We start from the raw sequence: 68,313 nt of genomic DNA, 5'->3' as shown, positions 1-68,313 counted from the left end.
CTGCCTTTTGGAGCCATCGGATCAAAGTCCCATCATCACGCATCAAATTCGCAACAACGGTGGGATCCACAAAAAGGTAGGCCCACGCAGCAGCCGGGCAGTCAGATCTGAAGGGAGTGTGGATTGATGATGCTTACCACCGTTATGATTAAAGCATCATTCATTTGACCCTTTTTTCAGGGGTAACATGATGTCTTCTCAAAACTCCATGGTCCTTTTCTCTCCTTTTTCCTCCATCGCCTACCAAAGGTTCGCACTCAACATCCATCATGGTCTGTACATTTCTGTTCAAAAAAAAAAAAACATCCATCATGGTCAATCATCAATCATTAGCCCATCATCTCCTCTGTCCTTCGTAAATGCATCCTTGATAATACGTATGTACGCAAAGTACCAGAAATACAAATATTTTAGACACATGACGCAATGGACTAATGACTTAAGAACGATGGTAATTAACTCAATGCGTATCAGTGATTGTGGTGCGACGTACTATGTCACGATTTATTAATTCATCGCATCTTGAGTTCATGTAAATTTAAAAGGAAGTTATTGATGCAATATGTATTATCACTGAAGGCCACCACTTTTATTTCACGAGGTTTAAGAAGCGCTTAGAGACTGATTTTGAAATAGCACCATTATATCTTCAATGGGAGCATTTTGAAAATTTCCCTCTTAATATGGATTTTTTTAATGAAAACTTAGTCTTGTCCTCACCCATTTAATTTCGTCCTCACTAAACAATTTATACATTGATGTTGACCTTAATATTTGTTTATCAATTATGGAATATATTACTAATTAACAAGATCAAGTGACGGTTAAAAAGAAGTAGTCCCAAGTAGGACAAAGACAGCAAGAAAAATCATAGTGCTATCTCACAAAGTGGATATTGCATTTACTAAACGTAAATTGAGTATACTTCGAGGTGTAAAAAAAGGATATATGTGACAAAATTTTGTAGAAAGACTAGATCATATTCAACTAATTTTACATAGATAAATATTCTAGTCGTGCAATCTAGCATTAAGCGAGAAAAAAACAAAAATGTAATGCAAGTCAAATCATGGGTCCGTCTCATATCTCAATATTTGTAGGAGCGTGTCTTCTGCAGCCTTTTTGGTTAAACATAGATTATTGAATCTGGGTATGATCCTCCAAAGTGATGTTATCAATAGAAAATTTATTAATTTAGTACTAGCCTATTTTCGAATTTAAATTTGTGGGATCCTCGATGTCACCTTTTGCCTAGGCAAATCGATCAATTAGAATCTTAATCACAAGTAAAAAGGATTGCTGATGTTTAACTCTGTTTCTCTTGCATTGAGATTCAAATTTCATCATCTTTATTCAGACCCTAATTATAAATTATTATATGAATCTCTTTCACACCACTCACCTATGGATTTAATGTTATCCTTATGTCCATGCACCTACCCTAAATTTATAAGTTGACTTTCTATGCAAACTCTCTAAAACGATAACTCAATTTCTCTTGCATTGAGATTCAAAATTCATCATCTTTAATCAATCCCTAGTTAGAAATTATTAAAATAAATGTCTTTCACATTGCTCATATGTGGATTTAATGTTATCCTTATGTGCATGCATCCACCCTAAATTTATAAATTGACTTTTGGGGGAACTCTCTAAAACGATGAGAGCTAAATTTTGCATCTTATCTATCTCAATCGGTATGTCACTCTACCCGTGAATTCTCATATATTCATTTGCCATTCTTCGCTGGACTTGTTTAGAGTGTTAAAATTTATTCTCCATCACCTTTCCATGCAATTTTTACAAGCCTAATGAATATGCACGAGTGCGTGTGTACATCTCCTCACGGCTTTACAACCCTTGATTTTATCTCATGCCCAGAGACGAGGCAAATTTCAAAAGTTTTTCAAATTGCGTATGGAGACACATCGACTATATTCATATGTTTCTTGAAGCCATATTTCTACTCAGCCATTTGTCAGGTCTTTCCTTTATCGCGTGTGCATCAATTTAAAATAACGTTAAATAGGGTATAGACAAGAGGAGGCAAGAAAAGAATCTTTACTCAAAACCTAATTAGGATTATTAAAAGAATCTCTTTCACACCGCTCATCTATGGATATAATGCAATCTTTGTGTGCATGCATCCACCTAAATTTATAAATTGTCTTTCAATGAAAACTCTCTAGATGATGAGACCTTAATTTCGCATCTTATCCATCCTAATCAATCAGTCAATCTATCTGTCAATTCTCATAATTTCATTTGCATTATTCTACCTAGCTTGTATAGGGTTTTAAAATTTATCCCACATCACTATCCCACACAATTCCTATGGGCCTCATAAATATGCATGAGCGCCACACGTCTCCTCACAGCTTCACAATCTTTAGTTCCATCTTGTGCGTAGATACAAGGCAAATCTCAAAAGTTTTACGGATTGTGTATGGACTTTCTAGAATTAAAAAGGACATCTAGTATATTCGTATGCTTCTTGAAGCCACATTGTTATGCTCATCTTAAAATCCTAGGACCATAGTTCTACTCGGTCATTCATCGGGTATTTCTTTTATCGGGTGTGGACTTTCTAGAATTAAAAAGGATATCTAGTATATTCGTATGCTTTTGAAGCCACATTGTTATGCTCATCTTAAAATCCTAGGACCATAGTTCTACTCGGTCATTCGTCGGGTATTTCTTTTATCGGGCGTGGATCAATTTAAAATAACGTTAACTAGGGTTTAAAAATGAGGAGGCAAGAAAAGGCCTTGGTCATACTTCATAAATAAAAAAAAAAAAAAAAACAAATTTGAGGGAATTAATGGAGGACATGTGTTGATGATGTGATGGGGGCATGCAAGTGGTAGGCAAGTCATGTGGTAGCCATGAATAAAGGGAAAGAGACTCCATCCTGCAAAATCGCATTCAAAAGCATGCAAAAATGGCCGTTCTTGTTTCAGCATCTTCACGTGAAACCCTAAAACCACATCCCAAATCTGTATTTGTAGAGATATTGCCCCCATTTTGCCGCAATGTGATCTGCTGACTCCCTTAACTTTTTAATTCGATTCCAACTTTTGGGGGAGAGAGAGAGAGAGTCGTGTACAAAACGGGCCTTATTGGTAAAGGGCCTAACTGGGCCTAGTTCAGCCCTTTTATTGCTAATGACTTCAACCTCAATTAAAGAGATTCAATGTAAGCTTTCCAAGAATCATCCTTGACAAGAGCAAACCATGAGATTTGTCTTTAGCAACTCTTCTCACAGCAGAAGATGGACGTCGATACTTAATAGTTCGATTCTTGTGTCTGTCGGTATGACCGATCTGCTCTTCGCTCCTCAATAACAACTCTTCTTGGCGGCAAGAGAGCTGATTCCGAACACGAATGGGGAGCAACTTTTGCACCTCGCTGAAGCATATGACCCCGTCAGATTATGTCGATCTTATGAGGGGCTTGCACAAGTTGTGCTATATTACTTTTAATGTAGTCTCACTATTGCATAATCACATTAGATAGTAGTAAGATCGCTTCCTTCTCACCTTCCATCTTGGAGGTATAACCTTTGGCTAAGTTCAAAAGCTTTTATAGAACACTCAAATATAGACAAATACAATAAAATCAACCCTGTGAAATTTAACGTTCCTGTTTAGCTGCATAGGATGCGAAGTGAATGCGACTGTTCTACACCCAAAGGTCGTGGTCCTCAATCCTGATCTGTATCGCCAGAAAACCATAGTAAGTTTGAACTGGAAAGCATTCACCGGGCAAAAGATGAAGTTCAATTTAAACGTTAACGTTCTGGGAAAATGATATAAGTTCATGTCTGTACCCTCCATGTGCCAAAGGTTCAAATCCTTACCCTGTCCAAATGATAAAGTTGTTTTCTGACTTCTGAAACTCGTTCAAAATCAAGAGGAAAAAGGAAGGGGGGAAAAAGAGAGGAAGATTCTCCATCTATTGCTGTCCGACGCAAGAATCCTGCCAAAACCTTGTTATCTCATACGTAAGATGGACGAGATTTAGTACGCCGCTATTTCCACACCTAATCTGTTAAAACACATAATTTATTGTGTTAAATGACCGAGTTACAACCCTTCACAAGATCTGATTCGATATTTATAATTAACATTACCCCCTTTCTCAATAAAAGTAAGCTCATCATCTCTATCTTTTAATACCATATTTATGACTTTTTCTTTTTCCTATCACCCCCTTAAGTGGAATTAATTTTACCTCAAATAGGCCCTCAATGGATAGCTGAACCTTTAACACCCACGTTTAATTTTTCTTTTTATTTGGTTGGGATATGGTGAAATGTATATAAGGGCATTTATATGCTCCATAAATAAGCGACACCTAAAAAACTTGACAAATAAGATTTCTTTCTTTTTTTCACTTTTGAGTTCTCTAGGACTGAATGGCTCTCAGTAATCTGTAATAGCAGGATCCCGATATGTATCCAAGATGTCGCGAAAGAGCAGTAAAGATTAATGAGAACATAGTAAACTTGCTTATGTCATGAGTGGGTAGCTAGAAAACATATTTGATAGAAATACTCTGCAAGGGGCCTTCACATCTAAAACGACGTTCCAAGAGATTTTGTCCATTGTACAGAGACAAAACAACACTCTCTCTCTCTCTCTCTCTCTCACGTGAATCACACTTTAAGGAGACCTCGAACACAGCGAGAGCGGCACGATATTATTCTCAAAACTCTGTTGCGGTTTTCCTTCTTCTGTCCGAACGCTCTTCCGTGCAGTCTTTTTCTTCTCGATAAATATGAATGCACGAAACGCCATTTTGTCTCTGCATGCGCCCTATGGACCACTGAGGAAAGAACAAAACAAACCACCTAATATGGCAATTTCAAGACGACGCTCGAGTTTCACATGAAACGAAATTCTTGTCCAGACCGACCCCAAGAGTTGTCTGGTCTCCGTTCCACTAACTGCTGCATCGGTTGATTCAGGCGCTTGCATGCAGTCCGACCGATCGGGGCGGGTCTCAGACAAGAAACGGCTCCGTATTGACTCCCCCCATTCAATTCACGTATCCGTTGCTGGGGACCCAAACCGTGGCGAAGACCGAGTTGTGCCCTTTCCACGTCAGCACCAACGTATCCTCTTCTCTCTTCATCCCCCATCCGCTGGCGTGCTCATCAAGCAAGGACTTGACCTCGCTCACGGTCTCTTCGCCAAAAGGCAGACTCAAGAACCCGGCATTCTTCATCCTTTGCACTAACTTGCTGCCCAACTCTAACCTCTCTATCCTTTGAAACCCTTCGAATCCGATGATGTTCTCGATCTTATGGCCGATGTCAGATTCGTACTCCAACCTCTGGCAACTGTCCTTGGGCAAGAAAGTCTCCAAGGCGTCGAACGGGATCCACAAATAATTGAAGCAAGTTGTGATTCTCGAGGCCAGACTCGGCTCACATAAATCAACATCCTCATCGACCAGAATCACTAGATTCGGGTCAAGCGCTTTTATGATGTCCAAGAAAATATCTCTCAAAGAGGCATCTCGAGAATCAACCCCGTTAGGCTCATCACACAGGTATCTTACCCAGTTTTGGCAATTGATGACCAAAGCCTCATCATCCGCAAGATTCAGATCTAACGAACTCAGCTGACTCAGGATTGACTCGAAATGAAAAGGATTATCCGATTCAGATGCATTGGGTGAGTCATCCAACACGATGAATTCGAACGGTACATCCCTAAACTTCGCGAAATTACCTAAACGAAGACCAATCTCCTCACTCGTTACATTAAGCAAGGGAGGGACCGGGGGCCTACAAGATGGCACTGTGATCTTCAGCGATGGAGGGCCTTCGGGTCTTTTAGCCAAGGCATCTATGAGCGTCGGCCATTGCATACAATGAGTGATGCTAAAATCTAAGATGTGAACCCTCGAATACCCTTGAATCGCCCTATAGATCGCACTGTTGGCTGCACAATAACCGAACCTATGCCAAGGGATGAGATCAACATACACCGCTAGCTCAGTCACGCTCATCAATCTCCTCTCAACAATCCCGTTGCCATTGAAATTGACAGCTGTCGGGCATAACCTAGACGCTCTAGAGATCAAGGCTTTCAAGAACCACGAAGTGAGTCTTTGATTAGGGTCACCTGTGGAAGAAGCGACGTTGTTGAGAACCCACATGACCTGTTGGGCCAAAGTGACGTCATTCCGCTCGAGGGCGCTCGCGCAGTGAAGCAGTAGCTTCTCTATACATGCCGCATCCAGGCTTCCGAGGCACCCTTTGAGTGCGCCGGAAAGCGAACTTTGCTGGGTGTTGAAGAGACTGAGGTTTTGCAGATAAATCGATGAGGTCGCGTTTCCCCGCAGTTCAGCTTTCATTATGAACTGAAATGAAGCTTTTTGGCTGAAAATATCATCAGGGTTTTGTTGCCGTAACGTGCATGGAAGTTTAGATGGCGAAGAGAAGGTGTGTAAAACAAGTTTCCATTTTCTTCCTGGTTGATGTGAGTTGATTTGTTTGACACGCGTCGTGTGGGTACTGGAGGAGTGGATTGAAGAGCTAGGGGATTATCTGGTTGCGATAGATGTTGAGTTGAGTGGGGTTCAGGTTTGGGGGGGATTGAAGAGCTAGGGTTTTATCTGGTTGTGAGAGATGTTGAGTTAAGTGGGGTTCGGGATTTGCCTACACTTGAGCCAGATATATATAGGAAGGCGAGAGAGAGAGAGCACCTTGTTGTGTAATTATATGTTAAGATACTAAGAACCATTTCATGTAAACTTGCTCAAGATCCCATTTAGCACCACAACATCATTCTCTGCCCAATTTTTGTCACCTCTAATATGCATATATATATATATATATATATTACTAATCTATTTGTTGCTTTCTTTGAACAATCATTCATGTGTCCCTGCATATATTTTCCAATGATTGAGGGATCCAATTAAAATAATTGTTAGGCGATATTATAGGAGTTGAGAAGTGGATTAGACATGGAACGATAGTCGAGAGATATTATGGGATATGATGGGCATTTTGCGTAGGGTCGTTGGGATTATAGGGAAGTAATAACAGCAATGTTTCATGTAATGGACATCACCACTGTTTGGTCAGTTTCATATTAAGCTAGTTCTGCATGACTTCTTTTGTTGAATAAAGCTCACAAAGTTTTGGATAAGGTCACACACGCCTTGTGGCAAAGTTCATGATGATTAATAAACTAACATATGGTCAATATGTATTTTCTTCCAACTCGACTCTACTCGATTTGATTGGTAGGTCTATACACAAGAACTACTCTCTCCCAACTATCTATATTAATCGCATGTTTATCAGCTTTTACACTAGATGCTCCTGGCAACGATGGAACCCTCCGAATACGTATTTATCGTCTTGCTTTGGCAGGTTGCTCATTATTTCTCTTCCGCTTACTTACATATTCTCAACAGCACCAGCTTCCTCTTGAAAGAGAGGTAAAGAATAGGTTAACTAAGCTGTCTCAGCCGGCCAAATTCTTGTCGAACTTGAGACCCTGAACTGCCCATCAAGACAAGGCAATCGTTAGTATTATAATTGTGGAATAAAATCATATAGATTCCACAGCATCGTGCTTTGCGATTGATGGTTACCCTCCAGTACCATCCTTCCACATATACCTGGTACGCATGTGGTTTCAAACTGGGTGCTTGCCCCATGTCCAGCCACCACGTACGACAAACTTGATCGACTTTTTGTCAAAAGGACTTGGAGTACGACGGATTTTATATATATTGTCACTCCCTGTATTCGTTAAAGGGACATGATGGTGGAAGAGTTTTGGACATATATACCATCTGCGATGTGCAATCCCTATCTTTTTTCAACTTTTGTTCATATGTGTAGCCTTGCCTTTTAGCTAGAGGTAGGAACCGTTGGATTGAGGTATTCTAAAGTTATCATTCTTTAAAGTCGGGTAAAGTTACCTCTTAAGATCTGAGCATGTTACGGTAAGTAAATTAAACAGTTAAAATTAGTCATGCTTTTTTTCCTATCTTTCCCCTTTCTTTCCTTTCTTTCCCTTTTTGCCCGTGGTTGCATCTGTTCACTATGCACAATGCCAACCCCTTAGTCACCGCACATGAAAGTAAGCCAAACTCAATTACCGGCCATGACTCCATCTCCACCGCCTCCAACACCCCGCACATCGCCGCTGCCGCCGCCGCCACCCCCATGGGCCTATCTGCAAGCAATCATTACTACAGTTCCCCCCGCCTCCCTCTCTTTGTCAGTATGGGTCGCGGGTGGTGCTAGGCTCGCAACACAAGATCCAATGTCAATCGAGGATGCGGGTTAACAACATGGGGTCCCTAACCCCTGAAACCTCCTTTGTCCTCATCAAGGATAGGGGATGGGAGACTGAGGCCTTGTGAACGTCGCTAACCTAGGTGAATGCCACGGCGACACCTAAATGAAATGAGTCTTTGTTTATTAAGAATAGTGAATTTTCTCGATTTAAGAGAGAAGTAGCATTGAATTTTATCAACAAGTGCTTTTGGAAGCAATTCTAAAGCATCCACATGAAGAAAATTTATCATTCTTAAATCGCTAGTTTTCTTATTTTATGCATAATTAATGTATTGAAAAATATTTTTAAAAAAAATATGTCAAATGTGTTTATCAACAAGTATCTTGAGAACACTTATTAATAAAATTTTGATATCATATCAACCCTCGTAAAAGCAGAGAGTTCAATACAACCTAATTTTCTAACCACCCAAAACTGTTGTCCCCTCAAAAAGAGCTTAAAAAAGGCTGAATTTGAGATCAACCAAGTCCAAACACACTCTCCCCAAGATAAAGCCTACAAAATGCTGACTCTCCCTCTCGCGCGCGCGCGTGCAGAGGACCACGTGCCCTTAAAGTCAAAATAATCCTTATTTACGTGTATCTGATCCATAATAAGGAGGTACGCTAAACGAGGTTTCAACGTAAAATTTTTAGGATGAAGGTTGTCGCATGCATTTTCCAAAGGCTGGCATCCCTTAGGCCACATCATCTTTTGGCTTGCTAAATACTAGATTTTTCAGAAATTAACATAAATTATTCTCGCGAGTTGAGGTCAGCGTGTGGATCCAAAAGCCGTTTTAAAGACTAATTCGATATATATATCTGCTGAAAAGTTTTCTATCTTTTTTTCTTCTTCTTTTTTTGGTCAGAAAAAAGATTTCTATCTTATTGTCGCACTTGTTATTAGTGTGTCATCTTCTGCATATATACATGTGTTGAGTATGCACGTCACGGAAGATGGTTAATGCTAGACCAAATTACAAGCATAATAAAATTAGTTGGTGAGGATATTAGCATTTATTTGGCATAAATGGTTCTGTTGTAGTTTTGATGCGTTGTGAAGTAATGTAACTTATATATTTGGTTATACATATTTAAAAACTACAAAATCCTAACACTATATGAGGCAGCTCCTTACAAGCTGAGCTGATATAAACTATAGCAGTTCTGAGAATGCTACATCAAGGAGGATTTCCGGCCATGTCTCGGCCACATTAAATCTCGACTTGGCAGGAGAAGAGGCCTAAAACTCAACCTAGGCTTCCAGCCTAGTGTTGATGGTGCCATCTCACCGCCGAAATCTAGGCGGCACCCCTGTAGATTTGAAGATCTGTAGGCCTTGCCTTGTTGATGCCAGCGCGCAGAGAGAGAGAGGTCGTTTTCGTCCTAGGTTTTGGGGTGGTAGCGGTGTCGTCTGGTGACTCTGTTCCATCCATACACCATACCCACTTCAACTTTTATACAACACTCTTAATTCTATTTCATAAAACATGAGGATTCCATACCATGTGGCACGTCAGTGATTTCTACTTAAAATTGATCAAATTAACGACATTAGTAAACCATCTAAAGATTTAGACTAAATTGGCATCCATACAATAAGTTTATGATTTTGTTTTTGGTAATTATCCCCATAATTATGTTCAACTTTATGCCGTATGTTAACAAACCCATCTTCCATAAATTATCTAGTACATAAACTCCTTTTTACTTACACCTTCACATGTACAACTTCAATAATGGCAAAAGTATTTTGACAGAGATACTTTCTGTAAGTAATGAGAATTATTGGTTTGTTTACCTAGACTTCTGAAAAGTTAAAAGTGGATTTCTTACTTTTCCTAAAATTTAAATCTTTATCCAAATTTCAAAAGAGGATCATGAAAAGTTGATATGTAAATCTACCTGTCGATAGGAAAAATCTATGTACATAGTAAGATTTGGAAAAATGAAAGCATGCTATACCTGTCCCACTTGGCATGCAAAACAGAAATAGAGCAAAAATGCTAAAAGAAGGCGCTTAAAGCTTTGATTTGAACCGTCGTCCAGGAAGCTAGGGTTTCGGCTCGTACCAACATCTTTGCGATGAATTATTCACTGTGACAAAGCTGCAGGTGGGGTGAGCCAACGCAAGACATGTCTCCATCACTCTATCAATGGCGAGCCAACGAGATCTTTCGTTTGGATGGCTCGTTCTTTCTGGTATAAAAGAAAGTTTTCAGTTGTTTTCCGTAAGCCAGCTTTGTCTACCTAAATCATTGAACAGATTTTGGCAGCAAACGTGCACCTCTTCAGGCGTCTTAAATGTAAAATAGTACGCGGAGTGACAAAAGGAGAAAAATAATATTTACAGGACATGAGTATTTGGCCACAGAAAAGTACAAAGAGTGCCATCTTCAGAGCCTATGTACTTACTGATATATTTTGCCAGGGTTCTTCTTCGGGATTCTAAATTCTCGAGATTGCAAAATTTCTCAAAAGTGCTCGTGGGTATCACTATTAATGTAAATGTGTAAACTGTAACATGAAAATCTTTTGAAACTCATTTGTGCTTACCATAAACTGAAAAGAATCCCCTCTACTGGTGAATGTCAAAATTTGAGTTGACAATGACAAATTTAGAAAATTTTGCTAATCTTAACTTAAGAGAGAGATGTATCGCATGAAATTTCAAAATTTACAATACATGTACGGTTGATGAAAATTGTTGCAGCCATCGCCGTTCCAATCTCATTTAAGAATTTAAGAAAAGGGCCAGACAATGCAATTTTCCCCCTCATTATTTTCTTCTCTTCCCATCACCAGAAAATTTACAATAAGTAAATCCGAGGTCCTTGAAATGCCAATTAATTTTACGAGTCCTAGTCAAAACTCAAGTGGATGACCCAAATGAAAAATTCTATATGGAAAATAGAAGATATATATATACATTGTCCATTTCTAGCCACTAATTAATTATTTCTTACTATTTAAAGAGCTTTACTAGTATAACAATTTTTGAATTACTTGAAAATAATAACTTGTTGTAAATTACAAAGTCTTAAAAGAATTGGCCCCATAATAATTTATATTTATTTGTTTTTTAATTTTTTATGATCCAAAACGGATCAATATCCTTGCAATTGATTAGAGACTATCATATAATCATTTCTCCCTAACTAAATATACATATGTACTCGAAAGTTAAAGAAGCAATTTACCTTAAGCGCAAAAGATTGTATTAGAGGACCATTGTTAGCAGAGTCCAACCACAAATCGATAGCAAGAATCACAAAATCCACAAAAAAACAAGAAAACGAAAGGGGGAGGGGAGAGAGAGAGAGAGAGACCCACATCGTTTGAAATCTTCTCTATTCGTTTCTGCTTCAAATGAAAAGGTCAGTCCTAATGCACAAATTCAGAACAATATACCACTCGAACAGGGAGAAAATGACAGCACCTTGAGACCAGGTCGGCGCATCTAGCCAACCCAGTTGAAGATGTCCCGAAGGATGAGCATAGTGATCTTCACCAGAAATCCCATCATCAGTCCCCTTTTGGACTAATGCCGAGCTCTGTAGTGATCTTCACTTTCTGGCAACCTTACTAAAAGGAATAAAACAATAGAAGAGGACCACGTACTCGTCTCGTGGACCGATGAAATATCCAGAGAATGTGACAAGGCTTGCGCGAGGAGGTGGTGGAATTACGCCCATCGGAGGAAAGATGAGTTTTGCAAGCTTCCATTGGGAGGATCGATGGTCATGCCTGATTGATTTGAGCAAGTCAATGGGTTTTAACTTGGCATGGTTGTATTTTTGTGCTTTTCTAGTGGACAAAGCAGATGAAAGAGACGATGAAGGGTCCAAATCAGTACTGGGGTGTTGGGATGCTTCTTGCACCTGTGCCCCCCTTTTTTTTTTGTTAATTTAGATCGGTCGTTCAGCATGGGGTAGTTGATTAGTTCGTTTGGATTGACTCGGGAGAGATTTTCGAGTCATATAAAACACAAAAATTAAACTAGTTATATTGAACTTTGAAGTGAAACCGGCTATTGAAGTTTTTGATCGGGGTATCTTGTTGAGATTTGCCCTTTATGCGTTAACAATCGGGAACAAGTGAGAAATGCGTACACATGCACACGGTAGAGAACTTAGCAGGGGCTTATTTGGGTCATCAACATTATTGACCCTCCCAATGATGTTATAATATAAGGTCATTTACTTGTTATAGAATGTTCGATTTGAGTCATAATTACTCCACACTACTCGTGACTCAAAAGTTCAAGATTTAATGAGCTCATTTTTTTGGCCTCACCAAAACACTAGCCACGAGGAAGTCTCTCCACACAAAAAATGTCGCAGCTATGTAATCGCAGCACGAGCCATTCAAAGGATCGAATCAAACTCGTGACTCTTGAAAGACAGACAAACCCTTTTGACCTAGCTTCACAGCATGAACAGAGAATTCGACAAACATGGCATGACGAAATGATGGGCCTGCCTCTGGATGAGTTCGGCTTTCAATGTGAGCCCATCAATCAGGCTCTTGTGCTGGGGAAAAGAGAATGTGGACTGGACAGGCTGAGAAAATGACTTCCTTTACAAGCCCAGGCCCAAATTTTGTTATTCGATTATGTTAACTAAGCAATCCGGACAGGAGAGTGCAAGCATTGCTTAATTATGGTTTAATCACTTAATCAGGCCTAATGTGAAGGCTCTGGGTGCAAAAATGGTAGTCCAATCAAGGTTGGCTCAATGGTTACGTTATGCTTACCCTCAAAATCCCAAGCAAGACAGTATAGCTTACTGGAAGGTCAAATAAAGCTCTGTAGAAATTACAGGCCATTTCTTTCGTAACTCGAGGTATGTGACCCTTCGATCCTACTAATCTCTGCTAGGGGTGTGCAAAATATCCGGGAACCGCCCGGACCACCCGGAACTAGACCGGAACCGCCCAAAGCGGCGGTTCTTGAGGGAATCTGGCCTGGTTCCGGTTGCCCAATTTATGGGAACCGGTGGGTACCGGTTCGGTTCCCGATTCCATGGGCGGATCCGCCCGCCCGCCCACCCGGACCGGACCGGAACCTTTTTAATATTAAAAAAATACTAAAAGAAACCCTAGATTTCATCTCACTCCTTTCGTCTCCGGCGCCTAATCCTATCACCATTTCGCTACGTTTACTTCTCCCGCCGTCCGCATCTCCACGTACTTAAATTTGGTTTTTCTTTCTTTGGCTTGCTTTGATGTCACGTAGTCGTTCTATATTGAAAACTAAAATTATTTTGCGTCAAGATCAATTTCATGGATCCACCGGGAACCTGGACTAGATCGACGGTCCAGTTCCCGGATGGATCCATGTAACAAATAGATGGATCCCGGCTCCAATTTTTCGGAACCGGTCCTTAGCGAGTGGTTCCCGGTTCTAGGTCAGGAACCGTCCGCCCGAACCATGCACACCCCTATAATCTGCAGGTGCAAAGTAAATACATGCATCGAGGAAAGGCTCCGCCAGTAAAGTGGCAGACATGCCAGTCGAGATTGTTTGAATTTTGTTGTCGATGACTTTCTCGGGCGTTCAACAAGCAATAACTCCTTCTAGACTGGAGCTTGTAATACTGATTTTGATCGTTTAGATAGGAAAATCCACTTGAGATTGATGTTACTGTCAAAACCCATGGTTGTCATTCGTTTTGAGGTAATTTTTTTTCTTAATCATTTTATGAATTTTTCTGATCATTTTCAGTTTTCACTTTCAATTAGGGTTACCTATGGGCTAAATCTTAATTATAAAATGGAAACTCAGAATAGTACTTCATGATTATGGACTCATCATCGAATGGCATGGAATATTGAAGGATCGCACGGAGACATGAATAAAGAAAAACATTAAAACTTGTTCCAAGTTCTAGATTCCTCCAACTAAGAATTTAAAACCTACCCGTCAAAACAGGTTCCTTATTTTTTTGAACTTAGAACCTACCATGTATACCTTAAAACCTGAAACTTATAGATTCCTATTAGTTCAATTCTTAGGTTCCAGGTTCAACCCTCAAATCATGCTCACCTCTAATAGTCATATTGATCACTTTCTCAAGGTCACGACGCATCAACACGCATCAAATAAATTACCCAATGTATATGCTAGTAAGTCATTTTCCCAATTTCAACTCGTTCATGCCATTGCACCACTTACAACAATTGAGGTGGTGACCGAGGACATGACGGGTCAACCGGATGGAACAAAGATGAAGGTCTTAGACGAGGGCTTGTCCTTAGAGTCACGCAATTGACTCTCTTTTATACTTTTTCCCAAGTGGCAATTTGAAAGCTTTTTGGTCGAGACGTATTGGAAGGTCCAAAGGTTGATGGAACACGCTTTATCTGGGGAAGAGCTTGTATACAGGGGATTATGTTAAAAAATGATAGTAGTGGTTAGAGCATAAAGCCCCCATATTTTTGGATTACTAAACTCTATATTTTTGCGTTTTTAAATCCTGAGGAAAATTCCCAAAAAAAAAAAAATTCTTAAGATTATTGTACAATGATCAACTTAGTCTTATACTTTTCTATATTTGTCAATATAGTCCTTTCAGCTAATTTCAAGCGGAAATTACTAAAGTGGACGCTTGATGTCCTATGTTGACAAAGTTGAGCTAACATAGACAATTTTTATAATTTTATATTTTTTTGGTAAATTTCATAAATTCTTTTATTTTCTTTTCTTTTTCAATGCGAAAGCTCACGGGCCCTCGCTACTATAGGCAACAACCCTCACCCAAATTGGCAAGGCCACAATACCCAAACCTGGCAAGGGCATCCTCACACTTGTCTATGTGCCAACGACCTCCACCAATCATTGCTAAGGTCATAGACTAGCGAGGGGACATAAGAAAAAAATAATAATAAATGAAAGAAAAAAATCTTTTTTTTGTAAAATATTGCAAAAATTATGTATAGTGTCGACCATGTCATATAGGATAGTTGGCATCTACGTCGTACTTTCTGGTCGAAATTACTATATTAGCAAATCATCAAAAGATTCAAGACTAAATTGCCCAAATTAAAAGATTTAAAACTAAATTAGTATTTGTATAATAAGTTGAAGATTTTTTTTTTAAAATCCCCACCCATCATGTATCGTTAAAATAAATAAATGTCACATAAGTCTACTACAAAATAATGGTGCATTTGTCTCGCGAAAAACTTAATGATACAAGAAAATGCTTTCCAATAAATCATTTTCAAGAAATACGATTAGTTTTCCTTTATTATGTGATATATGATTAAAAATGTTTTATGATGTTTGGATATTATTAGAAAATGATTACAACATCATGACTTTATTTTATTAAAAAAAAAGTTTGAAATTTTTTTATTTTTAAATTTTAATTTAAAAAAATCGATTTTTTACTTATTTTATTTTTCTTTGTTGATTTTTATTTTATTTTTAAAAATGGAATTTTAATTATTTTTAATATTCTCTTCTCTTTCCTTTTCTTTCTCTCCCTCCCTCCCTCTCTCCCTCCACTACTACCGGTTGACAATGGCCACAAGCAAGCTCCACCTCGCCAAGCCCACTCAGATTTGGCGAGTTGTGAGCTCGCTAACCTCGATAGAGCTTAGGCTTATTGGCCTTAGCCGAGCTTAGGCTCACCTGGATCTAGAGAATGATGATGATGATGAGAATAATTCCAAAAATTTTAAAATAATTAAATATTCAATTTTTTTAAAGAAATAATTTTCATAAGAATAAACTTTTCTTTAACCAGGAACCCTATTAGGAAAGCATTTTGGAGAACGTCTGGTTATTTCGGAGGGGAAATTATTTTCCTAAATTTAAGCTTTACTAGAAAAACATTTTCTTTTGTTGACTAGGTAGGAAAATTTTTTTTTTTTGTTGACTAGGAAAATATTTTTTCATTGACTCATTTTTCTAAATGAAGCAAATGCCGCAAAATGAGGAAAATTATTTTTTGTGAAACAGACACACCCTAAGATGCTGAAGCTATCCCTATTTCATCAATTTTTTTATAGCAAAACTTTGATAATCATCTTCACTTTGATGATCCACACCAGTACAAGTGTAAATACATATCGCCAAAATCTGAGGGGACATTAGGAGCAAATAATAGAAGCTTGATACCTTTCGTTCGGAGGGATCGCCAAGAGGGAGTGTAAATCCTAGCCGCTCTACATCACATGTGCATCAATTTGTTCGGAGCACATCAATTGACAATCGGCTTGGATACAAATTTGTTGGGAACATTATGACATAGTAAAAGCGGCATACATCTACATCTCAGCCTGTTAACATATTCTTTGGATACGCATTTATTTAAAAACTTAAACCAATGAGTTATGGGTTAAGTAAGATATATTACTATTCAACAACAAACCAATTCTTTGATATGGAATTTCTCCAACACATTCCGCACGTGCATTCTAAACCATATGAATATCTCTCTGGCTTCACCTGTGCATCATGCCCTGGCCCCTATGCTTCCTCTTAAAGCCTCGGGGCCCCAAAACACAACCCTCGAAAGCGACCAAACAGTGGAGATATCTCATACTCTCCTCCATCCTTCATCGCGAACCACGTGAATCTCCACGACCTCTCGAGCATTAAAACAGAAATCCCACCGCCCCCGACAACCGCCGTCTCGCCCACGTCTCGAACATCTGGGATGAAGGGGAGGTATCGTCCCTCACAGCATCGATGTCTAGCAAGAATTTTCTCGATAGAGATTGCAGCCACACAAAGGTTGGCCAAAAGAGGACCAGCCATGGGATGGGGAGTGCACGTTGGTGATCCAGAGGGGAAGAGACCTGGGAAGGGGGGAGCACGAGGCACGATTCCGAGGGCAACGTTCTGTGGTGGAGAGGCATCGGCATTTCCCTCCTCAGTGGGTCATGTACTACTCTTATTTTCCTGGTGCGTCCTTGTACAAAGATGGAGACAGTCCTTCGGTTGCTGTCAATGCATTGAACCCGACAACAAGTGGTGATTGAAAGTTAAAAATGGAAACCGGTGTCGACCGATGGATTGGCGCCACAGGCGAGAGGTGGGGTTCGACAAGTGACTAGAAAAATCAGTCATATAGATGTGTTCGATCCTAGATTTTTCAATTTTACTAATTTTAACTTTAAATTTTCGTGCAAAATTCCAACATAGTCTTTCTTGTCATTCACTAAAATGACTACATTGAAACTTTGCGAGAGGGTTTAGGATAATTCAAAATTGAATTAGCATATATATAATAGTTTTAGGACTAATTTGGGCAAATTCCCTGGAAATACGTGATTCACAAATCCAAGTCTCGGGAAAAATTATGTCCTCGGCAGCCTTTTCGTACCAATAATGACTCGATTATTAGGGATGGAGAAACTCTCGTGGCTCGATAGGAGTGGTCATATTTCTCACTCATCGTTGGAGTGCACATGGAAAAGGAGGACTTGTCAAAAACGTGCATACGGGGAATGCACCACGTCATTAGTTGGTGATGCTTTTTACTCAAGCAGTTGACTCTGCACGAGCTATTTATTGGGACAGAAAATTAATTTTCCTGCTTAGTTGGCGTTATTCCACTCCTATTTTTATTTTATTTTTATTTCTTTTGCCATTCGTTAGTCAATATTTTATTCCGATCGCCCGGTTGGGATGGTTGGCATCCATTTTATTAATTTAGCATGTGGAACACGAAGGGACCAAACTATACAGTATATACCAAATGTTTGCTGTAGTCATCAAGGCCACTGGGTGATTAAGTCAATGACTAACCCCAGATTAAATGAACTAATATGCCAGCTAATTTTTCATCTTAGCCCATTGATAGACTAATGCAGTGAAACCTTCCACGGCAAAGGCTGTAATTTGACTTTATCGGTCGAACACTTAAATTCTCATGGGTCATTGGACATCCCTCGACTCAAGGGATAAGATAATCACCCAATTGGTGTTAAATCCATAGTGCGGAAGCCACTTTAGTCCTAAACTTTTTATAATTTTTCCAATATAATTTTCAATTTTTGCACGAAATTTCAATATAGTCACTGTACTCAATTGCTACCAGAAACTGCTAATGTACTAATTCTAGTTTTTGCTGGCCATCCTACATGGTATATCGCCATGTCAACAATTTCCTATTAGGATTGGCCAACTCAAAAAGAAGTTTAGGATTAAATTGGTAAAATTTAAAAGTTTTAAATTGAATTGACGTTGGTATAACATGTTTGGAACTGATTGTGTAATTTCTCTCTCAACTCTTTTATGTTGTGTCTACATCTTGACGATGATTGCTCATATAAACTAACAAGGACTTGTCATGGCAGATCGCTCCACAGAATTTGAGAAATGCAAAGTCTACATTTCGAGAAACCGAAAATCGTCAAATTCTGGCCAATAATAGAGCCCACAGATTTTCTCAGTCCACTTTCAAGTATGCAGATTTCAATGGGCTCCAATGGATGGCCGGAGAGAGAGAGAGAGAGAGTATTCGTTTTAAAAAAGCAACACTGGAAAAGCCATCGTTATCCCTTAAATCAAGAGAAAGCGTGGCTAATTTAATTGCCATTTTGTCCCTTTTTCTTCTTCTTTTTTTTTTTTGTTGAGATCTCAATCTAATTGATCGCGACTTTCGCCTTTACGAGATATTTTGCCCTCTGGCACAAAGACGCGATGGTACAAATTAAAATTCATGTCTCTTCAATCCTATCTGTAACGATATTTTCAAGAAACATCAAATTTTGAAAATTTTCTTTTTATCTTTTCACACATACAATTTTTTTATGGATAGAATCTTTAACTACTATCATTATCTTTCCATACAAATAATTCGAATGTTTCAACAATTAAACGACATCACTAATCTCGCAAAAGACCAATTTTTTCGCACGCATGGCATTTTCCCATTACTCACTCAAGAAAAACCAGAAATAAAATTTCTACCGTCGTTTATATTTCCAAGTTTTGGGATTTTTTTTTCCCTTTTCACAACGTATGACGTGGAATTTGGGGCCCAAAAAAAAAAAAAAAAACACGCCCATTGCGTGAAAATTGGTTTTGCTCTGTGGGTCAACGACCTCAAACTCCATTGGATCCTCGGATAAGGACAAGAAGCACTGCAGATTGCAACGTGGGCACGGGCCACGTCAGCAAGGGATGTACACCCCCCCGTCCCCAGCCGGCGACCGTTTCTCTCTCTATAAATAGCGACGACCCCCCTCGCCATCTTTTTCTTCAGTCCCGAATCACATACTTTCTCTCTCTCTCTCCGTAGAAGAAGAAGACGAAGAAACGAATTCTTCGAATCCGACTCCGAAGCACTCGAATCCGATCCCCCATGAAGTTCTTCTCCGACCTACGCTCGTGTTACCGCCCGGGCGCCGGCGCCGGCGACGACCCGGCCTCGACGCTGCAGGAGGAGGACGCGCGCGCCCCTCTCTCGCGGCGGCGTCGGTTCGGCCGCGCGGAGGCGCAGGTCGCCCGGCGGGAGGTCCAGGGCCGAAGCGAGCGGGCACTGGCGTCCGGCGCTGTCGGTCATCTCGGAGGACAACGACGCCGCCGCCGTGGTCCGGGCGGCGGGAGCGACGAAGAGCAGAGAGCGCGGGGCGAACGCCGTCAAGAGGCCGCCGCCCTCGAAGGGCGGATCGGCGGCGAAGAGAGCTCAGAGTTTCGGCGACAGAGAAGACTACCGGTAACGGTTTTCTCGCGGCTTTGTCCTTTCATGTCGTCTCTGTTCCGGTTTCGTTTCGGATTGGGCGTTCCTGTTTGGTTGGTCGTTTTTTCTGCCCTGTTTTTCCGGTTTACAAAATAAGGATTGTTTGCTCTGTTTTAGTCTCATACCTAACTACCATCACACAACTAAGATTTTTATTTCCGAAGTCAATCTCATCTTGATGTCGACCAAAAAAATAAAAATCTTATCTTGATGTTGGCCAAAAAAATAAAAAAAAAATTCTCTAAATTTTACTTCCAAATTACATGAAGTTGCATTATACCTTTCCTCTTAATTGATAAATCAGAGTATTGGAATACGGATGGATCCTTATGTTTACGGTACGAACAGGGAGTACCGAACAGGGAGTATCATAACACTTTTGATTTCAAATGGGGGATATGTTACAAGTGAGTGAGAATTGAAATGGTTCATGACCTATTAGACACTATGTGTTTATTAGAATCCTCTTCAGCTCTCTCGAATCATGGGTCTCTCATAAATATTAGTTCCAAATTGCATGAAGTTGCATTATGCCTTTCCTCTTTACTAATAAAGTGGAGCGTTGAAAAACGGATCAATCCTTATATTTATGTTTAGTGCATTGGTACGAACGTATAGTTTTATAATATTTTGGATCTTGAATAGGGGGATATGTTTAGAAGCAACTAGACACCATGTGTTCGCTAGAATCTTCTTCGGTCCTCTTGAACCATGTGTCTGTCACTAGGTGAAATTGAGCAACTTTGGATTATCTGCTAAACGAGAAGTGCTCCTCTTTTTTGCAGGCCGAGCCCGTTATCGATGTTCGTGCCAGCGTTCTCGCCAACGCCTTTTATGATCTGAGACGAAGGCGGTGTTTGCACCACATATATCTCCTCAGTTTCCCTTTTTCTTTATGGGGTAATTGTTCGCCCAGAATTTGTAAATTGGAGTGGTGAATGGATTAGAGCAGGAGCTGTAAATGATAGGTCTCTTTCAAAGTACTTCTTCAATTTGAGACGTGGGCATTGATAATGTTTGCAAGTTACTTCCATTATCTTTTTCTAAGGAGTGCAAGAATGAGCTTAATTATGAGCATTATTGTCCTCTTCTTTTTGTCTTCTTTTCCCCGCAAGGTATTAATTAAAGGTGCACGATAGCTACGGCTCTCTGTGGTGGTTATGCAATGGCCAATGGATTACAAGCGTAGACGGCTTTCTTGCTATTGTCACCAAAGGAAGAAAAGAAACGTGACTGAGCTTTAACTTGTGGTTTGAGTACGATAGTGTCTAGACTTTACTCAATAGGCTTTATCGCTCTTCAAGAATCAGGTTCTTTCTAGAGAAGGTTCATTGGATTTAAAGCGTTTATATATTGTGTTTTTCCATTCACATTGAGATAGTGACATTGGACCTTATACACAAAAAAAAAAAAGCGAGAAAATATTACTATGCCTACTCCAATACCAATCCTCTAAACTCTTTGAGTCACCAAAATCCCGTATTTGTACCAATATGATCAAAATAACAAAAAATATACACACCTATTAGTTGAGTAAAATTTAATATCTAATTGAAAAGAAGAATTAATGAATTAAAAAGATTTTAACAAATGAAAATAGGATGCCTATCTACCAAACGTATGTTTTTCTTTTACTTAAATAAGAAAGTGAGAATCCTTGACTGCAAATGTATCTTCTGGAAAAAAAAAAAAAGAGGACACTTTGGTTTTAATATTTAAAAAAGCATGTTTGCACTTCAGGGAAAAAAACTAAGCTAGACAATTAAAAAAAGGAATCGTCTGCCCTGTTGCTAATTCACCATTGAAGACTTGCAATATCCTTTACGGGAGAAAATTACGGCCATTGACGGGCCATCGACGCGGTTGGATCGTTGCTGTGGCTGAATTATTGCTAAGCCATTATTGCGTTCGACTCTTCACCAAACCATCACCTTTACCTCTCGAATTGGTCTCTCTCTTCCTCCCTCCCTCCCTCACTTCATATCTCGATCAAGCGCAACTTTGTCATAAGCTAGAGACTTTCGAAATTGTGCTTGAATGCTAACACACGATCAAGGGAGGCCAAGCTCGATTGAACAATTAAGCAACTGTTTCGACCAGATCCAAAGAGTGTCAAAGAGAGAGAGAGAGAGAGTGACCACAGTATCTTCAGACCAAGGACATTGTCGAGTGGCAAGCGACACGATTGACTGAGATTTCGTCGTCGGCTAGATCCACCATTATGGGTCAAGTTGCTGGTGGCCACCACTTTGCTCTATCTAACCACCCCCTCTCTCTGAACCATGACTATTTCTCTTTTTAATTTTTCCTTTTTTAATTTCTTTTTTCCAGATAATGATTATGCTGCAATAAAAATGACCTCAAAATTGATATGCTTAGATTGAGACCCATATGAAGTTAGGCATTTATCTTTCGGACCCATCTGAACCTGTATTTAAAAATTTAGACAATCTATCTATCACCTTATTGTTAAATACTGGTTGAAAAAAAGGATTTTGGTTGATTCTGCCATCTCTACTCGAAGAGATTAGTCAAGTGATTTAAGAAATATTCGTCTTTTTGCGACAAAAAAGCATCACCCCAACCCACTTGCAACTTCTTATTGGGTCTAGGCCCATTACGATATAACGTAGGTGCTCCTCGACCGGAAATTTGTTTTCATTGAAACGAAGGAAGGAAACACGAACGACAAGGCCAATAGACTTAAATCAACTTTATTTAGCATTCGAATCCTTTTCCTCGATTTCTTCTAGAGCAAACCGAAGGTTCAGTCCTCGAGTCGAGGCGCTCTTTTAAACGTTCCGCTCAGCTTGTGGCGGCTCCGAGGGGCCAATGCTCAGGTTTTGCGCCGCTTCGCCTCGACGCTCATCATCGGAACGGTCCCTGCATAAAACAGGAGTGAGATCGGACATCTTCCCGACAAGCCATCGAACGGATCATGCACGGATTCATGGTATTCTAACGCGAAAAGAATTCAGTAATCTGTCTGAAGTGCTAAAGGTGAAAATCGGATAGCTGATTGAGTACGTGATGAGAAGAAATGCAAGTGCACAGACGGATTCATGATTAAAGAATGCCTATGGAATCAATCAAAGAAAGAGCAGTACCTCTTCTGGATAGCATATGCAGAATTGTTAGTTGCCCGATTCGAACCCCTGACTGAGTTAGCTGGTGCCTGGAAACGAAGAACACCAAAATGGGTTTTAGAGAGGAGGAGGAGAAGGAGAAGGAATTCAATAAGAAGAGGTAGTCAGTGTAATTGGTGTTGTCAAGTTCTTCCGGCAACTCTCGGAGTAAGCTATCACGAGAATAAGCTGCCATTCCCTATTATGAACTTTCCTCCATTTTCAGACATTAATTTGGTAAGAGCACGCGAGATTATAGTATTTAATTAGAACACACTCTGATAACAGGTCGTAGCATCTTCAATCAAGAGATGATACAAGATGAATGCTTGTGCCTGAGTCTCTATTTTTTTTCCATCATCAAAAGAGTTGAAATTTGACTGACTTGTGCCTGATCAGTGTTTAGCATGATACACTTGTTGTATTGTACCTCAAAACTGGCAGATTCTTGAGGCAGAAGCTGGTTTCCCTGACGATTTCGCTTGCTGGTAAATAGACAATCCCCGTTATTTACAAGTCCAGCACATATGTAAAAAGAATGCGACCAATGAATGAACTCACTTTCAGATATTCTATACGCCTGATAGCATCACTAAGAAATCTTATGTGCACTTCAGCTTCTCGAACCGATCTAGTTTCTTCCGGCTCCGGATTGTAACATCTATTTCACCATGCACCACGGCAAAGTGGGTCGAGTACATTTGACCAAATTTAGACCAAGCCACGACTGACTACATAAAAGTTTGAGGACATAAGTACACTTTGTAAACCTGATCTTTTCTTGCACTTCAGTTTGTTGCTGATTAAGCACTGTGAGTTCTTCCTCAAGAGCCTGCGGAAAATGTTAACATCAAAGTCAATAATCTTTTGATTGATTGGCGGGTTAGCAACAAGCAAGAGTAGCAATCACAGATCAATTGATTTACCTGCTTTCTGAAGGCAGTTGCACCGTCACCAATGAGTTCATCATAATCAAATGAAGGAGAAACAATTCATTAGGTAAAAAGCAGTAAAAGATTATGAGAATGAACTAAGCTTTCTCACTCCTATTTAGACTTACTTTGTCAGGACTTCGAGCATTTTTGCTTCACACTTCACATGTTCGAGGCCTTGACGCAAAACCTGGAAGCACAAATCGTGACCCAGTACTAGAGAAATCGAACTCCATGGCCATGGTTTAATCTAAACCCATACTAATCAATGCGAGTAATGAAGCTAAAACACTGTTTCTGGAGAGAGAACTTTTACTCACCTCTTGGTTTTCGACCAACCTGCGATTCAAGAAAATATCGTGAGGAAAAATCAAATTTAGAATAATCAGAAAAGATAGACAAGAGATCAAACGTACTCTCCTCGCGATGCATCGGGCAAGTTGAGATATCGTAGAAAGACATCCTCAATACTGCGAGAAAGATCTAGTTTCGATAAATCGTGAAGAATGAAACCGAGGAGGATACGATAAGAGAAGAATCCACCGACCTGCCGCTGCTGGCAAAGCTAGTCAATCCACCATTCGGAGAAAACATTATCAGACCAACATCCGTGCCACACAACCCCGATAACTCTGCAGCCTTCTTGACAATCCCGTCCTTGCGCTTCCTATAGGTCCCTAGCCGACCGGTGGGGTTATCGATCCTCTTGACCACCAACTTCTTACGGCCCATGGCGACAGCGAGAAGGAGACGGAGGAATGTGAATCGACGAGAAAGAGATTCTGCCCGTGGCTAGGCAAGAGTCCGGTGGAGGGATTATATAAGCCAACAGATGAGAAGATGCATTAAATCTCCAGGGCCATGCAAAGTGTGAGTCATGCTCAGTTAAGCCAATTGTCGAGCTTCCTTCTTTAGGCCACTTTAGTCAAACGCACTTGGAAGGAAATTGAGGGCATCCATTCAATGCTTGATTAATTGCCATAAACTGAACTCAAAAGCACAGTCCAGTGCAGACCTCAAATGGCAGAGGAGCAAGCATTGAACTGGTCTAAAGAGGAGGGACATAAAAAGGGCAAAACATTGAAGTGGTAAACGACAAACCATCCCAAAAACTCGTTCCTTTAACGTCTCAAGAATCGAAACCGATACTAATCGTTGAAGTACCGAATTTACTCATTCGTCTATCTATTAAAGTGAGAAATGTCAATCCATGAATTCTGCGTTGTGAGCTTTGCTAAAGGAAGAGCATGTGACAAAGTGTCATTAAAAGTCAACAACCCCTCCAAGAGAGTGCAGTTGAATCGTTTATCGTTTTAATAATGTGGAAAGTTGCCAAATCCTTTTTTTAAAATATTATTAGAAAAGAGGGCTGCAAACAATACAAAGGGGATGTAGCTCAGATGGTAGAGCGCTCGCTTAGCATGCGAGAGGTACGGGGATCGATACCCCGCATCTCCATCTTCGTTGACTCTCTGTCTTCTTTTTCGTGTCTTCTTTTTTCCATGATAATATAATCTTTTCTTTTTCTCAGCCACTGATAATATTGAACTCCACTGATAATATTGAACTCTTTAGACAGAGAAACATTAACATGAGGATTAAGTGGGTCCGATTAAAAATTTATTACCATGTCATTGGATGACCTGAAATCGCTTGAATTAAGAAGAATTAAGTAGATCTAATTAAAAATTCTTTATCGTGCGATTAGATAATTAGAATCCGCTTGAGCTAGTGCTTGAATTGGCATTAGGTCAAATCAAATATTCACTTACTTAGACCTTTTATTTTTTTTCGTGGCCCGCTTTAGTTTGTTAGCTGGATTAGCTAAATTACTCACATTCCATGACCCAATTCCGTTTTGAGTTAGAAGGAAAAAAAATAAAATAGATAGGCTATTGAGGCTATTGACCCTTTTGCCATATGTTTATTTGCAATTTTATATCTTGTGAGTTCCATATACAATTTACCAAGATCAAGGATTAGGATACCTTGACTTGATGCATCTTAAATTTTTTTATATATTAAAAAAGTGTCAAATTCACGATTCCGTGATACATAAGATTAGACGTTTCACGCTCTCCTACACTTAATCCGTCAAAATCTAATCCCATCCTTTTTCTGTGGAGGTGATGAAGCGACACGAATCCGCAGAAATAATTGAAGGACAACTTGCAAATCGTCAACTTGCCCCCACATTCATCTTATTGATGTATGGACTAAAAAACACGAGGTGTCATCACTGCTGGGCGCATGTAATTATTTGATCTATGAATTGTTTTGTAGTGCAAATTACAGTTGACATGACGTTGGCATCGAACCTTTTATTTTATTGCTATAGTCTAGGAGCCTTGCGTGGGATGATGGGACTTTGATGTGATTGTAATTTTGAATCTCTCCCTTGGGCCACCAATTATTTAAATTTCTCAGCTTAGCATCATGCTCTTAATATTTGTCCCGAGTCACGAAAAGCAGGGGTCTTTGAAATGATTTCTTCTTTTTCATTAGTTCGATTTATTTTGGGTTTTTGTGCTTTAATTCCATTTTAGAATATTTTGTCTAAGTTGAAGTTCAAAACAATTATTGTGTTCATGAACTTCAATGAATGGGGCATAATAATCTAGCATTGACAAGTCAATCATCGAATTGATCACTCTTTTTTTCTCATTATAAATGTATGTTTAGCCTAATTATCTATTTCTCGTGCGCGTGCGAATGAGCTTCCTCCTCGCATGAAAAAAAAAATGTGTTATAATTGAGGATTTATTTGCTTGCCAAGAGTTAACTCATGTGTTGCTCCAAAAGAGGAATAAATCGAGCATTTAAAAGCTTTATTATGGAGTTGTCCACATGTCCATACTTTCAAAAGGGTATGGCATGAATTCGTTAGGGGTGATTTTAGTTTTAGAGTTGATCGATTCATGATCTATGACTCCCGATTCCAAAAAGTTGGAATCAAGAATCGAGCCTGATTTAGATTCGGTTCCATATTTTACCCAATCCAATTATTCCTTTGTCTAAAAAAAAAAGAAATCAAACCTTTATAATGAAACATTACTATTGCATCATTTCATTACGAAAGCAAAAATTGGTCAAGTGGTCCTATCATCGTTTGTCTATGTTGAAGATCATGGTGTGATTCTCCATGTGTGCAAAAGTGATTTTTTTTTTTTTTAAATACTAGTTTCAAGCCCATTCAACACAAGATTCCACATAAAATAAGTGCTTTTGACGAGAATTGATATTCTTTAGAGCATACTTTAAATTGGACCCAATGCTCACTCACAACCATCATCATACTAAAAAGACAAAAGAGGTATAATTAATATAGTGAATAACTCTAAATTGGCAAATTACTTTTTTTACCACTAAAAACCTCAAATTAAAAACTTAAATTTGTATATTTGTAATAAATTTACCTATCACAAGTTTTCATTAAAATCTTAAATTGATACATTTGTGACAAAATCTCAAATTAATTTTCATCCAGCATTAAAGCAGGCGCGATATTGAGTTTTGTTGCAAACAATAACGTTAGTATCGATATGATGCTCTATTAATGGGTGGGGCAAGGAAGACGATAATGATCGGGCTTTCTCACCACTGTGACAAGCATGGCGGAGAGAGACGACCACCACCACCACCAGAGGCACGGTTTGGTATGGACTATGGGGCGACGATGGGGGCGGGAGGCGGCGGCCCGTCTGCGTCAGCGACCCGAAAGGCCGAGGAAGAGTGCCTGGTGACGAGATTTTGCTGGGGGTTCTGATTGGGTCGGGGCGCAGCACGTGCGAATACGACACGCGTGCGATTTCACGTGCGAGACAGCAGACGCGCTTGTAACGGCGAATCTGAACCCTTCGGAGACCGCGAGATGACGTCACTTGCGTGTGACGCTGGGTCTGCCATCACTGCCCACCATCCCTTCACTTTTTTTTTTTTTTTTTCTGCTGTCCCGCCGCCCATTAATAACCATCACCACCTATCGTCACTGCCTTTCCTTCCTCCCTTTTTTCTCTCTGCATTCAAGGACTTGGCCCGCATTGCATTCCAAGCTCCTGCTTTCCAAGTTCAACGCTTTCTTCTCTTCTTCTTCTTCTTCTTCTTCTTCTTCGTCTTCTTCTGGGTCGGATGGAGATCGACCCTGGTGATAACTCCAACTGGCTCGTCGACTACGGGCTCGCGGACGTCTCGGCCGGGGACGTCCTCCCCTCTGCTGGTGGGTTCGCCTGGTCCTCCCCGTCCTTCGACGTCTCCTCCTCCAATGCCAGGTGGGTCTCTCTCTCTCTTCGCCGTTTTCCGAGGTTTTTCGGTAGCCTGTGGCCTCCGGAGAGTGGGGACTTGTGGAAGTAGTTGATGTTGGCAAATTTCGTCCCGCCTCCTTGCTTGCAGAGGCAAGGAAAAGAATGGGTTTTGTTGGCTGCTTCGGTTTTGTGGAAAATTTGTTTGCCCTGCGAAGTCGCTAGGAAGGGCGGAAGGAGTATATGTTGAGTGAGAAGAATAGTTTGGTTGACTGGGAATCATGTGAGAGAGATTTAAATCAAGATGATTCCACAGGATTAGGATTGAGGCTCTTGTTTGTTCTGAGGCGAGACGAGTTAGCAATTCGGCACGCGTGTCATCTACAAATTGGGAAGTATTTGTGATGGCAAAGTTGCCATGCTTTGAGGAAACAGGATTCTTAGTAGTTATTTGCTAGAATTTCTTATGATTCTATCGGCTTTAATGAAATGAGGTAGATGTTAGAGCTCTTAGTGGCAGGCAGATAAAGTGGCCGTATTGGCTCGATGAGCCTTGAGCTAATACCAGAAATCCAATCTGCCATACTGGTCTCCTATCCATCGCCATCACAGATGGGTTAAAGGAAGTTACTTTGTGGTACTTCTGTAACTATAAGCAAGCAATGGATAGTAAAACGTCTCAATCATAGCTCGGTGTGCCGATCTTATTTTCCTCCACCCCCCCTTAATCCTTCTTGACATCTGGTTTCTTGTTTTACTGTTTTCAGCATTGAGGTTAACTGTGCATCTACTAGGGATTCAGAGAACCTCAAGGGCAAGAGCTGTCACAAAAGGTATGGGTTTTGTCTAGTCTACTGGATATAAACTAGCAACTGAGACGGTGTTAATTGCATAATTCTCAGTCAACCAGAGGTTGTTGACTTTTTAGACTTTAGCTACTCATGATTTTTCATTCATTTACCACAGTTTGTTTCATCCACAGCTTAATCCAGAGTAAATCAACTCCTCTAATATTCAGACAATTATTTGGTGACAGTGGGTTCATACCTTGTGGAAGAGACTGAAATTTATGCTAATGCTTCTGCAGACTGAAATCTGAATCATGCCTTTCATCTGGTTCCAAAGCATGCCGGGAGAAACTTCGAAGGGATAGGCTAAATGAAAGGCATGCCATTCTTACTTTCCTCTCTCTCTCTGTAATTTTTCTACCTAGCGGCTCTCACATTAAGCTGCCTCACTTTTAAGGTTCCTAGAATTGGGTTCTGTCCTGGAGCCTGGAAGGCCACCCAAGACGGACAAGTCTGCCATTTTAAGTGATGCTGTTGGCATGGTTACCCAGCTGCGTACTGAAGCGCAGAAACTCAAGGAGTCGAATGAGGAATTGCAAGAGAAAATAAAAGAATTGAAGGTGAGATTGGTTACTGCACTCATAAGTATTTTGCTGATCAGGCAGGGATGACCACTCTCTTGCTTACGCTTTGTGTTATGACACATTGTTCTTTTAAAAAAGTTAAGGTAGTGATAGCGCACTGATCATTGTACATTATATACCTAGGCTGAGAAGAATGAACTTCGCGATGAGAAACAGAGGCTAAAGGCTGATAAAGAAAAATTGGAGCAACAGCTGAAAGTCTCGAGCTTTCATCCAGTTTTTCCGCCTCATCCGTCTGTAGTGTCAACACCTTTTGCTGCTCAAGAGCGGGCAGGTGGCAACAAGTTGATGCCTTATATTGGTTTCCCTGGTGTGGCAATGTGGCAATTTATGCCACCTTCTACAGTTGACACGTCGCAGGATCACGTACTCCGTCCTCCTGTTGCTTAACCAGCAGACACAAATCATCTGGTAGTCTGTCTAACTAGGATTTGCGTGCCGATGTTTTTTGTTGTTTCTTGGACCTTCTACATTGGATTTCTTTCTTCTTCTTCTTCTTCTTTTTTTGGTTGGTACATTGGATTCCCACAGTGGAAAAAACTTGATAAGGTGGATGATCTGATTTGCGGACCGACATCGCAATTGTTGCTCATCCATTGTAATAGAGACGTGCTGTTGTCATGTAAAATGCAATAAAACAGCAAAATTCTCGTTGGAAGACTTCTAGTTTGTAGTTTCGGTTGGTCAGATTGAATTCTGGTGAACTGTTAGAAATTGTTCTTATTATAGCTTTTTCATCTCACGACTCTTGCATGGGGCAACTGAACTAGCACATCATGAAAAGGGCTAAGAAGCCTCCTCTACTTTTCTTAGGGGCAAGCGATTCATCGTGCGGTGTGGCTGTTCTTATGCCTTGATTCATAATAATTACACCGACCTAGCCAGCATGCTTTTTGCATTTCCCTCAATTGATATGGTTCTCTTCTCGAATAAAATCCTTGAAAAGTTTGTCCAATTTCTGATTCAACAACTGATAGCATAGACTCGTTAATCACTAAGAATTTTCTTGCCAACGGTACATCGAAGCACAGAAAGATAAAAATCACTAGAGGAGTGCACCACACAATTCTCCATGGTCAACATGTAGCTTTAAGATGCCTTCTGGGCAATAAGTAACACGCTGAGAAAGCTCAATACCACAGCTAGAGTGGTGGGAAAACCGCCCTTTTTAGCCGACGAGGTTGTCGATTCTGCTGAAGCCAGGCTCGGGGGAGTGATCAAAACCCCGGGTGACACTGCAGGAGTTGATTTTGATGTAGGGGTCATCAACGGCGAAGATGCTTCTGGAGCCGAAGGCAAAGGATCGACCGGCGAAGATGCCTCTGGAGCCAAAGACAAAGGATCGACCGGTGAAGATGCTTCTGGAGCTGAAGGCAAAACTGGATCGGCCCCTGTAGCAGGTGATGGGGTTGAGACAGGTCCTAGAGGAGGCAAAGTGGCAGGAGATTGAGATGGAGCCGAGGAAGCCGTCAGCGTGTTAATTTGGAGCTTCATTCCAGCAGCACAATGTCCAGGTGAACTGCAAATGAAGTATCTTTTCCCAGGAGATGTAAGAGGGATGACTGTGGATCCACTCGTGTAAGTTTGGATAGCACTAGTCGCTTGGCAGGAGTCATAGTCTGCCTTGGTAACTTCGGATACGTCATGGCCGGGTGAGTATTGAAAAACTGAAAACAGCAGTAAGATGATTGAATTATCTGATAATATAAACGCTCGGATGATCTTATGTCACTACAAAGTTGAATTACATCAAGACGTGTGAAATGGATGCAACTTACTCAGGTTGTCTCCTACTAAGAACGTCTGAGATGATGCCCAAGTAGCCTGATCAGTGTTCGTGTCCCAACCACCGTTTAGACCTCCAACCACGTAATTGGTTGCCACGGCTAAATCAAGAAGCAGGGTTGCAAACAGGAGGGACATCAGAAAGGTTCTTGGCATGCCCATCTTGAACTGCAAGAAGAGCGAAATGGCGAAGCAGCTGAAGCGAACCGATTAGGACAGAAGGTGGAAGAATGTTGCGAATATCGGAAGAGTTGATTTCAGTTTGGCCTAGCAATTCATCTATATATAGAACGGAAAAGAGATCTTTCAAGCGATCTAATGGAACAGAAGATACTACTGCACTGTATCTCAATATGTTGGAGTAGGTTTGAGTATCATGCAGGGACAGGTTGTTTCCAAATAAATATCTTCATACTGTTTCCATCTTGATTAATCTTTAAGTTCCTTTTTTTTTTGTAATCTTTTAAGGCGTTACGAAGCTGAGCGGGGGATTTTTGCAAATAATGTTTCTCAGAAACTCTGATAGTTTCAATTTAAAAGAATTTTTTTAGGGTTCTTGCGAGTTGCGTTCGGTGACTGTATTTCTGGAAGTGCTAGTATTGATAATTCTACTCTTTCTGAATAAAAATGTAAAAATCAAGAACCAAACAAGGAGTAGTTCCTGGCATCCATGTGAAGTAGGAGCTCTGCCTTGGGAAGTATACCTAATCCAGCTTCTAACCCACTATTGGCATCAAATCGCAACATTCTACAGCTACCAAAACAGGAGGCACAGCGACGGATGTCACAAAAGAGTAGGTTCCGTCGTCGCCGACTTGTTTTTGTAACGGAAGTTGTTGGAACACTTGGCACCTGCTCTTGCTTAAGTCCATGGCTTATTGACACCGCGGACATGCTAAAAGAATATAGAAATTTCACAGGTCATGACCAACCGAATTAGGAATTGAGCTGGATTCAGCTTGATATGTTTTATACAGGCTTGCGATCCGAAATGAATCAAGTCGATAAATTTCTTGAACGAGGTTGGCGGTAATATTGGAGGTTCAGTACTTGACTCAAGCTCGATCGAGTTTTTAAGGACGCGCATGACAAAATTTCTGGAACAAAAATCAATTTCTATTATATGGACGAGTTTTTGAGTAAAGAAACGCGTTTGATAACAATTCAAAATTTATATTTCTAAAATAAAAATTCATTTAATAACAGAATAAAATTTTTATTTCTAGGAGCAACAACGACCGACATCCGGTGGCCGGAGTCCGACTTTCGGTGACCGGTGTTTGGTGTCCGGTGACCCGCGGCGGGCGGCCAAAGTCTGAAGTCCAACATTCGGCGTCCAGCGCCAAGTCCGGTGACCAGCGATGGGTAGCCAAAGTTCAGAGTCTAACACTGGAGTCCGATGACCAGTAGCCGGCGTCCAACGTCCGAATTCGACATCTAATGTCCAACATCCAAAGTCCGGCGACAAGAGGCCGGCGGGCAAGTGGCCAATGGCCGAAGTCCAATGGTAGGTGGCAAGCGGCCGACATCCAGTGACCGATGGCGAGCAACGGACGGTCGCTGACGAACATTCGATGGTTGGTGGTGAGCCTCCGACATCCAATGATTGGCAATGAGCGACCAATGACCAATGAGAGTTCAACATCCGACAACTGGCGGTTGGCAATGAGCTGCCAGAGTGTGGTGGCCGATGACCGACATTCGGTGGCGGCGATCGGCGACGGGCAGCCGAGGCCAATGGCGGGTGGGCAAAGAATCGACAACAAGCGTCCGGCATCCCACGAGCGGCAAGTGGGCAACATGCGGTAATGAGAGTGAACGATGAAATTTTTTTTTTTTGATTTCTCAAAGCTAAAATTTTAACTTTTAATTTTACCTCAAATCTATTTATGAAATAAAAATCTATTCAAAAATAGAAAAATAAAATTACAAAAATAGAAAAATAAAATTACATTTCTAAAAGATTTTGTTCCAAACCCCGTTCCGAGAACAAAAAAACAAAGAAATAAAAAAACAAAAATTTTGTAATGCGCACTCTAACTCTCCAAGTTTGAGATCAACTTGACAAATTCTTGTTGTGGTCAAGCTCATTTCGGCTTAACTCCATGGCTGAGAACTATTTTTCCCCATTATAATTATATTTAAAGCTCGGATTGAACTCGAGTACTCAAAAAAATCTTCAGAAGTATATAATGCATAGGTCATTAACATTTGTGCTCAGGAACTATAATCAGAATCGACAAATTGAACTAATTGACTGATATTAGGCAGCCATAGTCAAGAATAAACAAGTTGGAAGTCGACTGAATTTGACACCTGAGGTACATGAACTCAAGCGACTAGCTAGCATCATTTGCACCCTTTATTTATGTGCACCCATAGAAATTATCTAATCAATTTTAAACCTATCATACAAGTGTCAATTCAATCATAAATTTTTTTGTGAAATTTCATTGTAATATTTTTGGTTAATTTTTGTCAAAAATTGCCAACATGGTGATGTGCAGAAGTTTATGACTAAATCTGTAAAATTGAAAAGTTTAAGACTAAATTGACTTTGGTACAATATATTTAGGACTGATTAGTTAATTTTTCCCGGTGCAAGCCTATGCCAGACAACTTATAAATACACTTCACATGTCTGAAATACTAACTTGGTGGCATCCAGAATCTTTCTGCGGTTTCCACTTCTCATATCATTGGGTTCATTTTTTTCTCAAGATTTTTGAGTTCTGACAGCTTTCCAGTCATCCGTAGTAGTAAAATTTCAGATGTATCGTCAAACCCTCTCAGAGCTCAAATCACTAAACCCAGCTTGTACGATTGAGGAGACAGAGTACGTGTAGCAAGAGGTTATATTAAACTGGGATTTCGTAAACCCCAGCGCCCGAAAAATACATCAAAGAAAGAGTGGCCGGCGAGCATTTATGGAGGAGCGAGGAAGCCGATGTTCAAGTTCTGATTAAAAATCTTACTCTAGAAGAGTTAGAAGCAGTCGCTGCTGTGGATATAAGTATTTTGATCGTGCTAGATTATGAATGAAAAAAGTCCGTGACTAGCTCTGAACATTTCACAATAGTAGACAAACTTCTAATTACCCCTTCTTGGCCTGTCATCATTTTATATTAAGAAACGAAGGAAATCATCTGATCAAACAATCTGAAATTTATTTAGTAAGACAATGAACTCCTCGGAAGGCAGTACTGTTACTAGTCAATCGCACTGTATGCAAATCAGCAACCGCTTGGTTTTCGAAACCAGTGTTATTTTACACGAGCGAGGCTTAGAGTAGCTTGCCAGATCTGAAAGAACCAAGGAAAAAAAGGCATAAAAGGATAATCTAACATAAATGGTCGACGACACCTTGCATTTGGCACTAGGACTCTTCTTCTTGGATCCCTAGCGTGGACACAATTCACTAATTGTAACCTCATTTACAGATCCTTGCAGAGATGAAGTTTTGAGCTGATCACTTGAAGATCCATTGGAATATCCCTTGGCTGAGCCTGGTTCCTCTTTCTCCATGGGGACATAAAAGGCTGGTCTTGCAGGCGCTGGAGAAGAGATTGTGTAACTGCTGAGCATCATGATCACCTCGGACATCGAAGGTCTATCAGCAGGACCATCTTGAACGCACATCAAGCCAATCTGGATGCACTTCAGGACTTCGTACCTTGGGAACTGATCACCTATGGTTGGATCTAGGAGCTCCAAAGCCGTCCCATTGGCCCAATGTTGCCATGCCTGCAACAACTTGCACAAGTAGATATAATTTCCAAGCCAACATACTAATGCAACTTTGCATTTTGCAGAACGAAGGCAATGCTGCGAAACACATACATGGCTTTGAAGATTAGCTAGATTGTTGGAACTCCAGTTCTTTTGACCTGTCACAATCTCCAGTACCAGGATACTGAAGCTATAGACATCGGATTTAGTGGAGAAGTGTCCATGCTGAATGTATTCTGGAGCCATGTATCCACTTCACACAACAAACAAAGAGCAAGAAATCAATTAAGAGAACAATGTCAAGGCTGTATATAAATCACTTTCAAGATCTTACACATTACCACACTGTGTCTGTGCTTGTGCGTGCATGCAGAGTTGTGCCATTGTATTTTTGTGTGTAATTAGAGAAGCTATATTCCTTGCTTCTAGAAATAGTGTCAAATTGATAGTTAATCATAAACAGAACTCAAGACTTACTATGTTCCTGCAACGCGCAGTGTGTTGCCTTGGGTCTGACTTCCAGAGAATAACTTGGCCAAACCAAAATCAGCGATTTTGGGATTCATTTCCTCATCTAAGAGTATGTTGCTGGCTTTCAAGTCACGATGAATGATCCTCAGCTGAGAATCCTGATGCAGATAAAGTAGGCCGCGCACAATTCCAACTATGATTCTGTAACGTCTCTCCCATTCCAAGCTAAACCTTTTGATCTGATCTACATCCGCATCCAAACACAGATTGAGCACAATGTCACTTAAAAAGGAGAGAACAGTGCATATGAAGTTGCTTTCCTATCCCCTGAAGGTTATGATAAGGAACGGCAAAACTATGACGCTTGGGTGATGTGGGGCATTTCAAGACTTAGTTAAGATGAATTCAGGAAAGAGACGATGGTGCTCAATCACATAATAAGCTTTCACACAATATGAATTTACGTGAAAAGTGTTCATTACCAAATAGAATTTTGTCCAAGCTCCCATTGGGCAAGAATTCATAGACAAGAAGTTTTTCGTCTTCTTCCAAGCAGAAGCCTAACAGCCTCACCAGGTTCCGATGCAGCAGCTTGGCAACCAGCAAGACTTCTGTTTTTAGCTCTTGTAGCCCTTGTGCTGAGCTACTTGATAGCCTTTTCACTGCTATTTCTCGTCCATTAGACAATGTCCCCTAGTATTTTACTCGTATTGAGTCAATTCGTGCACACAAAATTAACATTATAAATTGGTTGAGCATCAGCAGATGAGTACCTTGTAAACAGAACCAAAACCACCCTTGCCGAGCTTGTATTCCTCGGAGAAGTTTCTTGTTGCTTCCTTCAGTTTCCTTAAACTGATCAGCAGCGATTCCTTGCTTCTAATGCTCTCATCATGATTGTGACCACCATCTGATTTGCAAGAAACCAGAATGGTTTCTCTTAGATAACTTTAAAAGGATATTTGACAGAGAACTACTGCAGTTTTACATCTTCATGACTAGAATACAATAAATTAAAGAGAGGCATCAAGTTTCTTGAGGCGATGTAGCATTGATAACTTGAAAGCTAAAGAATCCATTACCGAGTACTTTTTTGTGGGCCTTTCGCCAAAAGCAGCAACTGAAGATTATCATTAGTACTACTGCTGCAGCAGCAACAGGAAGGACCACAAAAATAATGGCTCTTTTCTTCTTACTTCCTGCAAGGTAAGACACACCTTCCTGATGTCTTAAATTACCCATAAAGCAATTGAGCTGAACGTTATTTAATTTACAGATTTTACTGACTAACTATTCATTGCAAAAGAAAATCATTACCGTTGCTCGAGGGACTTGTAGAATTAGTTGTTGAATTAGACCCAGGTGGCAAAGGATATTGAGAAGAAAGAGGAGGCGGTGACGGTGCTGGTGTAGGTGAATATGTCAAAGATAATGGCTACATCTCATACCGGAGATCACAACTCAGAGATAATATCCTAGAACCTTCGTTTAAGTTGCACCCTGTTAACATGTATGTGATGATATCTCGCAAGCAGTTCGAGCAGCCTTTAACTTCCAAAGTAGGTGTGCACTGCACCATAGCATATATCGTTTTGGAATCCATATAAGCAGAGCTGTTTACCAATCTGGAAGGACTCAATATGACCGAGGATGAAAGGTTTAATATTAAGCTGAGCAAAACACTCTGAAAAAGAGCAGGTTGGCTCGCCTTCACAACATTACAATATCCAATTTTGGAAGAACTGTCAGCAGTTGAGAAGAAGTTCTGATTTGAATATTTAAGCGAACAATTTTCAAGCAAGATGAAAGCTTCTTTCTGGCTGGGACAAAGTTGGCGCATCTTCCCGACTGCGGTTTCAACACAGGTTTGGCACTCTTCCTTACTTACATAAGCTCTGCACCGTGTTAGGCCATATGCATTGTTAGGATCCTGACCGAAACTGCTGGTGGCGAAGCCGCTTATTGAAGCATTGGCAACTAGAGAAGCCAGAGTAAGATTCAAATTGACTGGAAAGATGCTGCCAGAAGTGAAGTTGATTGCAGAATTGCAAGAGGTTATATTTTGAAGCTGGCATTTTGTAAAAGAGAACACTTGAGTAAGACATAAAAGAAAGGTTAACTGAAGAGAATCCATTGCGATGTTCTGCTTTACAGAGACAGGAAGAGGGAGTGGGAATATTGGAAGTCTTTAAAAGCAGCAAGAGAGTTTGAAGCAGTCGCCATGGCAGGTATAACAGGCTAATGGGTTTGAAGTTTGTGATAATGCCCCACTCCCCACATTTTACAAAAAAAAAAAAAAAACAGAAGCTTTCGATACAACCGTTTATCGGCCTTTGCTCATTTTAAAATGATAAGCAAACAAATGATCTGACCATACAATCTGAACAAGCTGAAATTCATCCATCAAGACAGCAACGTATTCCTTAAAAGTAATGAAGGGTGATCATCGTCAAATACGTTATATGTGAGGCTGACTACTACATTTTCCAAACAGAATTCCACTGAATGTCTGTAAAACATCTTGCTAGCAAATGAATCAACAATATAATAGTTTATATTTCGAGGAAGACTGGCATCACAGGTCCTAGCCATTTCCCCAATTAAGGACAAAACTTGCAGGAAAGAGTCCTGGTGTAATGCTGTTTGGCCGGCCTAATTTTATATTTGTTGAGTCTTTTTTTCTTCAAGTAACTTGATTGGCTTCGACACATAAGGATGAATAGTCTGTGTCAAAGAAGCATTAATTTGACCATCTATTCATTGTTTAGATTTACCTGAAAGCTACCATTGCTCAGTATAATGCACCTCGAATCCTTGGTGCATTAGATCTCCGGAAAAAGTGGCACATTGTAGTTTAAAATCTAGAAGGAGTAACAAATCGGGACAGGTTCAGCGAACGAAGCAAGTTCTTCAGTTGCTTGAGCCAAGATGAAGTTAAGGTTTGGCAACTCAAACCGGGTCAGAGTCGGATGAAATTGTCTTGGAATATTCCTAGTAGCAGAGATAGAATAGGAATGGCTAATGAAAGAAAGGCACATCTGAGATTCTTAGTTTGCACCATAAAAATATATATTAGAGTGAGTGTTAAAAACATGAGTTTGAGCCTAAAGTTAAAATCGGAATTTTGGAAATTAAAATAAAATAAAAGAATCAGAGACTAAGTGACGGAGATTGATTTCCTAATATGCATCGGAGTCTGCTGCTACTGATGTTGGAAAGTCCAGCATGGTCTTTAAATTCGACATTGATTGGGTTCCAAGAAAGAGATTGACTAAGTTTCGGAGATTGACTTTCCTAATATCTTTCTTATTTTGACTCGGCGCCGGACCAACCCGGGATTTCCCTCAGGCGGTGGATATATATATTGCTTAAAAGTTATTGGCTTAGATGTGGCTTGGTTGAAGAAAGAAAGGGCATAAATGCAAGCCGCGGTTGTTGATGTGAGCCGTGAAGCGCCGTGCATATGGAGTGCTTGAAAGTAAGCCTGTTGCTCTTGACCGTACAATTGCATCAAGAACTTTTAAGTGTTGAAGTCGATTAAATCTTATGATAAGATTTGCGTATATAATTTCTTTGTGATGTTAAAGAGAATATTTTGCAAGGACTTAAGAGGCTTAACACTGAGTGAGTTATTTGGTGTAATTAGAACTTGGAAAACAATGAGAATGTTAAGTGACTCGAGTGTGATCGTAATCTTTATAATAAAATTCGTTGCTACTCTCTTTATGGATATGTAGCCATTCCGTAGACATATAGAGCTTCTTGCAGGTTTGAGGCATGCACTTTACTTTAATCTCCCGTGTGGATGCAATCTCTAACCTCAAAATCATTTAGAAACCTTGCGCTGATGTAACTTTTTTTTTCATCCGTTTTAGACGCACCACAACTGTTCTTTGCTGACCCTGGACCAGGATTCTTCTAAGGGACATTAAAGGTTGGCCTTGTGAGAGTTGGAGGTGCTGAAGTGACATTGAGCATCATAATCACCTTAGACATTGAAGCTCTATTAGCAGCACACTCTTGAGCGGATAGCAATCCGATGAATTTCAGGACTTCATCTCTTGGCCATTCGTCGCCCAAGGTTGAATCTATTATTTTCTAGGTTGTTCCGTTGTTCCAATGATTCCACACCTATGACAAGTAGAACAGGTTAAATGCACTGAAATGTTGACAAAAAACTAGAATTTCAGGAGGTGGGTGCTGGAAACGTTTACATGGCTTGGAAGATCTATTGCATTGCTGGAACTTGAGTTTTTTTGGCCAGTCAGAATCTCCAACACAAGAATGCCAAAGCTATAGACGTCAGATTTTGGGGGAGAAATGTCCATTCTGAACATATTCTAGTGCCATATATCCACTTCATGCTGATGATACAAGAATCGAGTAATCAGTTTGAGCGATGTGAACATAAGATCATATCAGTAATTCTAGACATGCAAATACAGATGTGAAAATAGATGTCCAAAACATCAACTAAGCTGGCATTAAACAGGAAGTGGGAAAAGAATACGAATTTATAGAGAAAATTTCGATGACTAATGTCTCACAGTTTATTCAAAGTTTCTAGTAGCTTGGTTCTAACTTTCCTATAAAATTGGTTGACAATCATACTGGAATTCTTGACTTACTATGTCCCCATAATCCGAACCGAGTAACCATGGGTCCTGCCTCCAGAAGATCATCTTGGCAACCCAAAATCAGAGATTTTGGGATTCATGTCCTTGTCCAACAAAATATTGCTGGCTTTCAAATCCTGATGGACGACCCTTAGCTGAGAATCTTCATGGAGATAAACTAGGCCTCAAGCACTTCCAACAATTATTTTGTACCATCTCTCCCATTCTAAATCAAAGCGTTTGCACGGATCTGCACCGAGCTCTTCCCTTTTATTGTATGTGTTAAAACCCAATACGGAGCAGGAACTCCAGCTCCTGATGTTAACTACAAGAAGAACATAGAATATGGAAATTCCCAGGTCATAACCAACCGAATTAGGAAATGAGCTGAATTCAGCCTGATATGTTTTTATATGGGGTTGTAATCGAAATGAATCAAATCAATAAATTTCTTGAACCGGGTCTGGCTTTTGTATTGAGGGTTTGATACTTGACTCAAGCTTGATCAAGTTTAACTCTCCAAGTTAAAGATCAACTTGATAAAGTCTTGTTGGTGGCAAGCTCATTTCAGCTTAACTCTACGGCCGAGAACTATTTTTGCCCCTATAACTGTACTTAAAGCTCGGGTTGAACTCGAGTACTTAAAACTTGAAAAAATCTTCAGAAGTATATAATGCATAGGTTAGTAACATTTGTGTTCAGGAACCATAATAGAATGGACAAATTGAACTAGTTGACTGCGATATCCAGCAGCCACAGTCAAGTATAAGCAAGTCGGAACTTGACTAGATTTGACACCTAAGGTACATGATTTGCACCCCTTATTTCCATACAAGCAGAAAAATTATCCAATTAGTTCTAAACATATTTGTTTACGGATACCAATTTAGTCATAAATCTTTGCGTGAAACTATAGTGCAGTATTTTTGGCTAATTTTTGCCGGAAGTCACTAACACAATGACTTGCAAAGGTTTATGACAAATATGTCAAAATTGAAAAGTTTAGAATCGATTAAGTAATTTTTACTAGTGCAAGCCTATGCTGGACAACTTGGTAAACACACTTCACATGTCTAATTTAATAACTTGGTGGCTTCCACACTCTTTCTGCGTTTTCTACTGCTTATGTCACTGGCTTCATTCGTTTCTCAAGAATTTCAGTTCTGACAGCTTTCCTGTTATCCGTAGTAGTAAACGTTTACTCGATATTAATTAACTTACTGTTCGATGTAAATTTCTGAGGGTGCTAGGTTAATGGACATATAATCTTAGCTTTTCAATATTTTTACCGACGTACGATTGCTTTCCCATATCATAGACAGAGGATAGCTAAATTGCCACGCTATTAGCTTGTCTCACGTGGTCGTGAACTAGGAACCGTCGAAAGTTCTCACATGCGACATATGACTATTGTTTCTGAGTACGTTTGAGAAGTTCATAAATTAGATTGTTAATGCTAAAAGAATATTACATCCATCCCCACTTACTATGTGTTCTAGAATTCTTTCATTATCACCAACCACACCTTAAATTGTACAATGTGTATCAAAATAGAGGCCCCGAAAAATATACAATTCGAGTCACTAAGCCGTATGCATCACTATACCAGATGACAAGATTCAAGTGGCTTTCTACACACGCAAGCAACCACATACACATGCAAACAAATCGTGGCAATTCTGGATTATACATGTCTTGATTATTACCTAGAGTTCCCCGGACGATAAAGATGACAACGGAAGCAATGACGAAGGGAAGAACAAAGAAGGATGAAAGCCAGCCTTTTGAACATATGATTCAAACGATTCATGTTACTTGGAAACAACTATTTACAGCAAAAATGCGGACTTTTACAGTGGGCGTTTCTCCTGAAATAGAGTCAAAAATGTCTTCAACGATCAGGTCCGCCTTCCGAGGCATGTTATTTGATGTAAGCCCAAAAAACAACAATTGGAACGAGATGGTGAAGTGGATACGTGATGGACACTATCTCGTCCTCCAAAAATATGAGCATGATGGGGTCTCAGTAGCTACCTTAACAAGAAAGAAACTTATGAATTCGTGAGAATAAACCAGTTGCCACCAACAAAATTTTACAACACTGCCACCGTAAAGGACTAAAAGGCCTGCCTTCTCTGCAAATGTCCATTGGGCCAAAAGGGCATATGATGCAAATGAAAGATTGGAATGGAGCCTGGATTTAAATGTAGGTATATACATATAGAGAGAGAGAGAGAGAGAGAGTTCCTCAGGAGTCATAACGTGCCACCTTTAGTAGTGAGATCAAAGCACTTGAGATTCATGGCTGTTCTTTTCGTCCATATGCATGGTTATATCATCTCATTCTCTGGGGCACAATTATGAGTCTATTGATGGCATATTACCCTGTAATTGTGCTTTGTCATCATGTCTCTGAACTAGGTGTCACACCGCTCAGAATTAGCTGGCACAAGACGCTGTCTCACAATGCCTCTTTGAGATGGAAGGTTCTGACTATTTCCCGAGCATTATCGTACTCATTCAGCTCAACCAGCATCCTCTTTATCCTTCGGGCAAGCCCACTGGTCTCCCCCTCAGTCACACCAAACATGTGCTTTTTGTGCAGATTCTTTCCCAGTGAAAGCACATAATTAACCAGGGGCTGGAGCTCGTGACTGCATGATGTACTCGCATTAGCATTTGATACATAAAAAAATGAAAGACCACTAGTCCTGCTTCACCAAATCATGCAAATGTAACAATAGATCTTGCTAATCCCTTCTGCCTTGCTATATAATCATTACAATCTTGTTGAAGATCAATATGCAATCCAATCTGATTCTGATTCTGATTACGTCAGCCCAAGACTACCAAAAAGGAGAAGACTGCAATATCAAGTGGCAAGTGACTCATTACCGGAGACACTTACACTGGCCAATCTCTCTTATGAGATTACTCTTGCATCATCATGAACTCTGCTCTCTCTCCATAACACCAGAGTACAGGAGGAGGCACCAATATGACTTAACATTTAAAGAGTGGAGGACATACGATTCTGAAATTAATACTGTGTTCACTTTTCAACATCAACCGCAAAACCTACAAAAGCATAGCTAGCAGGGGACAGCATGGAAAATTGATTACATGAAGAAGATGGTTCCCATAACCAAAGCCAGACCCTTATTATTGCAGGATGTCACCCATTAAGTTCCCTAGAAAATGAATAACCAAACAAAACCCATATGGAGCAGTCAAAGATCAGACCCAACTAAAGAAAAGATGCATACAAAACGAATCCAAGAAGAAGACTGCTATTAGGAAAGATAATAAGAAACCAACGCAGAGATGACAATTTTTTATTTTAATTATTCTTATGGTCAGTGAAAGATCAAATTACTCAATTGCCCCGGACATCTAGAAATCAGACACTCCAATGCACTTTTAAGCACAGAATAAAAAAGAAACCTTGTGTTCTTATGAGCCACGAGAGACAAGAACTAGAATAGAGTCAAGATCAAAGAATTACCAAATAAATAACCCTCTGAGTAAATGAATAATGTATTTAGGAATGAAACTAAAATCAACTTGTACTACCACAGTCACCAGAAAACAAATCGTAAACATAAACAAACAGAATCACTTATGCTATATTAACAATATTATGCACCGCTAGCAAATGCAAAATTAGTAACTCAGATTGAAGTTAGTCATAGGTCTCCTACAAAGAACTTATTCATCACCTGCGATCACCAGACACACTCTGACCAGCCCAAAGACCAGATAAAGATGCAATGATCCGTTCGGTTCTTGTCACCGCGTCATGAATATCTGATCTGATGCTCCGAACATGAGGCAAGATTTTCCCGCCTAAAAGCTCATCAAGAGCAAGCTTCTCCAAAACTGGTAATGCCAGGATTTCTTTCCACAGACATATGTTCCTTAACAGACGGACAGACACGCCAAAGCGGTATGCTGCCAGCCGTGCAGCACCTGGCACTGCCTTCATTACTAGAGGGCTCCAAGTTGGCACCTGTGGATGGGACATCAAAGAATTCATATTAAAAATCTACGAGCCGTATGCATGTATCAAAATAAACCATTCAACAACACATACGGTAAGTTTTGCAACAGCATCTGCCAAGTGAGTATGGACTGCAACTAACAATTCAGCCAGACCCTCACTGGAAGCTGGAACATAATTTGTGACCAAAGTTGTGGCAGCCACAGCATGCTTCGTCTCTCTCGTACTAAGCAGGTCCCAGGAATGGGCTATTTCATGATGCAAAATGGGAAGTGCAACCTTCTCTACCAATCCCGGAACAAGATTAGAATCAGCATCATCAGGGGCAAAATCGCTTCCATCTTGTGGCAGACCATAATCAAACAGCAATGAATGCCTGAAAAGGTGAAAATAAGCTTTAGCCTGAGTTTGCCACTGAGCGTCAATACATAATTAAATGCAACTTCCAAAGAAACTACAAGACAGGTTAAACATTCAAGCTATCCAGAGATATCTCACTTCCACATGACTACAAATATTAGCAAAAGGTAAGATAATACTTTACCATCTCATCTCAAAGAAATCAGAATCCTCGTGTAATGGGTCCCACTTCAAAAGTTCCAGCCGAACATATGGAGAGAAGATATTGGGAACACTAAGTGACATGTAGACATCACGGTAGCTCGAAGAATAGTCTCTTTTCCATTTTTCAAACCGCTGTTTAACCTCCAAGAGCTGGGCATATTCCTCGGCAGTGTCATCAAATATTTGATCAGCGGTTTGAAGCAATAAATCTCTATTTGACTTGTATGCTCTACTCTCACTATCACTCTCATCAGTGCTAGATTCTCCCTCTATTTTCTGATGAGGAGCGTCCAACTCCATTGATGATGATCTCTTGGAATCAAATCGAGCTTTCCTCCGTTGACGGGCCTCAGCCCTCCGTGTCATATCCATTCGTTTCTGCAAGTTCATATCTCTACCAAACTCATCCAACTTTACTGGCACATTATTTTGTTCTCTCATTGCAGCGACCGCAGCCTGGCCTGCGCTTGTTGCAGCAGCTATTGTTGCCACACTGCTATCACCTTTTTTGAATACCAGCATGGCTGCATTAACAGCTACTTCTATTTCCACCATTTCATCATCATTATCAGCCAATCTTCTTTCCAATATAGTCGCAGCACGTTCTTCATTTAATTTCTGCATCTGTTCCTCAAGTTCCTCAATATAAGGAGCTTTATCCTAGAAGAGTGAAGATATATGCTCTCGGTAAGTAACCAACTGGGGCAACACATTACAGCTATAAATTCATGAAGTAATGCACCATTGCAAGCACAAGAACTCGATTTGTAAGAAGAAACAGCAAAACAGTCATACTATTGTGCCCATGTACTTCATTATAGTATAATAGATGTAATCGAATCTGAACTAATTTGCAGCACAAGCCATCACTTCCCCATCCTCCAAAAGAATTCCTAAGCAAATTGACCTTTTTCCTAACTTCTCGCAAAAAGTTGTAAAAGAATGCCATCCCTACTAACATTTATCCATGTCTGTGTATCTATGACTACTGGTGCAACATGTGTGCATGCAGGTGTGCTTTTTTTCTTTTATGGGGTGGGCATGTGCGTGTGTGAGAGAGAGAAACCATTCCCATGGATCAAAGGATATTACAAAGATGGTAAAAGTATATTCATAAAAGAAATACAAAATAAAGCCATACCTGCAAGAACTTACATATAACAGAAATATATTCATGAAGCTTTTGCATAAAGATGTACTTCTCACCAGAAGCAGATAGGGACTTCTCAAGTGTAGTAATATTCAACAATGAGGAAGACAAATTCTCATCAGTCTTTGCCAAAGATGACATGGTTTTGCTATGTGATTCCTGACAGAAAGCAAAAGAATCATATACATATTTTAGGTTCTCCAACTTGAAGGAGAAAAGTGTTTTCTTCATACATCAGGTCAACTAACGGATTGTCTCCAGTGAGAAGAAGGGAACCACTAGCCTGGTTTAACATTATTGGAAGAAAAGGGAACCTTCATACTGACAAATCTTGAAAAGACGGGGATTCCAAACATTTGCAAAACCATGTAGCAAGCAAAACATAGAAACAAGATCTACAATGGCATAAGAAGTGATTCTCCCTCTCAGCAGGCAAACATTTCAATCCATGCTATTAAAAGAAAAGAAGAAAGGTCTGGTATCAGCCTCAATAACAATCGGCAATCCTGATTCAACATACACATGCCATTTCAGTGCCTGGATCAAAGTCCAATACTTGACCAGATTCATCCAAAATACTGCACTAACCAAGTGCAACATAGCAAAAGGCAGTTCACCTATAATCCCAAGCCTTTACAATTAAGGAAAGCAAACCAATGTGGGTTTCTAGAGGATAAAAAAAATGACCACGTGATGTGCCTATGCTCCACTCAAGGCAGCGATTATCTGTATAAACATTAAGGAGTAGTGGCTATGACAACATTATTTTGATTTCCCAACCCAAGAAGCTATATCAGCCTACCCTCATGAGATGCAGTTAAAGATCCCCTTTTTAGTATATCACATAACAAGAAGCTCACACAAGAGTCGTATTCTCAGATTAAAGCTCACACTCTGGACCAACTAACGCAAAAACTGATTCTATCAAACAACCTGATTCCAAACTTTCCATCAGACTAAATCTTAAAAAACAACATCCGTTCAATTTACCTTTGGAATCCTTAAGTCACTCTACTCAAAGTAAACATATATCTTTCAACAAGGCCCCACATCAAGATAATCAATCAATCGACAGACCTTACTAAGACCCCACTCTGTACTAAAATTCATTTTCCATTTCATCCTACAATGCAATTATGCAAAGATAACGCTAACTATTCACACAAGCATGTAGTAAAACCACAGCGCTGGAAACAAAACAAAACAGATTACCTCAGCCTCCTTGCATTATCGGACAAAGCCTTCATAGCAAGTTCAGCCTGCTGTGGAATCGACATATCATCCAACCCCTGCCCAGCAACCATTGCCCCTCCTATGCTTGGAGGAGGAGGAGCAGCTACCCCAATGCTTGGTGCAGGACCATAACCAGCTGCAGAGGCTGTATATGCATACTTCTGTGGCTGCTGCACATTAGGCACTACAGGAACAGCACTAATGTTACTAGTGCTGGTTACTCCCCTGGTAGTTCCATCATCCAATCTCTTCCCTAATCCCTTCCTAAACTGCTCCTCTTCCCATATTTTTTCCTCCTCGTCTTCATCATCCTCAAGCTCAGTCCCTTTTCTCAACGGCGCATCCACCGCCTTATCATCGAAACTCTCAAAAACACCCTTCTTTCCACCCTCAATCTTCTCTCCGAACATGGCGATCCGCCCCTGAAACTCCGGCTCCTCATCGCTCAAACCCTCAGCCGCACCGTGATTACTCCCTCCATCAAGTGAAATATAGTCCGGTGCAGCTGCCCCTGATTGCCGCAGTCGTTCTCTCTTTGCCCTTATTGCATTTATCATCGCCTGATCGGGAAACGACGACCCAGACGAATCCTGCCCCTTCGCGATTCCAATCGCAGCCAACCGTCTCTCTGCATCATCTCTATACAAACCTTCCCTTTTCTCATCCAACACCTTTCCCTTTTCACCCTCTTCCTCATCAGAGCTCAATTCATCCACTTGCTTCAATGTTTGTTCAACAGCATTGGGTTTCACGAGACCCTTCCAAACAATGACGGGTTCGGGTTTAGGGTCGGGCTTGGACTCCGATGCCGCAGCATAGCGAGAGCTGCTTGATGAAGCGAGGGTCCTCGTGTTCTTTTGAAGCTCCCGCAGGGCTTCTCTAGTGTAAGTGCCAGCTTGAGGAAGGACATTCGAAGGCAAAGGAGTGGCGGGCACTTGGCGGTCCTTGAGGGAAGATATTCTGTGAGAAGAAGAGGAGGACAAAGGTTTGCTGGGGCGAGAAGAGGGTTTGGAGCGAGAGCGAGGCTGGGTTTCGTCGTTGCCTTCATCGTCAGCGAAGCTGAGAAGCTTCGGGGCTTGGGGTTTCTTAGGTTTCGGAGCAACTCTGGCGACTGCGGCGGTGGATTTTGATGGGATCTTCGTGGCCGTGGCAGCAGCTCCGTGCGATTCGCCGTCATCGTCTTCATCGTCGCCGGCACGGCGGCGGAAGTTTTTGGCTCGGGAGGAGCTCATGGCGGTAGAGATCGGCTAGTGGTTTGCGACAGATTTTGGGAAGGAGCAGAAGGAAATCCGAACTGGGTAACCAAGATACTTGTCCCCAGAAGATATTCTTGCCAACCCATAATCAGAGATTTTGGGATTCATGTCCTTGTCCAACAAATTATTGCTGCTTTCAAATCTCCATGGACAACCCTTAGCTGAGAATATTCATGGAGATAAACTAGGCCTCGAGCACTTTCCAACGATTATTTTGTACCGTCTCTCCCATTCTAAATCAAAGCGTTTGCATGGATCTGCATCGAGCTCTTCCCTGTTCTTGTATGTTTTAAAACCCAATATGGAGCAGGAACTCCAGCTCCTGATGTTAACTACAAGAAGAACACAGAATATAGAAATTCCCAGGTCATAAACAACCGAATTAGGATATGTTTCTTGAACCGGGTCTGGCTTTTACATTGGGGGGGTTCGATACTTGACTCAAGCTCGATCGAGTTTAACTCTCCAAGTTAAAGATCAACTTGATAAAAAGTCTTGTTGGGGGCAAGCTCATTTCGGCTTTAACCCTACGGCCGAGAACTAATTTTTGCCCCTATAACTGTAGTTAAAGCTCGGATTGAACTTGAGTACTTAAAACTCAAAAAAAAAATCTTCAGAAGTATATAATGCATAGGTTAGTAACATTTGTGTTTAGGAACTACGGTCGAGTATAAGCAAGTCCGAACTTAACAAAATTTGACACCCGAGATACATGATTTGCCCCCTTTATTTCAATACAAGTGGAAAAATTATTCAATCAGTTATAAACCTATTATACAGGAAACTATAATGTAGTATTTTTGACTAATTTTTGCCCGAAGTCACTGACGCAGTGACTTGCAAAGATTTATGACAAAATTGTCAAAATTAAAAAGTTTAAAACCGATTAGGTAATTTTTACCGGTGCAAGCCTATGCTGGATAACTTGGTAAACACACTGCACATGTCTAAAATAATAACTTGGTGGCTTCCACACTCTGCTTTTTCTACTTCTCATGTCATCGGCTTTATTCGTTTCTCAAGATTTTCAGTTCTGACAGCTTTCCTGTTATCCGTAGTAGTAAATTTTCAGATGCATCATTAAACCCTCTCAAAGCTCAAATAACCAACCCGGCTTGTACGATTGAGGAAACAAGGTATAGGTCGCAAGAGGTCATATTAAGCTGGGATTTCAAAACCCGAGCACCTGAAAAATACATCAAAGAAAGAGTGGCCGGAGAGCATTTATGGCGGAGTGAGGAAGCCGGTGTTGGAGTTCTGATAAAAAATTATAATACTAGAAGAGGTAGAAGCAGTCGCTGCAGCGGATATAAGTATTTTGATCGCACTAGATCATGAATGTAAGAAGTTCGTGACTCCCTCTTAACATTTCACAATAGGAGACAAACTTCTGATAACCCCTTCTTGGCCTGTCATCATTTATATTAAGAAACAAACGAAATCATCTGATCAAACAATCTGAAATTTACTTAGTAAGACAATGACCTTCTCAGAAGGCAGCACTGGCACTAGTCAATCGTATTGTATGCGAGTCGGCAACTGCTTGGTTCTCGAAAGCAGTATTATTATAGACGAGCGTGGCTTGGAGTAGCTACCCTGAGCCGAAAGAACACAGAAAAAGGAAAAACTTTTTAATTTTGACAATTTTGTCATAAATCTTTATGCAACTTTGCATTTGGAAGAAAGGAAGCAATGCTGCAATACACATACATAGCTTTGAAGATTAGCTGGAGTGTGGGAACTTGAGTTCTTTCGACCTGTCACGATCTCCAGCAAGATGACACCAAAGCTATAGACATCGGATTTAGTAGAGAAGTGTCCATGCTGAACGTATTCAGGAGCCATGTATCCACTTTGCACCACAAACAAAGAGCAAGAAATCAGTCAAGAGAGCAACATCAAGGCCGGATAACAATCACATTCATGATCTTATGCAATACCACTAAACTGTGTCCGTGCTTGTTCTTGTGCGCAGAATTGTGCCATTATACTCTTGTGCATAATTAGAAAAGTTATCTACGTTGCTTCAAGATATAGTGTTAAATTGATAAATAATCATAACAGAACTCATGGCTTACCATGTTCCTGCAATGCGCAGTGTGTTGCCTTGAGTCTGACTTCCAGAGAATAACTTGGCCAAACCGAAATCAGCGATTTTGGGATTCATGTCCTTATCTAAGAGTATGTTGCTGGCTTTCAAGTCTTGATGAATGATCCTCAGCTGAGAATCCTCATGCAGATAAAGTAGACCACACGCAATTCCAGCTATTATTCTGTAACGTCTCTCCCATTCAAGCTAAATTTATTGATCTGGTCTACACCCACATCCAAATACAAATTGAGCAGAAAGTCACTTAAAAAGGAGAGAACAGTGCATAAAAGTTGCTTTCATATGCTCTGAAGGCAATCATAAGGAACAGTAAACTATGACGATTAGGTGATCTGGGGCATTTCAAGACACGGTTAACATGAAGCCAGGATAGAGATGATGGTCGATCACATAGTAAGCTTTCGCACTTTACGAGTTTACATCAAAAGTGTTCATTACCAAATAGAATTTTGTCCAAGCTCCCGTTGGGCAAGAATTCATCGATGAGAAGTTTTTCATCTTCTTCCAAGCAGAAGCCTAACAATCTCACAAGGTTCCGATGCAGCAACTTGGCAACCAGCAAGACTTCTGCCTTTAGCTCTTCTAGCCCTTGCGCTGAGCTACTCGATAGCCTTTTCACTGCTATCTCTCGTCCCTCGAACAATCTCCCCTAGTATTTTTCTTGTATTGTGTCAATTCTTATGCACAAAATGAACATTATAAATTGGTTGAGCATCAGCTGGTGAGTACCTTGTAAACAGAACCAAAACCACCCTCGCCAAGCTTATATTCCTCAGAGAAGTCTCTTGTTGCTTCCTTCAGTTTCCTTAAACTGATCACAAGTGATTCCTTGCTTCTAATGCTCTCATCATGATTGTGACCATCATCTAATTCACAACAAACTGGAGAAATGTTCTCTCAGATATCTTTATGAGGATATTCAACAGAGAACTAATGCTGTTCACATCTTTAGGAATATAATACATTAAATTAAAGAGAGGCATCAGGATTCTTAAGCTGATGTAGCATCAATAAATTGAAAGCTAAAGAATATGACCATTACCAAGTACTTTTTTCGGGGCCTTTAGCCAGAAGCAGTAACTGAAGATTATCATCAGTACTACGGCTGCAGCAGCTGCAGAAAGGGCCACGACAATGATGGTTCTTTTCTTCTTGCTTCCTGCATGGTGTCTTAAATTATCCATAGAGCCATTAAGGCAAACATTATGTAATTTATCTGCTTTTACTGACTAACTATTCAGCACAACAGAAAATAAAAGTTACGATTACCACCACTCGAGGTACCTGTAGAATTAGTAGTTGAATTAGGCCCAAGTGGCAAAGGATAAGGAAGAGGTGACGGCAACGTTGCTGGTGTAGGTGAATATGTCAAAGAGAATGGATACATCTCATACCGGAGATCACAACTTAGAGATGATATCCTACATCCTTCGTTTAGGTTGCACATGGTTGACATGTATGCAATGATATGTTGCGAGCAGTTCGAGCAGCCACTGACTTCCAAAGTCAGTGTGCACTGCATCATAGCATATATTGTTCTGAAATCCACATAAGCAGAGCTCCTGCTAACTAATCTGGAAGGACTGTATATGACTGAGGACGAAAGGTTTAACATTAGATTCCCCAGAACACTCTGAAAAAGAGCAGGTTGGCTCGCCTTCGCAACATTATACAAAGAAACTTTGAGGGCACTGTCAGCAGTTGAGAAGAAGCTCTGGTTCGAATATTTAAGTGAACAGACATCGGACAAGACAAAAGCTTCTTTCTGGTTGGGACAAAGTTGGCAGATCGCCCTGACTGAGGTTTCTACACAGGTTTGGCATTGATCTTTACTCACATAGGCTCTGCACTGTGTGAGGCCATACGCAGTCTCAGGATCTTGACCAAAACTGCTGGTGGCGAACCTGCTTATCGAAGCATTGGCAACCAGAGAAGCCAGAGAAAGATTCAAATTGACCAGGAAGATGCTCTCAGAAGTGAAGTTGATAGCAGAATTGCAAGAGGTTTTATTTGGAAGCTGGCATATTGTAAAACAGAACACTTGAAGGAGACATAAGAGAAAGATTAACGGAAGAGAATCCATTGCGCTTTTCTGCATTAGAGAGACCGGAGGAGGCGGTTAAAACATTGAAAGTATTTAAAAGCAGCAAGAGAGTTTGAAGCAGTTGCCACTTGCCACAGCACGCATAACAGGCTAATGAGTTTGGAGATGTGATAATCTCTCTTCCCACATTTCACAAAAACTAGAAACTTCTGATACAACTCTTCATCGGCCTTCAGTCATTTCTAATTTTATAAGCAAACAAAATAATCTTATCAACCAATCTGAACAAGTTGAAATTTATCCGACAATACAACAAAAAATGCCTTAAAGTAATGTAGGGAGATTATCATCAATCACGTTATATGTGAGGCTGAGCGCTATATTTTCTGAACCAGAATTCCACTGAACGTTAGTAAAATGCATTTTTCTACTGAAGGAATTGACAATACAATTTCAAGGAAGACCACAATAGCAGGTCCCAGTCAACTTCACAGTAAAGTACAAAACTTGCAGGAAAAAGTCCTGATATAATGCTGTTTGGCCGGCCCAATTTTCTATTTGTTTAGTCATATATCACCAGTAGCTTGATTAGCTTGAACATGTAAGGATGAATAGTCTTTATCAAAGAAGCATTAAATTGACCATTTAATCATTTTTTAGAGTTCCCTACCAGTCCCCAATATAATGCCCGACGTACCCTTGGGGCATTGCTATGCAACCATTAGATAGGCAATGATCACTGCTAAAGCAGTATTTTTAGCTTAAAACCTAAAGGACCAAGAAAGTCTCCGCATTGGGACATGTTCAGCAAATGAAGCAAGTTTTTCAGTTGCATGAGCCAAGATTAAGTTTAGGTTTGGTGACTTGAGCAGGGCACTGTCGAATGAAATTGTCCTGGTGACTCTTGCGGCTCATACGACCAAACTCAATTTCATTTTAGATGGATTACAATTGGCATTTGTATGTTTAGACTGTACAAGGGATGGTAATAAGCTTGCAGTGGATGATGTGTTAGTGGTTCTGAAAGATAAATAGATGCTTCCAGCCACTACATTTTGACGATCTTATTGAGACAAAAGGAAGGCATTGGTGAATCAACCTGTCTTGTATTGGACAATAAACATTTAGATAACTATATCTCCATCTGCCCTGGTTACATAAGAATAACAAATCGAATGAATAGCAGATGTTCACCGGATAGAGAGAGTTGCTGGCCAGAAAAGTAAGAACCTCTGCAGGAAAGTAGCGCTGAACTTTGAAAATAGTATGTTTGACGTACATATGTAGGTGCAGAAGAGGTGCAACATGTAGTCAGTATAATTCTGTCATGGAGTATTAGATTATATGCTATTACACAACTAACAAATCATCCAGTGCTATGGTTGAGAAAGAAAAGACATAATGTATAGTTCACTTGCGAGATGCATGAAGATCAATTCTCCTCCACATTTACAATTTGCGACTTTGACTCCTTTGCCTGCAAACAAAAGTTGTGCTTTTAAGTCTCAAACAATTGGGAACGAATTGACTTTACCGCACAAACAGATAGAGAGAGAGAGAGAGAGAGAAGGCAAATGACTATTTTTAGGGGAGATCTTCTTGCTTCCTTGAGCTATGCTTTTTACTTTGTCCAAGCTACCATTAGGCATAAATTCGTAGACAAGAAGTTTCTCCCCTTCTTCCAAGCAGAAGCCTAACAACCTCACAAGGTTTCAATGCAGCACTTTGGCAACCATCAAAATTTCTGTTTTCAGCTCTTCTAAACCTTGCTCCGAGGTACTTGATAGCCTTTTAACAGCTATTTCTTGTCCTTCAGGCAATCTACCCTGAGAGTCCCATACTGATGGTGTCAGTTAGAATTAAAAGAATGAATTCTCAGTAGCTAGGTGGAGAGTGATGAGTACCTTGTAAACAGAACCAAAACCACCTCGTCCAAGCTTATGGTCATTGCTAAAGTTGTCTGTTGCAGCCCCAGGTGTCCTTATACTGACAAAAAGCAATGCCATGCCTTCACTGCCATCATCATAGTCATGACCTAACCTGAATCACAAGCTAAAATATTTGGATGAAGTTAGAACTGACTGTTGACATCAACTCTCTACAGGAGGCTGGGAATAGACAAAATCCCAGAAAGCTTAAAACTTGTTATGCCATTTTGAGTGATTTATAGTTCTAAAAATATACTGATTACCTAGCAGGATTGTCAAATGTCCTCTCCAAAGGAAGTAAATGAAGAGTATGGATATGACTGCCACTGCAGCAGCACCAGGAATGGCCACGGCAATGATGATTGTTTTACTGTCACTTCCTGCATGATCAAGTATATTATTTGATAACTGCATTGGTTTTCCCTGGCTTGAAGTGGTTGGCCAGGCATTGGGAGATCTTATTTGAAAGAAATTTGATCACAGTTACTAAAGAATACATTGATTTCAATAATTTACGAATTGGTAGAGATCTTCAAAGACCAAACTCTATTACAGCAAACGCACATGAAATTCATGTGCGTATCTTTTTAGAAGAATCTTGCTTACTACCCTCATTTGTTGTACGAACCTATTTTTCTTAGACCACACTCAATAATTATTAACGTGTAACGTTGTGAAGCTTTAAAACCTGAAGCAATTTCCAACACCTCATTGGACAAGCACATTGCTTCGCTAACATTTCTAGTGGGAAATTTGATAAGTACTTCATGCCTATATAGATGCAATGCTGTTCAAGAAATATGACTGTAACTCCCCAAATAGGAAAAGAAAGATATCATGGTAAGATGCATTCTGAGCAATTTTCTGCAAGTGGCAATTATAATGTCTAGGAGAAATATTTCACTCGCCCATGATGGCTACTCGAAGGCAATGGAGGTCGAGGAGGAGTGGGCTGTCATGGTGACGGCAAATAGTACAAAGGAAATGGATATATTTTGTATACGAGACAGCAACCGAGAGCTAATATCCTAAGACCCTGTTTTCCAGGACATAACGCTGTAAAGCAACCGCCAAGGTTTTGCAAGCACGCAAAGTAGACACTGTCCTCTAAGGTAACAATGCACCGTGCCACAACATATATGCTGGTGATTTCATTGTAAGATGAGTTCCCAAGTTCCAATCTAGAAGGACTTGTTGCAGAGATAGATGAGAGATTTCCCAGTAGTTTCTGCAGAACACTGCTAAAAAGAGGGTCGCTTAAGTTCCCAGCATCACACAGCCCCAATCTAAGAGTACTGTCTACGGTTGAGAAGAAGCGCCAATGTGAAAACTGCAAGGAACAAGCTTTGTACACGGCAAAAGCTTCCTTCTGGTCAGGACAGATTTGGCAGATTTGATGGGCTGCTGTACCAGCATAAGTTCGACATATTCCCTGGTTTATATAATCTCCACACTCTATTAGGCCATATAACACATTAGGGTCTTCATCAATAGTAGCAGTAACGAAGCCACATAGAGAAGCATTTGCCACAAGAGAAATGAGAGTACGAATCAAATCGGGCTGAAAAGCACTCCCCAGTATATGCAGTATTGCATGAGCTGATGGGTTCAACCTGTGCTTTCCTAGAACCAAAAAAAGTTCAACAAGGGACAAAACAAAAAGAAAGCGAAGAGCACATACTGCACATTTCTCCATTAGCAGACTAGAAGGGGGTATCAATTTGCTCCAGGGACAAAAGCAGCAAAACGACCATAACAGCAAAACCAGTAGGCATGCGATCCTAAATATGCAGTATATTCCTCATCTTCATCAATATCCAGACAGAAGCTCATGGTAGCGTTCCTTGGTCTTCTTTGGTAGATTTTTTTTATTGAGAGAATTTGTGTTCTTGCCCGACAATTTTGAACAAGCTGAGCTGTTCAACAATACTTCAACTACTAGAAATACATTACAGTCATCTCCCAATCACTATGCCGGTCATCGATGGCTAGACACTGGAACGAGGCATTTTTTGGATGTTTCTGTGAACAAGCTTCCTCGTGGTGGAGGGACACTGCAAGATAGCGACCTCACACGATACCTCCTTCATTTCCATGAAAAATTGGCAAGCTTGCTTGAGAGCTCTTGTACTCAAATTCTTGTTTGGCCAGCCTAATTTTTAAAGTCGGTTTCTCACATTCATCCAAAGACTTACTAGAGTCAATTATATAACAAAGCCCGCGGATGACAGAATCCACCGTTGTCCAGTTTTAGAACTTGTTTTAAACATTCAAGAAAGCTAGATTTGCACTGAAAGCAGCACGTCTATTATGGAGAATGTAATCCAATTTGGTTTTCCCAGATCCCATCAAGCCAGAACTGGATTAACTAGGGCTCAATCAGACTGATGATCAGTTTGTACTGTATAAGTTTCTGCGAGGACCTTGATTTTTATACAACAGCATAATAATAGCTGCAAGAGGCCAGTGACGTCAAACTTGCCTAGAAGATTCATTAGTCGACATGAAGTTTACCAGGCGAATAACCAGATCACAGATTGCCAATTCATATAATTTTGTTTCGATGAGAACAGTACTAAGAACTCATTTTGCAGAAAGAGCCTGAAACTTCGGTAATGTTTCTGTTTCTGCATTTATTAATACGACGCGGATATGGTCAGCGATCTTCAGTATAGTTGCATTATGGATTGTGGGGAAGGAAGTATGTACACTGGAGTAATACAATCAGCTCGTAAATTTGGCCGAAGAAAGAGAACAGTGTATGCTACTCTACTGACGCATGAAGATCGATTCTTCTTCTCCGCACTCCCTGATGACAATCTCCATCACTTTGCCAACGGAGGAAGGTAAAACGTTGCAGCAGTGCCGTCTTGGAGCCTGCAACTGAGAACCGGAAATGAACAAAGTATCAGTGTTCTAGTGACATCCTCGACCTGATCTAAATCTTCTACAAGTTCAATTTTGACTAGGACACGAGTCAGGTCAAACAGAGCAAGTTCGAAACCGAGCTCAAGCTAAGCTTCAGCTCTTGCAATCGAACTTGAACTCGAGTTTGAACTCGACATTATACTAGAAGTTGTATCGGATTGAATCGAGCCTGAATTGCTCACAAAAAATCTGACACATATGCCTTCCAAACTAGTCAGTTTCTACTTGCCTATTATGAATATGAACCGCCTACTTAAATAATCATTTACCATCCGTGAGATCACGTTCATATTTCGAAGCCATTGCTAAAAAGAAGGTATACCTGTTTGATATCCAGATCGAGTTTGTGAGAGTAGACCCTCACTTCCTCGAGCATCCTCGGCGAATCCATGTCGCTCGAGCAGCCGCTGTCGTTGTGTTTCTTGTAAGAGCTCTTGATCCAATCCTTACTCGAAGCCACGCTGCTCATGAAGAACACAGTGGGCCGCTCACACGGGTCGGCCTCGACCTCCCTGGTGTTGAACCCGTATGACCGCGCGAGCACGCTCCCCTTCTTCCACTGCCGGAACGTCTCCCGCACGCGGACCGCCTCGGTCATCGGCAGGTGGCGCGGGAAGACCTGGACCGCGTAGCCCCACGAGACCGAGACAGTCCACGAGAGCGACGGGGCATAGCAGACCGACTGCTGGAGGAGCCGCTGGGAGTCGGTCCGGGCGGCTCGGAAGAGGTGCCGCAGGGCCTGGGGTCGGGTCATGTTGGGGAAGATCGGGTCGGTGGAGTCGATGTGGTGGAGGGACGCCAGCGGGGTGACCGGGTGAGCCGCGAGGATGCCGAACGTGTCGCCCCGGACGTCGAACTGTTTCCGGCGAGAGTGATCAGCGTCAGGAAAACAGAGCAAGACAACGAACGAATAATGCTGTGGCTCAAGCGACCGTTTTAGACGGAAAAAGAAACTTGTCCATATAAATATCAAAATAATCAACTACAACACCTAACTTTCTAACGGGAAATAATGCTATAATTGTTAAAAGCGACACATGAAATTAACAACTAGAGTGATGCGTCAGATTCTTGCCTTGATATAGTAACTAATCTAGTATATTTTAAATAATAAAAAATCTTATTTTGACGAATAAATTCTGAATGGACGAAATATCTTATCAACTTCATGAATCAATCACGTGAGCAGCGAGTCTATGAAATTCTTCATAATAATCTTGTTTTCTGTGTGTTTTGTCATGCGGACATAACTATATTTCTTTGACATCGATATACATTAGTATCACTACCGATGCACGTATTACATACTGCCAAAATGCAGAACACTTGAAAAATTGAAGTTAAAAAAAAATATTATGGAAAAAGCCTAGTCGTGACGGTGAGACCTTGCAAAGTAAGTGATCGAGCTCGAGTGTCGTTCTCGACACGGACGATCGGTAAAATTTAGTCACCAAATTTAATTGAGAGAAAAACCGAGTTTGAAATTGATAGTTAGTTGGAACTAGATTATTAGATTAGGTAATCAGATCACGTTTATCTTTTTGAATAGATATTTTAACTTCGTATTGGTTCATCGGATCAACATTATCATCTCGAAATCAGACCGAGATATCTCGTTTTCGGAACGACATGATGGATTCACTCTATCGAATCTGACTGAGCCACGAGACGTACCTGATGAAACCCGGGTTCGCGCGTCAGGCCGACGCCGAGCTCGGTCAGGCAAGCGTAGACCCTGGAGTCGCTGCCGTAGGCGTGCGCGTACCGTTCGATGCAGCCGTCGAACCCCTTGGCCAGCACCTTGGCGAGCGGGTAGCTGATGGCGAACCCGGCGCCGCCGAACCCCATCCCGAACGAGAACACCCGGTTCTGCTCGTACACCTCCGAGTTGCTCCCCACGTAGTACCACAGCCCGTCGTCGTACTTGGACAGCGTCTTCACCAGGTTGTCCGGGAAGAACACCGTGTCGTCGTCCCCGAACACGAACCACCGCACCCCCGTCAGGTTCATCGCCACCGTCTCCACCACGACGCGGGCCACGCGGACGGCGGACCGGAGGCCGTACTCGTTGGTGTAGGGGAACCGGGACGCGTCCTCGGAGACGCGGACGGGAGGGAGGTGGCGGTTCCGGCGGGTGTCATTGTTGCCGCCGCCGCCGGGGAGGGGGACGGGGGCGTCGACGAAGACGAAGCCGCGGGTGACGCCGGGGCGCCACCATTGCGCGATATAGTGACGGCGGCGGGGGAAGGAGTCCTTGTTGGAGGCGATGCCGAAGACGAGGTGGTGGAGGGCGAGAGGAGGGGGAGGAGGAGGAGAGGTTGAGCCGGAATGCGAGGGAGACGAGAGGGAGGGCGGATCGGGGCGGAGGAGGTGGTGGGGGTGGGCGGTGTTGAGGAGGAGGCAGAGGAGGAGGTAGAGGATGTAGAGGGAGGAGGGGATGAGGATGAGGTTGATGAGGCGGGAGGGGGAGAGGGGGTGCTTGGTGGGCAGCTTCAGGATCTTCAGGAGTTGCATTTGCGGGGGTTTGAACTAGGGTTCTCGCTTCGCCGGTTCGAGGAAGAAGGCGGCGGCGGCGGCGGCGGAGGAGGAGGAGGAGACGGCGGCGAGAAGTGATGAGGAAGCTGGGGCGCTTGGGAGGGAGAGAGAGAGAGAGACTTGGAGACTTATAAGTACGGCAAGTCTTTCGATGGACCGCGCAATCCACGGCGAGAGACGCAAGGACAGAGAGAAAATAGTCAAAAAGGTGATGGGAGCATTGAGTTAATACATGACCAAGAAATGAGGAGGGAAGGCAGCAGGCGATGATGGCTAGATATGAGGAGAAAGCTCACGGGGGCTTTGGCCAATCAGGCCATTGCAGGTGCATATGTACATAAATGTGAACAAGTTAGATGGCCAAACGGTGTTGAATTTTGAATCTTCTCCTTTCGTCCTCTGTGTGGCAGTCTTATTGACCCAACGGCATGTATTCACATCTATTAAATTTAGGGTCAATATCAGAACCAGGAAACGCCATAAATTGATATACTATGATCAATTTACTTAAAATTAGTTTTTTAATCATTAAAAATTCAAATTAATATATTCATAATAAATTGATGATAAAATTCCGAACTGGTATACCTGTTAATTATTATGTATCATTCAACTAAATAATTTGAGGCCAAAATATAACGGAAATCAATGGAAATAAATTTATCGCAAACATAGCAATGTAGGATTTTTGTAATTTTAAGTAAACTCGTCATAAATGTATTAATTTGAGATTTTTCATCATTGAGATGCTTTTTCTCATGTGATATGTATCATGGACGTTTTAAAAATCGAATTACAGTACATGGTTCGCTTTAGCACGCCCAATGGGTGCGATTCCCTCTTAGGTATAAACGCATAGCGGGACACGCGGGATCTCCGTGTGGCTTAGCTTTGATGGGCCATTCGACCCTTTCCATTTGTTTAATCTTTCCTTGTTACCTAAGGTTGGAACTTTCCAAGCGGTGCGAGGGGACTTTTCTGTGGCCCGACCGGGCAAAGCGCGGATAGACGACAGACGGAACGGTGATGGAGGAAGAAAAGAGGAGAAAAGCCGGAGAGAGACTCAAGACAGAGACAGAGGTCCTGGCCCTGCTTTTTTTCTCGGTTTCGTGCCGAATTTTGTCAGCTTTTTGGCCTTCGATGTTGGAGGAATCGACGTGAGATACGAGGAGGGACCTGTTCATCTCGAGATCGCGGGATTGGCCGTCCGTACGCGTGGCCCTGTAGGTTGGACCAACTCCCAACTCTCAACCCACCACACGCTAATCCCATCTGCCCCGACAGGTGCCGTCCGTCCCCCTGCCCTTTACTTTCGCGTCTTTGCAAGCTCGGGCCGACCTTATTTCGTAAGAAATTAATATCATCAAATATCCTAAATTAACTTCTATTAATTTTCGTTAAATTTTACTTCTAAAATTAACGGATGTATTAATTTAAGGTTCCACTCTTTATTTATCAGATGTACTAATTTATGATTTTTTTCATATTAGTCCAATTTAACAAAAATTATTAAATAATAAATTATCATAACTATACTAGATTTTTTTTTAATTCTAGTCAAAAAATTATTTTTGAATAAATTCATCACAAGTGTATCCATCTATGATTTTTAGTGATATTAATCATTTTCTAAATTAGTTCCATAAAAGAAAATTAATTTCACTTTGTTGTGGATTTTACTTTGGTTGTCGTTGAACAATGAAGAGTAGTTGATTTACTCGCAAGATTAGGACGTTTTAGTGAGTAAGTTCTTAGTATAATTTCTTGTTCTTGCCCCCAATTTAGCAAGATGGCAATTAGATATGAATAATAAAAGTGTAATTTCAAACTTCTTTGATCAAAGAGTGTCTTCGCTTTCCTTAGCATATGAGCAATGTTGGGTCGGATTTACTACGATGCCAATGGTCAATGTCTTTGTACTTTTAGAATATACTTAAATGCTATTTTCATGGCTAATTTGTGATTGATTTTCAAAATAAGTCATTCGTGTTGAATAGTGGATTTTTAAAAAATTATATTCTTCTTGTTTTATTGCTTGGTTCCATTAGATCGTCGAGTTTCATCTATAGAGAAAATTCTAAAAATAGGTCTGACGAAATGTTGGATTTCTCAAACATGATTGACAAATTTTCAAGAAGTAATGCTAACCTTTAGAATGTGTTCCTAATTCTTATCACTAAGGGCCTATTTGTTAATGTTCTTTATTTTTGTTTATGAAAAAAATTTATGTTTTAAAAGAATAGAAATGCGTTTGTTTGCGTTTTTGTTTTAAATCTATTTTTTTGTTCCTAGGAACACATTTGGTCTCTCTTTTTCTTCTCTTTTTTTTTTCTTTTTTTTTTTTCTTTTCTTTGACTGGTCGCCGACCTTGGCCATAGTCGGCGATCGGCCGTTGAGGGTGGGCGTCTTTGTTGAGGGCCTAGGTGATCTTGTCGGAGTGTCGCCGGCCCTTGGGGAGGCTTGCCCAACCACCGGCGAGGCTCGTCGGCCTAGCAATGGCCCAACCACCGGCGAGGCCTTCGCCGTGGCCATCGACATCAACCGACCAAAAGAAGAAAAAAAAAAAAAATATATATATAAAAATTTAAAAGAAATAAAAAAAGAACACAAATTTACCAAACGTGTTTATTTGTTCATTTTTTATTCCGAAACAAGTTTACCAAACACATTTTTTATTCAAAAATTGTTCCTTGAAATAGAAACACTTTTTCTAATTTCCGTTCCTAAAATAATTTTTAAATAGAAATGTTACCAAACGCCCTTAACTCTTCTTATTTCATTGGTAACCTTTTTTTTAATCTCTCCATTAACTACAGACCGGTAAAGTCGCCCCTTTTGCCAACATCAACTCGAGGGCTAGTTGTTTGTGTGCTTTTTATTGAATGTGGTTTTTTCATGTTGTCGTGATCCTTTTTGCAATGACAAGACCATCTTGATTAGACGTCTCTTTTTTAAAGACAAAAAAATTTCACGAGGCAAAAGACATTCATTGGAGTTATAAAGGAAATGGGAGGGTCGACATACGTAGCTTAGGATTTAAAATTAGAAAATTTAGATAAAAAAAAAAAGCCTTCTCATGTCATATTAGTTGAGCAAGTTGAGCAGTTACAAGTACTCCACTACTGAAAGAGTAAAACAATAAAATTTAGAGTTCCTATCAACCCCAAAACATAGAAAAGGAAAAAAAAAAACTCAACAGAAATTTAAAATCTTGAAATTGGGACACGTCGGCCAACTACTGCAGAAACTCCTTTCGTCTTAATAGATATATAGAATATGTAGTTTCGGATTTAAAATTCGAGAAGATAGAAAAAAAGAGTTGTTTTCATATGACATTGGTGGAGCTGGTGAGGCACAGGTAAGTGACCAACCGTCGAAAGAGGAACATAACGAAACCTAAAGTTCCCATCCACCACAAAACTTAGAAAAGGCTTAAAAAAGGAAAATAGAAAAACAGAAATCTAAAATCTTCAAATTTCCAGACCGTTGGACCAAATATCGTAGTAACCAAGAGCGATAGGTCCAAAGTGGGTAATTTTCAAACTAGGTATCAAACATATGGTTACTTGGAACTGACCCAAAATTGAAATGGTCGGTTTCCAATTTTTATAAGTCATTTTTTTTTGTAAGGATTATAAGTAATTTTTTAATTCTCTTATTTTTCGTTTTTTAATTAAATTAACTTTTTTTTCTAGGAAATCCTTAAAAGTCTTTGTTTGTCGACCGGTTGCTAATCACCATTGAAAACCATCAACCGTCACTACCATTCATCATTCACAGTTGTCTCTAGTAACCAGCTACTAGTCATTGGTCGTCATTGGTCACCACTCGCAGTCTCGTAGGACGAATAAAAATAATATATTTTAAACAATTCATAAGAATTTTTCCAAATTAAATTTAATATATTATTTTAGCAATATGGATTTGGTTGGGCATCGGTCGGGTATAAATAGTTAAAATTGTATTGTATGAAAATTAATCGAAATATGTTAAATAGATCAATATGAGTCGAATCATTTACGACCCGTCCCAAACCCGATCTGACCCACTCGCTTCACAGATCTAGCCACGACAAGCCAACGGGACTCGTGAAGATGAGCTTCAGCCCAACAATTGCCCAAACAATCTTCTTGACCTCGATGGGGTCGACCGGTCCGCCAAGCCCACCCTCAGGCCCAACAACCTTCTCTCGTCCTTAAATGTTCGCGCGACATCGTGCTCTCCGCATGGTCGTCGGCTGCCTGCCGCTGCGGCAGATATTCAATGGTTCTCTCGTCCCGATCGCGACCGTCCGGGGGGACGTCCCTGTCGCGCGCGCCACGCATCCGGCCAAAAGGGAAAAGCCAAAGCGACCAGCCCAGTTTCGAGGTTCCCTCCGCTCGACACGTTTCGCGCTCCTCTCTCCTTGCCGATCGATCCGTTCGCGGCGCCTTTAATGATCGACACGCAACACGTACGCCCTACGATCAAACACCTACGCAACTCCTCCCCATCACAAGTTCCCCCGGTGGGCCCCGCCCCCCGCGAAAACTGCTCTCGCGTTTCCGCAACGTTATCAATGCGAAATCGCACCCCCATTATGATGCCGCTGCGTTGCCACCCCTCCCCACCTTACGTTTTTCTCCCCCTTAATTCATTCCGAATTTTTTCAAATCTCTTTCCCCCTTCCCTCTTTTGCGCAATAATGCGGCACGTTGCTTGCTCCGTCTAGGAATCATCGAGTGGTCGAGGTTGGCTTTTTTTTTACGACCGTACCTGGCAGAATTAAAATAGGCCACAGGTTAAGAGGGGGAGGCGATGATATTTTTTTTCTAATTAAGCAGCGAGCGGCGGGAAGGATTGGATGGTGTGCGCGCGAGTGGCCCAGGGGCGCCTCCCAGCCTCTCTTTCTCCACCATACAAGTGGACAGCCCCAATGGGGACGCGAGGGAGGCGGCAATAAGTGGACGAGGAGATCTTTCCCACTCGGAGCATTCCACGTATCGCTGTGCATGGAATTGGGGGCAATCGAGTCACGACCCATGTTCGAGTCGTGCGTGCGCGTGGGGGAGGGAGGACAAATTGGGAATAGAATCGGGGAGGGGGAAAAAGTCGGGGGAGGAGTGAAATTGGGGTCAAATCAAAGTTTCCTAAGTCCTCCATTCTCAACCCTTCGAAAAAGGCTCTCCGTCCACGGCCCTGACAGGAACTCTTCTTGGGCAGGAAGGATGGGGTTGGTGGGGTACCACTTCGGGAGCAGCTTTAATTTGGGGCCATACAATCTCTCCTCCTCTACTTTGGGAAAACCCCGATTGACTTGGTAACCACTCAATAATGTCTCGCCGATGGACCTCCCCCCTCCCCAAAGAATCTCTTCCAGAGTTTTGGAGCTTTGATTCTGATCGTGTTGCAATTCGAGCGGCCCCTTTTGGTGGACCAACGATTGTGTCTTGTGCTCAAAGGCTGGCATGGATTGTCATTTACGAGAGGGAGCGCTGGAATGCTCCACTAACTCTTAAACCTATGGGATTACATATCTTGCATCGAGTGGGTCCTTGACTGGAAAAAGTCATTGTACTAGCGTCGTAATTGGGAGGGGAGATTTCCATAAACAAATTTTAAAGATCTATATAGCTCCAAGAAGCACAATAGTCCGGATTACGTGTACTCTTTAGTGACGAGAAAGAACCCATCAAATAATTGAACTCTAGGCCCCTAAAATATCATTTTAAAGTTTCATGATTCGAATTGTCACATTCAATAATGTGGAGAATCAAACATGTGGTGCACGATGGTTGAAGTTGAATAGATTAAACTTCGATCACTTCCGGAAAAATGGATCATTTTTTAAGTCTATATGCTTTTGGAATTCTATTCCAAGCTGACTAATGAAGGGAAATGATTAAAGTAATGGGTCCTAAAGTCAGCCTTGAGGTCTCTCGAGAATGAGCGGTTTCGACACGTAACTCCACCAGCGCGCTCTTCTCCATCACAAGTTTGAATCGCGACTGACTCGTCAGGGGAAGGCGACAAGGAATTCAGCGGGGAAAGCCTGGGAGGGTGAGTGAAGATGAAGGAAGAGATCGCAGAACAGTGACCACCTTTTGTCATGGAGCGGAGGGCGTTCTCGTCATTTCCTCCCTCCTAGGAATTCCTTGGACGAAGCCCTCCCCATCAACTTTAGCATCCCACCACAGGATGATCTCGGGAGAAACCACCATATATACCCACGCATTTTCATCCTCAAACCCTCCAATTCCTTCGACATCTTTAGCATAATCCAAGTGAAATTCTCTGCGAAGTCTTCCTCTCCCTCGAAGGGCTTCCGAAGTTCGAGATGTGTAGAGGCATTGGAAGAGAGAGTGGCCCCAGTGGGCTGTTCACCAAAGAAGAGGTTCCGTGTAAGTCGCCGCCCGGCAAGGCCGCGGTGGCGTGCGAGCTCTGCGGGTCGAGGGCGTGCCTGTATTGCCAGGCCGACGACGCTTACCTGTGCCGGCAGTGCGATCGGTGGGTACACGAGGCGAACTTCCTGGCCCAGAGGCACATCCGGTGCCTGCTCTGCACCTCCTGCCAGAGGCTCACCCAGAGATACGTGCTCGGGCCGTCGCTGGTGGTGGTGCTCCCCAGCATGGTCGAGAGCTGCGCGGATGGGGAAGACTCGAGCGACGCTCAGGACAAGTCCTCGGGGAACGTCAGGACGCCGTTCCTGTTCCTCTGAGGGCTTCTCCTTTTCCCTTCGTTCTTGGTTTTTTTTTTCTTTGATAACCCCTTTTTAGTATTCTTTCATCGGGGATTTTCTGGGGAGAAGTTAGGAGGAGGAGAATGATGAAATGTTCTTCTTTTTTCCCGTTTTTTTCCTTTTTTTTTCCTTTTGAAGTTTGCTTGAATTGGAGGATTAGTGTGGGTTTTGAAAGCATTATGTATTCAAGGTAAGGAAAGTGAGAATGATGATCACGCAAAGTAGGAACTAGGAAGCGAACATCAACATCGGTTGTAGAAACTCTGTAATTTGAAGATGTTGTTGCCACTTTTTACCACCCCGTGCTGTCTTGAATCCGACATGAATCCATCTGACTGGGGGGCAATGCCTTATTTTCAAAGATAGTTCCTTTACTGCAAATGTTCTTTCTTTCTCTTCTGCGAACTGTGGGTTTAAGGTGCTTTGGTGTTTTCCTAGAGTCCTGGTATCGTCTAATACAATGGCTTATACAAGTCTAAACCGAAAGAAGTTGGCGTTGAGATGGTGCTCAATCATGCCTGCAGATATGTGATTGAGAGGCTATGTGAACATTCATGTCATGAGTCGTAGCAATTGGTGTAATCTCTTGATGCCTTGCCTATGACAATGTCGAGAACGTAGACGCTTAGTTTAGTGGGCAAAATTCGACTCGAGATGACGCCCAACTGCATGACCAAAACTTGAGGTTTGGTGTGAAAGGTATTTCATTCGAGGTCCAAATTTGCATGATGGTGTACGCGTAGGATAGCACTAACATATGTACGAATGTGTGCCGGCTTTTTGAGCCGCCTAAGGATAAATTTTCCATCCTATGTCACTAGTTATGTGTGTGTAAGATGATAAGCAATTTAGCAGATGAGAGATGAAGTACCGTCTTTAGCCAGGCATCTTAGGTTTTCATAAGGGGGGACCTACTCGAGAGTCATATGCCTTGAAGTTCACGATCTCTAAGGTTGAACTTTTTGGAACCGACACGATGAATACATTCATGTGGATGAGCTTCGTCATTCTTCACATTTATTCACTCGGTGATGTTTTGTGTCGCAAGGAAAAGGTAAACAAAAGAAACGCCTTTGTAGCAAATATCGTAAAGTTATGCTATTATATATCAATGAAATTTCTACAAGGACAATACCAATACCACGCCTCTCTCTAAACCTATTAACCACTTACATCAAGATGATCAAATTGCCCCTTCTTGCTCAGTCGTATTCACATCTTAGCTGGGCATTTTTCGAAAGAAGGTATAATTTTTGTAATAGGGACATAAAAGGATAATCGATGTGAAAACGCCATGGAGAGCACGCACGCACCTGCTTCTTCTCTTGAAATCATCTAGAGGAACAAACGGACTCTAGTGGAGATTCCCCCTCATGGGCCGTGGACGGTTTCTTAAGTCTTGTAGCCCGGCCCATGAAGCCAGAACATCACGGGCCTAAGTCCAGCAGAAACTCCTCGAGTTCAGGCCCATCCGTTCGGCCTGCCTGGATGACTGTTTCCCATGTG

General features: G+C 41.1%; 9 protein-coding genes and 1 non-coding gene across 11 annotated transcripts; 4 read left to right on the top strand and 6 right to left on the bottom strand.

The window, feature by feature from the left end:
• Window positions 1–4,521: 4,521 nt before the first annotated feature.
• On the bottom strand, window positions 4,522–6,655 carry LOC104424819 (scarecrow-like protein 32). Its single transcript, XM_010037318.3, has one exon. The coding sequence runs from the start codon at window positions 6,364–6,366 to the stop codon at window positions 5,041–5,043; it is 1,326 nt and encodes a 441-aa protein (XP_010035620.1). The 5' UTR covers window positions 6,367–6,655; the 3' UTR covers window positions 4,522–5,040.
• Window positions 6,656–19,512: 12,857 nt separating this feature from the next.
• On the top strand, window positions 19,513–21,093 carry LOC104424818. The gene is made up of 2 exons (XM_010037317.3): window positions 19,513–19,989; window positions 20,799–21,093. The coding sequence occupies exons 1-2, from the start codon at window positions 19,636–19,638 to the stop codon at window positions 20,949–20,951; spliced, it is 507 nt and encodes a 168-aa protein (XP_010035619.2). The 5' UTR covers window positions 19,513–19,635; the 3' UTR covers window positions 20,952–21,093.
• A 1,550-nt stretch (window positions 21,094–22,643) lies between these two features.
• Window positions 22,644–25,138, bottom strand: LOC104427198 (agamous-like MADS-box protein AGL66). Its single transcript, XM_018865060.2, has 10 exons — window positions 24,618–25,138; window positions 24,487–24,540; window positions 24,391–24,409; window positions 24,199–24,260; window positions 24,065–24,071; window positions 23,909–23,970; window positions 23,700–23,799; window positions 23,569–23,623; window positions 23,121–23,188; window positions 22,644–22,896 (listed from the first exon to the last, which is right to left on the bottom strand). The coding sequence occupies exons 1-8, from the start codon at window positions 24,800–24,802 to the stop codon at window positions 23,570–23,572; spliced, it is 543 nt and encodes a 180-aa protein (XP_018720605.2). The 5' UTR covers window positions 24,803–25,138; the 3' UTR covers window positions 22,644–22,896; window positions 23,121–23,188; window position 23,569.
• A 317-nt stretch (window positions 25,139–25,455) lies between these two features.
• Window positions 25,456–25,528, top strand: TRNAA-AGC. The gene has a single exon. It is a non-coding gene; the product is annotated as a tRNA-Ala (tRNA).
• A 2,516-nt stretch (window positions 25,529–28,044) lies between these two features.
• On the top strand, window positions 28,045–30,400 carry LOC104424817 (transcription factor ILR3). The gene is made up of 5 exons (XM_010037315.3): window positions 28,045–28,338; window positions 29,076–29,141; window positions 29,396–29,473; window positions 29,554–29,716; window positions 29,864–30,400. Exons 1-5 carry the CDS (start codon window positions 28,199–28,201, stop codon window positions 30,128–30,130), a joined length of 714 nt encoding a protein of 237 aa, XP_010035617.2. The 5' UTR covers window positions 28,045–28,198; the 3' UTR covers window positions 30,131–30,400.
• A 429-nt stretch (window positions 30,401–30,829) lies between these two features.
• On the bottom strand, window positions 30,830–31,681 carry LOC104424816 (uclacyanin 1-like). The gene is made up of 2 exons (XM_010037314.3): window positions 31,519–31,681; window positions 30,830–31,407 (listed from the first exon to the last, which is right to left on the bottom strand). The coding sequence occupies exons 1-2, from the start codon at window positions 31,679–31,681 to the stop codon at window positions 30,830–30,832; spliced, it is 741 nt and encodes a 246-aa protein (XP_010035616.2).
• Window positions 31,682–34,883: 3,202 nt separating this feature from the next.
• LOC104427197 (cysteine-rich receptor-like protein kinase 19) lies at window positions 34,884–37,859 on the bottom strand. The gene is made up of 6 exons (XM_039305052.1): window positions 37,165–37,859; window positions 36,499–36,673; window positions 36,208–36,418; window positions 35,732–35,969; window positions 35,366–35,507; window positions 34,884–35,269 (listed from the first exon to the last, which is right to left on the bottom strand). Exons 1-6 carry the CDS (start codon window positions 37,857–37,859, stop codon window positions 34,925–34,927), a joined length of 1,806 nt encoding a protein of 601 aa, XP_039160986.1. The 3' UTR covers window positions 34,884–34,924.
• A 4,275-nt stretch (window positions 37,860–42,134) lies between these two features.
• LOC104424815 (transcriptional repressor ILP1) lies at window positions 42,135–49,002 on the bottom strand. 2 transcript variants are annotated; one of them, XM_039304836.1, is made up of 6 exons: window positions 47,269–48,999; window positions 46,047–46,216; window positions 44,886–45,565; window positions 44,435–44,717; window positions 44,061–44,350; window positions 42,135–42,995 (listed from the first exon to the last, which is right to left on the bottom strand). In XM_039304836.1, exons 1-6 carry the CDS (start codon window positions 48,518–48,520, stop codon window positions 42,803–42,805), a joined length of 2,868 nt encoding a protein of 955 aa, XP_039160770.1. In that variant the 5' UTR covers window positions 48,521–48,999; the 3' UTR covers window positions 42,135–42,802. The 2 variants fall into 2 exon arrangements, with proteins under 2 accessions (XP_039160770.1, XP_039160771.1); XM_039304837.1 differs by having other exon boundaries at window positions 42,865–42,995; window positions 44,054–44,350; window positions 47,269–49,002.
• Window positions 49,003–57,148: 8,146 nt separating this feature from the next.
• On the bottom strand, window positions 57,149–60,445 carry LOC104424814. The gene is made up of 3 exons (XM_010037311.3): window positions 59,229–60,445; window positions 57,877–58,410; window positions 57,149–57,509 (listed from the first exon to the last, which is right to left on the bottom strand). Exons 1-3 carry the CDS (start codon window positions 60,066–60,068, stop codon window positions 57,396–57,398), a joined length of 1,488 nt encoding a protein of 495 aa, XP_010035613.2. The 5' UTR covers window positions 60,069–60,445; the 3' UTR covers window positions 57,149–57,395.
• Window positions 60,446–66,089: 5,644 nt separating this feature from the next.
• On the top strand, window positions 66,090–67,164 carry LOC104424813 (B-box domain protein 30). Its single transcript, XM_010037310.3, has one exon. The coding sequence runs from the start codon at window positions 66,406–66,408 to the stop codon at window positions 66,784–66,786; it is 381 nt and encodes a 126-aa protein (XP_010035612.2). The 5' UTR covers window positions 66,090–66,405; the 3' UTR covers window positions 66,787–67,164.
• The last annotated feature ends 1,149 nt before the right edge of the window (window positions 67,165–68,313 follow it).

The sequence above is a fragment of the Eucalyptus grandis genome, chromosome 11, assembly GCF_016545825.1.
Source record: "Eucalyptus grandis isolate ANBG69807.140 chromosome 11, ASM1654582v1, whole genome shotgun sequence".
NCBI lineage: Eukaryota > Viridiplantae > Streptophyta > Magnoliopsida > Myrtales > Myrtaceae > Eucalyptus > Eucalyptus grandis.
Note: the sequence above shows the minus strand (reverse complement) of the source record. Positions and strands in the feature narration are given on the sequence as shown.

What these genes read in the sequence shown, in the direction of transcription:
- LOC104424819 (XM_010037318.3), bottom strand. Translation starts at nt 6,366, where the DNA reads ATGAAAGCTGAACTGCGGGGAAACGCGACCTCATCGATTTATCTGCAA.
- LOC104424818 (XM_010037317.3), top strand. Translation starts at nt 19,636, where the DNA reads ATGAAGTTCTTCTCCGACCTACGCTCGTGTTACCGCCCGGGCGCCGGC. An exon ending in GGCGACAGAGAAGACTACCG is followed by an intron (nt 19,990 to 20,798) that starts GTAACGGTTTTC and finishes TCTTTTTTGCAG; the next exon opens with GCCGAGCCCGTTATCGATGT.
- LOC104424816 (XM_010037314.3), bottom strand. Translation starts at nt 31,681, where the DNA reads ATGCCAAGAACCTTTCTGATGTCCCTCCTGTTTGCAACCCTGCTTCTT. An exon ending in CTTAGTAGGAGACAACCTGA is followed by an intron (nt 31,408 to 31,518) that starts GTAAGTTGCATC and finishes TGCTGTTTTCAG; the next exon opens with TTTTTCAATACTCACCCGGC.
- LOC104424817 (XM_010037315.3), top strand. Translation starts at nt 28,199, where the DNA reads ATGGAGATCGACCCTGGTGATAACTCCAACTGGCTCGTCGACTACGGG. An exon ending in AGGGATAGGCTAAATGAAAG is followed by an intron (nt 29,474 to 29,553) that starts GCATGCCATTCT and finishes CTCACTTTTAAG; the next exon opens with GTTCCTAGAATTGGGTTCTG. An exon ending in AGAAAATAAAAGAATTGAAG is followed by an intron (nt 29,717 to 29,863) that starts GTGAGATTGGTT and finishes TTATATACCTAG; the next exon opens with GCTGAGAAGAATGAACTTCG.
- LOC104424813 (XM_010037310.3), top strand. Translation starts at nt 66,406, where the DNA reads ATGTGTAGAGGCATTGGAAGAGAGAGTGGCCCCAGTGGGCTGTTCACC.
- LOC104424815 (XM_039304836.1), bottom strand. Translation starts at nt 48,520, where the DNA reads ATGAGCTCCTCCCGAGCCAAAAACTTCCGCCGCCGTGCCGGCGACGAT. An exon ending in CGATAATGCAAGGAGGCTGA is followed by an intron (nt 46,217 to 47,268) that starts GGTAATCTGTTT and finishes TTGCTTTCTGTC; the next exon opens with AGGAATCACATAGCAAAACC. An exon ending in TTATATGTAAGTTCTTGCAG is followed by an intron (nt 45,566 to 46,046) that starts GTATGGCTTTAT and finishes TCACTCTTCTAG; the next exon opens with GATAAAGCTCCTTATATTGA.
- LOC104427197 (XM_039305052.1), bottom strand. Translation starts at nt 37,859, where the DNA reads ATGGATTCTCTTCAGTTAACCTTTCTTTTATGTCTTACTCAAGTGTTC. An exon ending in GTTTTGGTTCTGTTTACAAG is followed by an intron (nt 36,419 to 36,498) that starts GTACTCATCTGC and finishes GTAAAATACTAG; the next exon opens with GGGACATTGTCTAATGGACG. An exon ending in CTTGGACAAAATTCTATTTG is followed by an intron (nt 35,970 to 36,207) that starts GTAATGAACACT and finishes ATGCGGATGTAG; the next exon opens with ATCAGATCAAAAGGTTTAGC.
- LOC104424814 (XM_010037311.3), bottom strand. Translation starts at nt 60,068, where the DNA reads ATGCAACTCCTGAAGATCCTGAAGCTGCCCACCAAGCACCCCCTCTCC. An exon ending in GCGAACCCGGGTTTCATCAG is followed by an intron (nt 58,411 to 59,228) that starts GTACGTCTCGTG and finishes CGCCGGAAACAG; the next exon opens with TTCGACGTCCGGGGCGACAC. An exon ending in TCGATCTGGATATCAAACAG is followed by an intron (nt 57,510 to 57,876) that starts GTATACCTTCTT and finishes TCCGGTTCTCAG; the next exon opens with TTGCAGGCTCCAAGACGGCA.
- LOC104427198 (XM_018865060.2), bottom strand. Translation starts at nt 24,802, where the DNA reads ATGGGCCGTAAGAAGTTGGTGGTCAAGAGGATCGATAACCCCACCGGT. An exon ending in AGCTTTGCCAGCAGCGGCAG is followed by an intron (nt 24,541 to 24,617) that starts GTCGGTGGATTC and finishes TCTTTCTCGCAG; the next exon opens with TATTGAGGATGTCTTTCTAC. An exon ending in GAAGTGCAAGAAAAGATCAG is followed by an intron (nt 23,800 to 23,908) that starts GTTTACAAAGTG and finishes ATGGTGAAATAG; the next exon opens with ATGTTACAATCCGGAGCCGG.